Genomic DNA, 72,089 nt, shown 5'->3' on the forward strand with positions numbered 1-72,089 from the left:
TGAAATTGATTTATGTGTGATATGAATAAAGATCCAGTTCTTTCCATACGGATACCTCCCTGTCTCAGCATCATTTATTGAATGGTTCCTCTTATCCCAGCTGGTTAATACCGACACCTCTGTCAAAAAGGACCAATACGCCCGGGTCTGGTTCTGGGTTCTCCATTCTGCTCCAATTGCTCCCCCCAATGCTAACACCAAGCTGTCATCATAAGTGGGTTTTTGCTCTTGGTGTCTGGCTTGATTGCTTATAGTAGTCATGATATGTTTTGCCTGATCGCAATCTTCTAATTTTGTTGAGACTTGCTATATTGTCCAGTGTGGTCAACTTCTGGAAGGTTCCGTGTGTTCTTGAAAAGAATATGTGTTATGCAACGTGGGGTGCTGTGTTCTACAAAAGTCCACTTGATCAAGTTTGTTAATTGTGTTGCTCAATCTATATTCTTTCTTATTCTGTTTATTTTTTTTCAGTTTCAAATCTGCATTCTTACTGATTTTTCCTCTGCTCGTTCTATCAATTACTGAGAGAGGTGTACTGAAATTTCCCGGTATAACTGTGGACTTGTCTGCTCCTCCAGGTAGTTCTGTAAGTTTTTATTTCATTTAGAGATTATGTTACAAGGGTCATATAAATTTAAAATCATTATATCTTCCTGGTGAATTGAGCATTTTATCTTTAGAAATGCTGCTTGCCTTCAATTTTTAATTTCTGTAATTAATAGAGTGACAAATATTTGCTGGATGTGTGTCTGTGTGTATGTGTATATCTGTAGATATATAGATATGTAGATACATATACACATACACACATTTTAAAAAATTTTGTGTGTGAGGAAGATTCGCCCTGAGCTAACATCCATTGCCAATCCTCCTCTTTTGTTTTTTTTTTTTTAAAGATTTTGTTTTTTTCCTTTTTCTCCCCAAAGCCCCCTGGTACATAGTTGTATATTCTTCGTTGTGGGTCCTTCTAGTTGTGGCGTGTGGGATGCTGCCTCAGCGTGGTTTAATGAGCAGTGCCATGTCCGCGCCCAGGATTCGAACCAATGAAACACTGGGCCGCCTGCAGCAGAGCGCGTGAACTTAACCACTCGGCCACGGGGCCAGCCCTGCCAATCCTCCTTTTTTTTTTTTTTTTTTTTGCTTGAGGAAGATTAGCCCTGAGCTAACATCTGTGCCAGTCTTCCTCTACTTTGTGTGTGGGACACCTCCACAGCATGGCTGATGAGTGGAGTAGGTCTGCACCTGGGATTCAAACCTGTGAACCCAGGCTGCTGAAGTGGAGCTTTAACCACTTGGCCACAGGGCTAGCCCCTACACACATTTTTTATTGTGGTAAAATATATATAACATAAAATTTACCGTTTTAACCATTTTAAGTGTACAATTCAGTGGCAGTAAGTATATTCACACTGTTGTGCAGCCATCACCACTATCCATTTCCGGAACTTTTTAATCATCCCAAAGAGAAACTCTGTACCCATTAACTAGTTCCCCATTCCCTCCCCCAGGAGGAGTTCCTTCTATTACCTCTTCTCAGTACCTAATATCATAGGAATCATACAACACTTGTTTTTTGTACCTAGCTTTTGTACCTACTTAGCATAATATTTTCAAGGTTCACCCATGTTGTAGCATGTATCAGAATTCCATTCCTTTTTATGGCTTAATAATATTCCATTGTATATATACACCAAATTTTGTCTATCCATTCATCTGTTGATGGACACATGGACTGTTTCCATCTTTTGGCTATTGTGAACAATGATACTATGAACATCGGTGTAAAAGTAATCATTTGAGTCTCTTCTTTCAATTATTTTGGGAACACACACACATTTTTAATATAATATTTTTCAATTTAAACATTTTCAAGCCTTCTAAAAACTTATATATTATATGTTTCTCTTAAAAATCAACTTGTCAATCTTTGATTTCAACTGAAGCATTTAGGCCATTTACATTTAACGGGATTGTTGACATATTTTGTTTTATATATATCATCTAATTTTATGCTTTCAATTTGCCCTGCCTGTTCTGTGTAATTTCCCCTGGTCTTTATTGGCTTTCTTTTGGATGGACTATTATTTGTTAAGTCACTCCAGTCCCTCTGTCAGTTGTTTGGAAGCTCTGCACTGTTTCACTTTCTTTTAGTGCTTACTTGGAAATTACAACATGCATTCTTAATGTATCAAAGTCTAAATTTAATTAACATTTTTACACTTATCCCAGATAATACAGTAACCTTAGAATATTTTAAATTAAACTTATTCTCTTTCTAGACTTGAATGTTGTTGTTGAGTGTTTTCATTGAAAAAAAATCCTCCTTACTACCAACATTTTATAGAATCCATTTTTTTTGTTGAAGAAGATTCTCCCTGAGCTAACATCTGTGCCAGTCTTCCTCTATTTTGTATGTGGGTCGCTGCCACAGCATGGCTGATGAGTGGTGTTGGTCCGCATCCAAGATCCAAATACATGAACCCGGGCCACCAAAGTGGAGCATGCTGAACTTAACCACTACACCACAGAGCCAGCCCTTATAGAATCCATTTTCATTTATATTTACTCACATCTTTACAACTTTCTGTGTGCTTTATTCCTTCTTGAAATTCTGACTTTCCATCTGGGACCATTTTCTTTTTCCCTGAAGTATATCATTTGGAATTTCCATTATTGAGGGATTGCTAGTGGCAAGATAAATTCCTTTATTTTGCTCTCATTCTTGACGTAGATTTGTACTGGTCTTAGAAGATGTCATTTCACTGTATTCTGCTTTCTATAGATGTTTTTGCAACAGCTACAAAATCAACTGTAAGTCCAGCCATTGTTACTTTGTAAGCAATCTAGTTTTTTAAAAACTATTTACATGAAGAAGTAGACAAATAGTATAATAATTCCTGTTTGCTCATGATTCAACTTTGATAATTATCAGCTCATGGCCAGTCTTGTTTCATCTATACTCCTACCCACTTTCCACCCTCCTGTTTTATTTTAAGCAAATCGAAGACATCACATTATTTCATAGGTCAACATTTCAGTATATAAACCTAAAAGATAAGGGATTTTTCTGAAAAGAAACAACCATAATACTAGTACTGGCCCTAAAAATTAACAATAATTTATTCATACAATCAAATATCCTGTGTTCAAATTTCCAGTTCTCATAAATGATTTTTTTTACTTTGTTGAGTAAGATGCTCACATTGCTAGTATTTTTTATATTTGTTAAATTCTTTTAATATGTATGTTCTTTCCCCTCTTTTTCTTTCTTTCCAATTTATTTGTTGAAGAAACAAAGTATTTTTCCTGTGGCACTTCCCACAGATCGCATTCTCATAGTGTCATTTAACATGTTCTGTGACTACGTGTAAGAACTTCTCTTTGTTTTGGATGTTCTGTGTGAAATGAATAAGAGAAACTTCAACCACATTGGAGTCAGGAAGTTCTGTAGGGAGAGCTCTCATATCCTATCATAGATTGTTGATTAGCCCAAACAGGAAGAGCAGTATGCTTGCATCTTCCACAGGAGGTACAACTGCTTTACTACTGAGGGAAGATTTCTGCCCCAACCCGGCAACAGCCCAGCCAGTGAAAAAAGCCTCAGCTCAGCCAATGAGAAGCCATTGCTGCCCTGAACTGTTCCTTTCCCCCAATGGACTTTTGTTTAGAACACCCCTCGCTTCTCCCCCTTTTTCTCTATAAAAGCAGCTCTCCTCCTTTGTTCTCTGGATTTGCCTGTGGTTTGCCACAGCATGCACATCCTGAATTGCAATTCTTTGGGCTATTCCCAAATAAATTCATTTTGAGCATAAAATAACAGGCAAATTTACTTTTTAAGTTGACCTCTACATTTCATTATGGTGTGTCTAGGTGTAGATTTCTCTTAAACTTTTAAGACTTTTCTGCTAAAGAGTCTCTAGGATTTTTGAATTCGTGGATATGCATCCTTCCTCAGTTCTGAAATGTTCTCATCCATAATATCCTCAGATATTTTTTCTGTCCTGTTTATCCAGAACTCTGACTGAGAGAACTCTCACTGCTTGTCTCATAACTTTTATCTCATATTTCTCATCTCTTTGTTCCCTTTGGTTGCATTCTGAATAATTACTAATGTTTTATCTTCTACTAATTTTCTCCTAAACTGTGTCTAACCTGCTGTCAAACATATTCATTGAGTTTTAATATCTTATATTTTTAAATATGTTATATTTGTTCTATTTTGTTCCTTTTCAAATCTACTGTTACATGACATATGTGGGTTAGACCTATCTCTTTATGTTTCTTAGACAAACAGACCAAATTGTGAATTAGAACAATATTCTACAAAGGGTTTTGGAATATTGGAATGGAAATTCCAAACAAGGAATTATTTACACCTCCTGCTAGGTGTGGCCATGCACAGAACCCTCATGCCCAGGAAAACCCATCTTCAAGAGATCGCTAATAAATTCCTCTCTGCTTTACTCTCAGTCAACATGCACCTCAAAGAGGCCGTGTCATCCTCCTCACAATGGGAGTGTCCACCAGTACATCTGTCTTTTCTGGAATCTGAGCCTCAATAAGTATAGGTTCTGAGAGAAAGGTGGAAACTTCCCCTGAATCCAAGTTCTGTTTTGCCAATCATCATTTTTCTGGCTAGATTGACCTTTCCTAGGAGGCACTTTGCTAAACTCTTTATTATTTCATCTAATTGTCACAATAAACCTGTGAGGTTATGATGTTACTTCCTTTTTCCAGATGAGGAAATGGTACTCAGAGGGTTTAAGTCCATTCCCATGGTAACACAGCTCGTGAGTAGTGAGAGAGCCTTGAACACAGCTCTGTCTGATGTCTATACCTAAGCACTTTCCTTTCCTAAATGATCTTCAGACTCTTCTCCTGACCCTGAGGGTTTAAGATCCAGATCAAGCCATGAGAGGCTGATTCACATACCTGGAATGACATAGTGTCAATAATCTGCATCTGATTTTATTGATGTCAGGATTATATAAAATAACATTTGACACTGATTCAGGCCAACTCACCATCTTGTGGTATAAAAAAATATGATCACACTTTTTGGTGTTATTTATGGTGTATTTTACATTGAGTAAAATGCAATCTTAAATTTGATGAGTTTTTTTTTACATATTTATACACCTGTTTACTACTATCCAAATCAAAATATAGACTATTTTAGGGTCCGACCCCGTGGCTGAGTAGTTAAAGTTCCACATGCTCTGCTTCAGCGACCCTGGGTCACAGGTTTGGATCCCAGGTGCAGAACTACTCGACTCACCAGCCATGCTGTGTGGTGTCCCACATACAAAACAGAGGAAGACTGGCACAGATGTTAGCTCAAGGTTAATCTTCCTCAAGGAAGGGAAAAAAAGGAGGATTGGCAAGGGATGTTAGCTCAGGGTGAATCTTCCTAAAAAAAAAAAAATTAGACTATTTCAATCACCCATCAACATTCCCTTCTGTCAATATTCCCATTTCCAGAAACAACCATTGCTCTAGTTTCTATCCCTTTAGATTAGCTTTGTCTGTTCTTGAACTTCATATAAATGCAATCATACTATATATGCTCTTTTGGTCTTGCCTCTTTTGCAGTACAATATTTTTTGAGATGTATTCATGTTATTGCATATAACTCATGGTATTCAACTATGTGACAGACTGGGAGAAAATATTTGCAAAAGACATATCTAATAAGCTCTGTTATTCAAAAGATACAAAGAACTCAACAATAAATATAAAATATACAAAACACTCAACAATAAGAAAACAAATCCAATTAAAACATGTGCCAAAGAGTTCAACAGACATCTCGCCAATAAAGATACAGCTGTCAATAAGCATATGAAATTACACTCCGTATCATATGTCATTAGGGAATTGCAAATTAAAACAATGATGCTATACCAGTACACCTACTATAATGGCCAAAATTCAGAATATTGACAACAGCAAATGTTGGTGAAGATGTGGAGCAACAGGAACTCTCATTCATTGCTGGTGGGAATGCAAAATGGCACAGCCACTTTGGAAGACAGTTTGGCAGTTTCTTTCAAAACTTAAACATACTCTTACCATATGATCCTGCAGTCATGCTCCTTGGTATTTACTCAAAGGAGTTAAAAACTTGTGTTTACACAAAAACCTGCACACAGTTTATAGCAGTTCTATTCATAATTGCCAAAAGTTGGAAATAACCAAGATGTCCTTTCATATGTGAATGGTTAAGTAAATTGTGGTAGATCCAATGAAATATTATTCAGTGCTAAAGATAAATGAGCTATCAAGGCATGAAAAGATGTGGAGATCCTTAAATGCATATTACTAAGTAAAAGAAGCCGATCTGAAAAGGCTACATACTGTATGATTCCAACTATATGACATTCTGGAAAAGGCAAAACTATGGAGATAGTAAAAACATCAGTGTACCAGGGGTTGTGGGGAGGAGGGATGAATGGGTGGAGCACGGAAGATTTTAGGGCAGCAAAAATACTCTGTATGCTACCATAATGATGGATACATGTCATTATACATTTGCCCATACCCAAGAATGTACACCAAGAGTGAGCCATAGTGTAAATTATGGACATTGGTGCTAGCTGGAGGCATTCATAGGACAGGTCCAGCACCTAGGTCCTGGACTCCATCTCTGTCCAGGCAGGCAGCTCCACTTCAGCACAGCCTCGGTGAGAAATACTCCTTGATGTACTGTCCCAGGGCCACTTAGGATGCAGAGAAGAGGAATCTCAAGCTGCTGGAACCTTTGAGCCCCTACCCTACATGTTCTCTGTAGCTGCCTCCTTCTTAGAGACTCAAGTTCCAGCTTTCACTGCTTGTGTGGCCTTGATATCTGGGATCAATAATGTCCCCTCCATCTTCTCATCTCTCCTACATCCTCTATCTCTACCCTAGAGTTAGAGAAAGTTGAACAAAGAGAACCTGGATGTAGACTTTTCAGAACCCTGTCAGATGGGGAGGGAAATAGTGAGCAGGAATGTTAAGGGAGATCTGGTCCCCAGTCAGGGGCTTTGGAAGAAGGATCCTGACCTAGGACTCAGTCCTCCTCTCCACACCCAGATGCAGAGATTCAGGGCGCCCCATACACACTGAGCTTACTTGCTGATGGGTCTCAGCCTCACTGCTGCCTCCTTACGGCCTCATTTTGGGATTCCCAGGGCTCAAGGGGACCAGCCTGGGACCGAGCTACACAGATGCACAGGCCTTGAGAAATAGGGGTATGGGAAAGAGATCCATATGGGCATCCAGCCCTTAGTGACCTAGACCACCCCATTGTATTTGTACCTGCTGCACGGCTTCACACAGGTCTTTGAATACAGCAGCCCCTTCAATAAAAGTTTGAAATGAAAACCAAATCAAATGAAAGCCTGCGTTTTTCTTGGGAAGGAGGCAGAAGCAATGCCATTTCAAGCTCTTGGGAAGGAGGGTGTAGGAGCCATTTCTTCAAAGAGCCCTAGATTCTTTGATTGGAGGATGGTATTTAGAACCCAAGATCTGGGTGTTAGATGTAGTTACGTGGCTTTTTTAACTATGATTTTCATTTGTTTACTCCATTTAGTAGATTACAATGATTAATTCAGTCACTCTGAATTTTACATTTAGCAGGAATGATTTTTAGTGTTAAAAAATCATTTTGCAAACTTTCCCTTATTGAGTTCTTTCTGGAGAGTAAATTTCCAGGAGAAGAATTAATGAGGAAAAGGTCATAAGTATTTTTATGTTTCTAAATACTTGAAGGCAAACTGATCCCCAAAATATAGTACTAATACATACTGTCTCCAAGAACTTATAAATGCACAGCTTCACTTCAATTTTTAGAATAAATAGAAAGGTGTAGAATGAAAAATCTTCCTGTCCCTAGCTTTCCAATTCCCTTACTCTTCCTTCCCAAACACCATGGTATTAGTTTCTTGTATGTTCTTTTAGAGTTTCCTTATGAACCAGACACCAAAATGAATGCATGCGAAAGAGGGCATACTAAACACACTGTTCGTAATCTTACTTTTTTATTTGTATTTTGGAAATATTTCTGTATAAACACAGAGAACTTCCTCATTCTTTTTATAGCCGCAAAATATTCCACTGTATGTGCAAAGGATCCCTGGACCCAATTCCAATCTGTGTGTGTGTATGTGTGTGTGTGTGTGTGTGTAGGCTTCCCTACACCAACAAACAGTTCTCAGATGCCAGCAGGGTGTCCAGGAATTCAACTCAATTCTGACACTATCTACCCGGAGATAGAATCACATTCCATAGGTAAAGGACTCAGTCCCATAGGACCACCCTTGACTTCAGACACCAATCACAGGCCCAGGTTATTATCTGTGCTTCTGACTGACTGGCTATAAACTGGAGGCTCCAACAACCCCCTCCAATTCAGGATGCCAATCACAAGTCCAGGTTATCACCTGTACTTCTGACCAACTGGCTATAAACCAGAGGTTTCCATGACCCCCTCCTCAGTTCGACTAATTTGTTAGAACGGCTCACAGAACTCAAGAAAACCTGTTTACTCGCTAGATTACCAATTTATTATAAGGAATATTGTAGGAGAGGAAGGCATATTCCTCTACCCTCTAGGTTCTCCTCGCTGGTCTAAGAATTAAATTGACATGAGACAGAATAACGGGAGAAAATAAATCAAATTTAACAACATGTATAATTGGGAGAAACCCAGAAAACCGAGTAACTTTCTAAAATGGCTGAAACCACCACTTTAAATACCATCTTCAGCTAAAGTCAAAGGACAGTGTTAGGGGCAGTGATTTGGGGCTTCAAAGGGGAGGAAGGGAGCCAGCCCTAGTGGCCTAGTGGTTAAGTTCACCATGCTCTGCTTTAGTGGCCTGGGTTCAGTTCCCAGGCACAGACCAACTTGCTCTGTTAGCGGCCATGCTGTGCTGGCGGTGGCCCACATACTAAAAAATAGAGGAAGATTGGCATGGATGTTAGCTCAGGGTGAATCTTCCTCAGGAAAAAAAAAAGGGGCGGGGGAGGAAGGCAATTTAGATGGAGATGGAAAAGCTAATGTTTGGTAAACAAAGGTTTGCTATACCTTGCGAAGACAATGAGACATGGGGAGGACTTTGATTAAATGGGCCTTGCTAGGTTCCTCCCTGTCTACCACACCTAGTTTATTTTATATTATGGTTATCTGTGGTGATAGCACCTTCCTGAAACGGGCCTTCTATCTTAAATTCTTTTAGGCAATGAGAGGGAAGGTCAGAGATTCTTTCTGAGTCTTTTGTTCTTAAAAATCATCAAACCAAAGAGACACATTGTGGGGTGGCAAATTCTGATCCCCCACAACATTAAAGGATATGAATCCACAGCCACATGAAGAGATACATAGGACGAGGTCCCCAACAAAGGAGCTTCTGTCCCTCTGGAGCTTGAGACCCTGCGCAGTGGCACATGGAAGCCTTCTGGCTGCCCAACATGGGAGCTCTCTGAAAAAAGGGCCTATGAGCTATCCTTTTGGGTTTTTATGGAGGCTTCATTACATATTCATAATTAATTAAGTCATTGGCTGTTGGCAATTGATTCAACCTCAAGCCCCCCTCCCCTCCTCAGAAATCATGGGGTGGGACTGAAAGTTCCAATCCTCTGTTGACATGGCTGGTTCTCCTGGCAACCAGCCCCCACACTTGGCTGGGATCCAAAAGTATCCTTCATTAGCATAAATCAGACACCCATTTCACCTTTATGGCCCTGAAGAATTTCCAGGAACTGAGGACAAGAGACCAAATGTCATAACAAAAGATGCTCCCATTGCTCTTGTCACTCAGGAAATTCCAAGGGTTTTGGGAGCTATGAGCCAGGAACTGTGGAGGAAGACCAAATATGTCTGAGAAATATATTTCGGTCATCTGAATGACCAAATATATATACTTCTTATAAACCACAATACTGCAGTATGAATTTACTGTAATGTATTTATCCAGTCATCCACCGATGAACACTTAGATTTTTTTCCTAATCTTTTACTAAAGCAAACAATGAGACAATGACTAACCTTCTACTCACATAATTTCACCCGTGTGCAAGTCTATTTGAATAAAGAATTCTCAGAAACATTAATGCTGGATCAGAGGATGTTAGATATGACCAAATTGCCTTCCACAGGGGTTATATCCAATTTACATACCCACTAGCAACATATGAGGCTGTGATTACCCTATTATCCTATTGCACACAAAAGAGTGCGCCATTAAACACTTCAGTTAATGTGTCTAAAGCACTTAGAACAGCGTATGGAACACAGCAAGAGAGTAATCATTACTTTTACTGTTGTTATTATTAGATTTTTGCAATCCATTTGGTGAAAAAAGGTACCTTCATGTTTTTTCATTTGCTTTTCTCTTATTATGAGTGAGGCTGGATCTCTTTTCATATCTTTTCTTATGTTTAAAAGCTATTTGTCGTCCTTTTTGTGGTCTATCTTTACATGTCTTTTGCAATTTGTCTATTGGGTTGATGATCTCTCTTCTTTTTTTTTTTTTTCTTATTTCATAGGAGCTCTGGAAATATTAGGGAGATTACCCCTTGGTGATATGAATGGCAAATATTTATTCCCAGTTTGTCATTTGTCTTGTCCACCTTTGCTTTTATGGATTCTGGATTTTGAGTCATATAGTTAGAAAGTCTTTCATGGTTTCCATTTTTACATTTAACTATTTTATCCTTTTGGAATATATCCTGGCAGATGGTATGAGGCTTGGAATGTTTAAAATTTTTGTTAGCTTAATAGCTGTAAATTAGTACCTTGATGATATTTTTCTCTTCATTTATTTAATTATTGGTGAGGTGGAACATATTCTCTGCATTTGTTTTATTGTATTTTATCTCAAGTGAATGGTTTGTACCTACTTTTTCATACATTAATCTTTGGAATCTCAATAATTTTTCTTACCAACCTGCAAGTATTCTTTATATTATATAGACAGTATTCATATATTTATTGCAAATATTTTTCCCAGCCTATTTTTGTCTTTTTATATTTTTTATGTTCCACACAGTTTTAGCTTTTTATACATTAAATATTTATCCCTATGCCTCATTTTGGATAGTTCCTATTGCTATGTTTTCAAGTTCATTGATCTACAGTGTCTTATAGAACCAAACTAAAATGGAGTCACTTATGTGAGGGACAAAGTGGAGATCGTCAACAGCAGTTGCATAAAGGAAACTTACCTAACCTTAGAGGAATTTACAGCTCTTCCAGGCCACCAGCCAATCCCCAAATGCCACGTCTGTTCACACCATCTCTGGACTTCCTTGTTCCCCTGATTCAGCTACCATGGTTGAAGTAAGAATGAAGACCACTAGGCAACCAATCAGCTGAAAAAGCCAAATAACTTCCGTATCTATCCCATAACACTCCCTTAGCCTGTGAGCAACTCGGAACTCATTGCTCCCCTAGCCTTGAGTTTCCCGGCTTGCAGGTCAAAACCCTTGCAATAAACTCATCCTTCTGCTTTGTTTTATTCAGTGTGCAGAGTTCGGTCTTTGACAGTCTCATCTGCTGTTAATTGCATCCAGTGAAATGTTTATTTCAGATATTGTATTTATTATCTCTAGAAGTTCCACTTGATTATTTTGTATATCTTTCATTTCTTTTCTTAATATCTTCTTATAATATTTGCAATAGCTGTTTTAAAGTCTTTGTCTGCCAATTCCATCATCTCTGTCATATCTGATCTGTTTCTATTGACTATATTTTCTTCAGATTATGGGTCACACTTTCCTGCTTCTTCTCATTGCTAGTAATTTTTGACTTGATGCCAGATATTGTGAATTTTATATTGTTGAGTACTTGATTTTGTTGTATCCCTTTAAAGAATGTCATATTTCATTTTGTCAGATAATTAATTTACTTGCAGTTCTGCTTGATCTTTCTGAGGCTTGTTTTTAAGCATTTTTAAGGATAGTTCTAGAGTAGCCTGTACTTGAGGCTAATTTAGCCCCACTACTGTAGGAGATTCTCCTGGGGTCTTTGATGAATGCCCCATGTTTTTAATGAGGTCTCTCCACTCTGGGTAATGGGCATGTAAAGAATTTCCAGCCCTGTGTGAGCCCAGGGAATTTTCAACTTACAGATCCACAAGTAATTGTTCTCTTTTTGACCATTCTTTGCCCACTCTCATGGAATTTCACCCTTGCTCAGATTAGTATGCAGCCCAACACTCAAGGAGACCCCTGTGCAGATATCTGGAGCTCTGTCTCTGTGTATATCCCCCTCCCTGGTATTCTGCCTCCTGATTCTGCCTGGGCCTCCCTGAACCCTGGTCTCCATTTCCTCAGTTCAGTGAACTCTGTTTGAGATTCCCCTCCTTGTGTTGCAGTCCAGAAAATGCCTCTAGGCAGAAAGCCTAGGCAATTATAGAGGTCATCTCATTTGGTTCCCTTCACGGTGCTGCACTCCCTGTTTTCCAATGTTTTAAAATAGTTGTTTGCATGGATCTTGTCAAGATGGTGGCATAAGCAGACTCTGAACTCATCTCCTCCCACAAACACAACCAGGTTACAACTACTTTTGGAAAAATTACCCTGGATAGAAAACTGAAAACTGGATAAAAAGAACCCCCACAACAAGGGACAGTCCTGACTAAGGTGGAAGAGGCAGAAATTCCTTCTGGAGAGAAAAAAAGCCACCTTTAGGAGCAGCGGAGTTTCTCAGCCAGCCAGGTGGGAGCCACCCTATGGTACACAGCCCTCCCTGGAGGAGTGAGGTCCAGAGCGGGGCCGATACTGCTATAAGCCAATGGTGCTGAGGCTCCCCAAACTGGATGTACAAACAGCTGGCAAGGGAAGGAAAGACTAGACTCCCTGGGTACCTGAATTATGAGCAACCCTGACACAGCAGAAGGACACAAGTAGCCCACAAAGGGGTCACTCCTGGATCATTTAGTTTGGTGACGAGAGGGAAGCAGACTGCTGGGCCTCAAAAGGCATCTTTTACAGAAGGCCACTTCTCCAAGATCAGGAGACCTAGCCAACTCACCTAATACATAGATATAAGCACAGAGAATGAGGCATAATGAGGAAACAAAGGAATACATTTCAAGCAAGGGAACAGGACAAAATACCAGAAAAAGGACTAAATGAAACAGAAATAAGCGACCTACCCAATAGAGAGTTCAAACAAAACTCATAAGCATGCTCACTGATATTGGGAGAAGACTAGATGAACACAGTGAGCTCATCAACAAAGAACTGGAAAATATAAAAAAGAACCAATCATAAATGAAGAACACAATACCAGAAATGAAAAATTCACTAGAGGGACTCAATAGCAGAGTAGAGGATACAGAAGAACAGATCAGCGAGCTAGACAAAAGACTTGAGGAAATCACCCAAGCTGAACAGAAAAAAGAAAAAAGAATCAAACAGAATGAGAACAGTCTACAGGACCTCTGGGACAATATCAAGCAAACTAACATTCGTATTATAGGTGTCCCAGAAGGAGAAGAGAGAGACAAAGGGGCAGAAAATTTATTTGAAGAAATAATAGCTAAAAATTTTCCTCACCTAAGGAAGGAAACAGACATCTAAGTACAGGAAGCACAGAGAGCTCCAAACAAGATAAGCCCAAAGAGGCCCACACGAAGACACAGAATACTTAAAATGTCCAAAATTAAAGATAAAGAGAGAATCCTAAAAGCAGCAAGAGAAAGGCAACAAGTGACATACAAAGGAAAGACCATAAGGCTATCAGCGGACTTCTCAGCCGAAACCCTGCAGTGAGAAGAGAATGACATAACATATTTAAAGTGCTAAAAGGAAAAAACCTACAGCCAAGAATACTCTATCCATCAAGGTTGTCATTCAGAATGGAAGGAGAGATGAGGAGCTTCCCAGACAAGCAAAAATCAGAGGAGTTTGTCACCAAGAAACCAGTTCTACAAGAAATGCTGAAGGGACTTATTTAAGTGGGAAAGCGATGACCACAAATAGGGATAAAATAATTATCCAACGCCCCCTCCCCCCAAAAAAGGCAATAAAATCACTGGTAAAGGTAAAAATATAGTAAAGGTAGCAGATCAACCACCTGTGAAGATAATATGAAGGTTAAAAGACAAAAGTACTAAAATTACCTATTGCAATGGTAAGAGGGTAATGGATAGACACACACAAAACAAGAGATTAGATATGATTTCAAAAACATAAACTGTGGGAGGAGGGGAGTGAAAAAGTAGAGCTTTTTAGAAGGAGGTCATGCTAAAGAGTCTATCAACTCAATATAGACTGTTATATATATAGAATATTATATAGGATCCTCGTGGTAATCACAATTCAGAGACCTATAAGAAGTAAGCAAATAAGTAAGACAAAAGAAATCAAACATATTACTAAAGAAAGCCATCAAACCGCAAGGGAAGAGAGCAAGAGAAAAACAAAGGAACAGAGAAGAACTACTAAAACACCCAGAAAAAAAAAAGTAACAAAATGGCAATAAATACCTATTTATCAATAGCTACTCTAAATGTCAATGGACTAAATGCTCCAATCAAAAGGCATAGGGTGGCCAATTGGATAAAAAACCAAGACCACATATATGCTGCATACAAGAGACACACTTCAGACCTAAAGACACTCACAAACTGAAAGTGAAAGGATGGAAAAAGATATTCCATGCAAATGGCAAAGAAAAGAAAGTGGGGGTAGCAGTACTTATATCAGACAAAATAGACTTTAAAGCAAAAGCTGTAACAAGGGACAGAGACGGGCACTACATAATGACAGAGGGAACAATCCAACAAGAGGATATAACACTTGTAAATATCTATGCACCCAACATAGAAGCACCTAAATATATAAAGCAATTATTAGCAGACATAAAAGGAGAAATAGACAGTAACACAATAATAGTAGGGGACATTAACACTCCACTTACACCAATGGATAGATCATCCAAACAGAAGATCAACAGGGAAACACTGGTGTTAAACAACACATTTGACCAGATGGACTTAGTGGATATATATAGAACATTCCATCCAAAAACCACAGAATACACATTCTTTTCAAATGCACGTGGAACATTCTCCAGGATAGATCACATATTAGGCCACAAAACAAGTCTCAATAAATTTAAGAAGATAAAAATAATACCATGCATCTTTTGTGACCACAAAGGTATGAAACTAGAAACTAACTACAGGAAGAAAACCAGAAAAGCCACAAAAATGTGGAGATTAAACAAAATGCTACTGAACAACGATTGGGTCAAGGAAGAAATCAAAGTAGAAATCAAAAAATTCCTGGAGACAAATGAAAATGAAAATATGACACGCCAAAATCTATGGGATACAGCAAAAGTGGTTCTAAGAGGGAAGTTTATAGCAATTCAGGCCTACCTCAACAAAGAAGAAAAATCCCAAATAAACAATCTAACAGCGCATCTAAAGGTACTGGAAAAAGAACAAACAAAGCCCCAAGTCAGCAGAGGGAAGGAAATAATAAAAATCAGAGCAGAAATAAATGAAATAGAAACTAAGAAAACAATAGAAAAAATTAATGAAACCAAGAGCTGGTTCTTTGAAAAGATAAACAAAATTGACAAACCCATAGCTAGACTCACCAAGAAAAAGAGAAAAGGCTCAAATAAATAAAATGAGAAATGAAAGAGGACAAATTACAACAGACACCTCAGAAATACAAAAGATAATAAGAGAATACTACGAAAAGTTATACGCCAACAAATTGGATAATCTAGAAGAAATGGATAAATTCTTAGAAACATACAACCTTCCAAAACTGGACCAAGAAGTAGAGAATTTGCATAGACCAATCACCAGTAAGGAGATCAAAACAGCAATCAACAACCCTCCCCCAAAATAAAAGTCCATGACCAGATGGCTTCCCTGGTGAATTCTACCAAACATTCAAAGAAGACTTAATACCTATCCTTCTCAAACTCTTCCAAAAATTGAAGAGGAGGGGAGGCTTCCTAACTCCTTCTACGAAGCCATTATTATCCTGATACCAAAACCAGACAAGGACAACACAAAAAAAGAAAATTACAGGCCGATACCACTGATGAACATCGATGCAAAAATCCTCAACAAAATACTAAAAAATCGAATAGAACATTACATTAAAAAGATCATACATGATGATCAAGTGGATTTCATTCCAGGGATGGTTCAACATCTGCAAATCTATCAATGTGATACACCACATTAACAAAATGAAGAATAAAAATCATGTGATCATCTCAATAGATGCAGAGAAAGCATCTGACAAGATACAGCATCCATTTATGATAAAAACTCTAAATAAAATGGGTATAGAAGGAAAATATCTCAACATAGTAAAGGCCGTATATGACAAACCCACAGCAAATATCATTCTCAATGGAGAAAAACTGAAAGCTATCTCGCTAAGAACGGGAACCAGACAAGGATGCCCACTTTCACCACTCTTATTTAACATAGTATTGGAAGTCTTAGCCAGATCAATCTAGCCAGAGCAATCAGGCAAGAAAAAGAAATAAAAGGGATCCATATTGGAAAAGAAGAAGTGAAACTGTCACTTTTTGCAGATGACATGATTTTACATATAGAAAGCCCTAAAGAATCCACTAAAAAACTTTTAGAAATAATAAATGAATACAGTCAAGTCACAGGATACAAAATCAACATACAAAAATCAGTTGCGTTTCTGTACACTAACGATGAAGTAGCAGAAAGAGAAATTAAGAATACAATCCCATTTACAATTGCAACAAAAAGAATAAAATACCCAGGAGTAAACTTAACCAAAGAGGTGAAAGATCTGTACACCAAAAACTATAAAACTTTGTTGAAAGAAATCAAAGGAGACACAAAGAAATGGAAAGATATTCTGTGCTCTCAGATTGGAAGAATTAACATAGTTAAAATGTTCATACTTCCTAAAGCAATCTATAGATTCAACGCAATCCCTATTAAAGTTCCAACAACATTTTTCACAGAAATAGAACAAAGAATCCTAAAATTTATATGGAACAACAAAAGACCCCGAATAGCCAAAGGATTCCTGAGAAAAAAGAACAAAGCTGGAGGTATCATACTCCCTGATTTCAAAATATGCTACAAAGCCATAGTAACCAAAACAGCGTGGTAGTGGCACAAAAAGAGACACACAGATCAATGGAACAGAATCGAGAGCCCAGAAATAAACCCACACATTTTTGGACAGCTAACATGCGACAAGTGAGCCAAGAGCATACGATGGAGAAAGGAGAGTCTCTTCAACAAATGGTGTTGGGAAAACTGGACAGCCACATGCAAAAGAATGAAAGTAGACCATTCCCTTACACAATGCACAAAAATCAGCTCAAAATGGATTAAAGACTTGAATGTCAGACCTGAAACCATGAAACTTCTAGAAGAAAACATAGGCTGTACACTCTTTGACATCGATCTGAGCAGCATATTTTCAAGTCCCATGTCTGACCGGGCAAGGGAAACAAAAGAAAAAATGAACAAATGGGACTATATTAAACTAAGAAGCTTCTGCACAGCAAAGGAAACCATCAACAAAACGAAAAGACAACCTAACAATTGGGAGAAGATATTTGCAAACTATATATCAGATAAGGGGTTAATATCCAAAATATACAAAGAACTAATACAGCTCAACAACAAAAAAACCAACAATCCAATTAGAAAATGGGCAAAAGATCTGAACAGACATTTCTCCAAAGAAGATATACGGATGGCCACAGGCATATGAAAAGATGCTCAGCATCGTTAGCTATCAGGGAAATGCAAATCAAAACTACAATGAGGTATCACCTCACTCCGGTCAGAATGGCTATAATTAACAAGACAGGAAACAACAAATGTTGGAGAGGACGTGGAGAGAAGAGAACCCTTGTTCACTGCTGGTGGGAGTGCAAACTGGTGCAGCCACTATGGAAAGCAGTATGGAGTATCCTCAGAAAATTAAGGATAGATCTACCATATGATCCAGCTATCCCACTGCTGGGTATTTATCCAAAGAATTTGAAAACACAAAGGCATAAAGATACGTGCACCCCTATGTTCATTGCAGCATTATACACAATAGCCAAGACTTGGAAGCAACCTAGGTGCCCATCGAGGGACGAACGGATAAAGAAGATGTGGTATATATACACAATGGAATACCACTCAGCCGTAAGAAACGATAACATCCATCCATTTGTGACGACATGGATGGACCTTGAGGGTATTATGCTGAGTGAAATAAGTCAGAGGGAGAAAGTCAAATACTGTATGATCTCACACATAAGTAGGAGATAAAAACAACAACAAACAAACACATAGCAATGGATATTGGATTGGTGGTTACCATAGGAGAAGGGGGGGGGAGGGCAAAAGGGGTGATTAGGCTCACATGTGAGGGGATGGACTATAATTAGTTTTTGGGTGGGGAACATGATGTAATCTACACAGAATTCGAAATATATTACAATGTACATCTGAAAGCTATATAATGTTATAATCCAATGTTACTGCAATAAAAAATAAATTAAAAAAATTAGAAGTAAAAAAAAGGAAAATAGTTGTTTGCAATATGAACAAGTATTAGGAAGTGGTCATTGCACATGTTGTATGTGTGTGTGACTAAAAATAACACAATGTTAAAGATGACCTAAAGTTATAATAAAAATGGTAGTTACACTGAAAATAAGACTTTCAGCCAAATGAGAAGATGTTGTCCTCATCCCTCATCTTGAGGTAACATCATTTATTATTATTATTTGTTTACAATCAGAGTAAGAAGATGAAGGTACATATCCAAAGAAAACACGACAATATTAAAGCAATAACACTATCTAAACACTGAGATGTTATATAAAAAGCACTGAACTGGGTACCAGAAATTCTGGGTTTTAGTTCTCGTTCTATCATTGCAAGCTGTACAGCCTGTAGCCTCTCTGAATCTTAGTTTCTTTGTTCCATGGAAAAAAATACCTGTCATGCCCACCTCTAAGGAGAGGCTCAAATGAAACAATACAAGTGAGAGTGCTTTGTAAACCCCTTGCATGATCCAGAGGTAAGATATCACCGTATGATTGTTATTATTTTGCCTGGTAATTATCAAGATGCAGAAGGTCAGAGTAAAGCTTTGATCAAAGCCAGATAGTTGTAACCTTGGAGATGTCCCTGTAGGAAGTGTCATTAAAGATAGAAATAATAACTAGGTAGGAAGGAAGCAGTATGGGAATCACCATAAACAAAACTTTAGAGGCAGAAACAAGCTCTCTTCTTATGTTGGCCCCTGGACAGTATACCCTCTCTCCACAAAGATTAGCTGACTGACACTTTGAGGAAATTAGAAGACAAAGCTTAAAGGCTGGAGTGGGGAGATTAGGGGTGTGCTGGGGGAGAGGTGAGGACACTAGCTGAGAAGGAGCTAAGAGGGATGGCTGGAGAGAGAGATAGAAAGATGTGGGAGAGAAAAGTGGTTTATCACCACTGTTCTTTGGCTGGAGTAGGGGTGAGTGTAATTATAAAAGTAACAACTACTAATTGTAAAAATTCACGCACAACAGAAGGGAACTCTTTTTCCTCAACTCCTCCACTCTTTTTCACTTAGGAGAGGTGACCGATCCTAATAATTTGGTGTAAGTCCTTTCACACCTCTTCCAACGCATACAAAACACATATAATACAAACTTACATTCACACCAGATGATGATTAGTTCCCTAAGCCTTGAACCTCTCTGACATTGGCTTGTTAGTCGCTGCGCTGGTTCTTCTCCTAACCCCCAGATTAACTTTCTTCCTTTCTTTTTCTCACCCTTAAGAGGAGTTGTCTCTCAAGGGTCCTTCCTCCCTCTACATTCTTTGCTCTTGAAGATCTCCATGCTGATAACTTCCCAATCTCCTCTTCAATACCTGACTTATCTCAAGAGTTCCAAGTCTGTATTTCCTACTACCAGCTAGATATCTCTTCCTTGATCTCTCACTGGGACCTTGTCTACAACCAAGGTCAACCATTTGTCTCAAAAGGGCTCCTTCTTCAAGCTTTCCTGTATTTATCATTTACATACCCTTAAAGTCATGTGCTCAAAACTGTGGCTTTATCTTGACTTCTCTCTTTTACTGGTATCCAGCTCCAATAGTTTCTTCTCTCATAATATCTTTCTCCTCCATCCCATCTTTTCATTTTCTATTTTTACCACCTAGACCATGACAATCATCCAGCCACAAATCTCTCCCCACTCCAATACATCTCCTCATGGCTGCCATGCCAACCTTTATAAAACATTATTTACATCTTAATCATTTGTTCCTCCTCAATGTAGAGTCCTCACCTTCTTGCTTACCTGCCACTGTCCCAATTCCTCAGCCTGGCAATTATACCTGTCACAGTCTAGCCCCAAATAATCTTTCCAATCTTATCTCCATGACTTTTCTACACACCCCTTTCCATGCCAGCCCAAATAATTTAATTTTTGTTCTCTTAAAACACCTTGTGCCTGCTGACTCCTGGATCTTTACTCAAGCCACCGACTCAATCTGAAATTCTGATTACCTGTTTTTGAACTTGTCCAAGAACTTCTCTTCTCAGCTCAAAACTCCGTCAAGCCCTCCAAGAAGCATTTTCTGACTGCCTCTACCATCCATGGTACTGCCCCTTCCAAAGCCTGAGGACACAAATTATTGATAAACTGGATTGGTCTTTACATATTATATCTTTAGATATATATTTGGCCTCTCTGAGTTTCCCATGTGCAAAGACTGTGCTGTATTCCTCAGTTTACCCTCAGTGCTGGTACAGGGCCTGGACATCATTGATATTTGATAGCTTTTATGTATAATGACTGTGCTTAGGGATAGGACGATTAGGTTGATGGCTTGGAGACAAAGAAGATAAAGTATGGTGGATAAAGAAGGAGGATATTATGGGAAGAGATGAGGGATAAATTGTGGTAGGGGATGAAGGGAGCAGGTTGAAGGAGTGGTGGAAATGGGTATTTGGAACACAAGCATGGAGACTGAGTGAAAGTCACTCTCCTACCTGTCATTGGTAGGGCCTGAGTTAGAGGCTCCATCTAGATGTGGTCATGAGGTGGCTGAGTGAGGGCCCAGGCGGGCCTCAGACTAGGAGAAATTATGGAGTTGGGCTCCTCAGCTCTACTATGGCAGGCAACCAATGAATTATTTAATTCAACTCTTACAGAAGCTCAAAGAAGCCCCTGCTGGAAGGCCTGGTTGCTTGTTTCAAAGAAAAAGAAGGGTAAAGATAGGAAAATAGTTTGTTTGTCTACTGGATTCATTAAAAAGTGTTTATTGAGCACATCTTAAACACTGGGTGCTGAGAATACAGAGATTTGCTCTCAAGGAGTTCTGAATCTAGTAGAGAAAACAGACATAAAAATAAACACAACCGTGTGTTACTTGAAGAAAGAATTCTCTAAGGGGTGTTGTGGGGCACAAAGTGGGGAGGGGTCAGTTTGCCTTGGGGAGACAGAAAAGACCTTTCATGGGAAGCAAATTGAATTGAGTCTTGAAATCTGAGTAGACATCTGCCAGGTTGGTGGGAACAGAGGAGAGTTGGGGAGAATGTGGGCGTTCTGGGCAAAGAGGCAGCAAGACTTGCAGGGAGCTGGTGAAATTTCAGGGAAATTCATGAGATTGGGGCCAGGAAGAGATAAGTAATGCGGTTGCAGAGAAAACAGACCCATGAGGAGACTTCTCTGGTGTGCTGGTGAGAAATGATAAGGGCTTGCTGCAAGGCAGAGTTAGCAGGAATAGAGATGGGGGAGGGTAAAGAGATGCTAAGGGAGTAGAATTGTCAAGACTGTTATTCAACTGGTGGTGACAGGGAGAAAAGAATGTGAATGAGAGGGAGAGAAACAGAGAGATTGATCCAGTATGACTCCCTGGTTCTTGGCTAGGGCAACTAGGTATATGGTGGTGTTATTTACTGAGATGTGGGACACATAAGGAGTGGAAAGATTGGGAAGTATGATTAATTCAGTTTTTGACAAATCAAGTTTGAGGTTCCTCTGGGAATTGTAGAATTGCTCCACTTCACTGGCCGCTGCTTTGCATATGTAAAAGCTCTGGTGTCTGTGAAAGGTCAAAGGAATTGTTGGTAGAGGAACTGTAAGCAAGTGAAATCCAACTCAAAATAAGTTATTGAATATTTACTACATGCCAGACATAGTGCAACACACTCTAATCTTCAAGGAGGAAGGGACACTATCTGACTTTCATCCCAGTACCTGGTACAGTGACTGATACACAGTGGACATTTCGTTAATATTTGTTGAATGACTAACTGAATGCATGAATGAATATGCTTGGTAATGGGAATACAGCGATGAACATCTCCTGAATCCCTCTTTTTGGGAGCTTGCTGTCTGGTTGGGGAGAAAAATGCAAAGACAACAGGTGTCAAACAGCATATTAAATTCTTGAATAGAGGATGTAAGGGCAGTGAGGACTCAGGGGAGGGAAGAAGTGACTTACTCAGTGCTTGTGCTGGATTTTAAAGGACATACACAAGTTTTCTAGGCAGAGAAGAGGAAAAGACATTCCAGGAAGAAGAAATAGACCATACGATGGCTTAGAGGGGTGAAAGTGTATTGTATGATTCTCAGACTAACAGTTTAGTGCAGCTGTACTGCACATGGCAACTGTTATGCCTTATCAGGAAGTCTGCCCCATCCGCAGCTCCTGCCAGGGGAAGCTCTGGGTATACTTGCCTTACACAAAATGGAACTGCTGTTCAGCCACAGGTGGCCACTTACTCAAGGACAGACAGATCATAAGCTTTTTAGCAGCCAAAGCGTTATACTTGAGTGGAACCATTGCCCGAACTGGAAGGAGCAGGGCCAGTTTCTCACTACGATGTGTGTGTTTGTGTGTGTGTGTGTCGATCTGGAAAATAGAGAGAGAATCAGGCAGTTAGCCATAGGAGCAAAGATGGAGAGAAGCCAGGAAGCCAGAGGGGCCAAGACGGTCACAGGAAAATGAAGTTACAAAGAAGTAGAAGCCACATGGTAGAGAAAAGACATGCCGAGCAGAGGGAGAAGAAGAAATTGTTTTCAGAGCGAGTAGCAGATGGACTCAGAGACCAGCCCATTATATCACATCTGCGTATATAAAAAACCCAGTAGTAATGTTATATATTTCCTGTCAACCATCAAACCTATCTAATGATTCATTAGGAGAGAATAGTCTATTATATTTACCCAGATATTTAAAGTTTATGTTGTTCTTCCTTCATTCCTGGTGTTTCAAGTTTCCTGCTATCATTTTCCTTTTATCTGAAGAACTTCCTTTAGCAATTCTTTTGGAGCAGATCTGCTGGCAATGGATTCTCTTAGGTTTTCTTCATCTGAGAACGTCTATATTTCACCATAATTCTTCCAGGATATTTTTGTTGGATATAGAATTCTGAGCTGACAGTTCTTTTTTTATCAACACTTTAAAAATATTATTCTACTTACTTCTGACCTCTGTTGTTTCTGATGAGAACTCTACAATCATTTGTATCATTGTTTCTCTATAGGAAATGTGTCTCTTCTCTGATTGCCTTCAAGATTTTTTGTTTTTCTGTAGTTTTCAATAGTTTGATTGTAATATGCCTGGATGAGGATTTTTCATTTGTTTAATCCTATTGGTGATTTGCTGAGCTTTTTGAATCTGTATGTCTGTGTCTTTTATGAAATTTGAGAATTTTTAAGGCATTATAAAAATTTTCTTAAATGTTTTTTCTGCATCACACTCTCTTGTCCTTCTTGGACTCTGATGACATAAGTGTTAGACCTTTTGGCATTGTCCTACATATCCTTGAGGCTCTGTTCACTTTCTTCAACCGCTTTTCCTCTATGTTGTTCAAATTGCATAGCTTCTATTATCTATATTCGAGTTCACTGAATGTTTCCTTTGTCATCTCCATTCTGTAGTTGAGCTCACTCAGTGAATTAAAAAAATTTTACTGTTTGCATTTTCAGTTCTAAATATTCATTTACTTCTTCTTTATATTTTCTATTTCTTTTCTGAGACTTTCCATGTTTTCATTCATTTCAACAGTGTTTGCCTTTACTTGTTGGAGTATTTTATAATCACTCCTTTAAAGTCTTTATTTATTTTTTTTGAGGAAGATTAGCCCTGAGCTAACTACTGCCAATCTTCCTCTTTTTGCTGAGGAAGACTGGCCCTGAGCTAACATCCATGCCCATCTTCCTCTATTTTATATGTGGGATGTCTACCACAGCATGGTTTTTGCCAAGCAGTGCCATGTCTGTAACCGGGATGCGAACCGGCAAACCCTGGGCCGCCAAGAAGTGGAGCATGCGAACTTAATCGCGTGCCACTGGGCCGGCCCCTAAAGTCTTTATCAAATAATCCCATATCAGTGTTACCTTCACATCGGCATCTATTGCCTCTTCTCTTGTGAGTTGAGATATTCCTGGTTCTTCATATTATGAGTAATTTTGGATTGTATTCTGGATATTTTCAATATTATGGTATGAGACTCAATCTTGTTTAAATCCTATAAAGAATTCTAGTATTTTTGTTTTATTAGGCAATTGAGCTGGTTGACTTCAGGTCACAAATTCCAACCAGTCTTCTGTGGTTGTGGTTTCAATGCCAGTTCTGTTTTCCAAACCTTTGAAATGCTATTTGGACCTGTCCCATGTGTGTGCCACCCAGTGGCCAGTCTGGAACCTGGGTGGTGGCCTGTCTCTTAATTCAGTTCTCAAAGTCTTTGGTGGTCTGTTTGTGATCTGATCTTTTCATGTGCAGTTCAGGAGTGAGCCATGAGTTCATAAACAACATTTTGGGATTCCTTCCATGAGCTCCTCCTTCTCTTTGATCTCCCCAGTGCTTCCCGGTTCCATGATGTTTCCCTTTTTGGTCCTTCAGCCAAAAAGTTGGGCTTAATTTACCCTGCTCTGCTGTACAGTTATTGCAGCTGTGCCCTCATCTGGGTTCAGGTGGCTAGAGGACAGAGAGTGGGGAAAAAAATCAGTGTGAGTTTTCCCCATCCTTTTGGGACTACACTTCTGATCAGAGAGGAAGGTTCCCCTTCTTTGGAGCTATAGGTCCCTGCTGCGGCTGTTGTTCTTTCCAGAAGACCCTTTCCCCACTCTCTAAGCCACAACTAAGAGCTTCCCCCAAAGTACTCTCTGTCCATGCTGATATACACTTCTGGGTTTTAGACTGCCGAGAAGTCAGGCTAGGGGTTACTGGAGGGAAAAAAATAGTAAACTCACTGACAGTTTGCATCCTGGTCTTTCCCATAATCCCTCTGCTGCTACTACTTTTCAGCATTCTTAAAAAGTTGCTCCATACATTCTATCCAAGTCTTTATAGCTGCATTCAGTGGGAGAGAGGAACAAGAACTCCTGTCTTTCAAAAAACCCAACAAGTTATAAAGCATGATTACTTTACCTGGCAATGTTTGCTTTGATTTCCTTACATGTTACTATGTTCTTGAATCTCAAATAATTCTTATGGCATTATTTTCCTTCTTTTTGGGAGTACATACTCAGAAGTTTCTTTAAAGCAGATCTTCAGAAGTAAGTTTTCTCATTAATTTTTTTAAATTTGAAAACACTTTTACTTGAGTTTTGCTGGGTACACATTTCTTGGTTGACCAATATTTTCTTTGAATGCATCAAATACCTGATTCCATTGTTTTCTGGCTTCCATTGCTGCTATTGAGACTTTTGTTGTCATGATCTCTTGTTCCTTTGTAGGTGATAAGTCCTCTCTTCCTGGCTGTTTTTAAGATCTTTTCATTCATGGTGTTCTGAAGTTTTACTCTGATGTATCTGGTTATGGATTTATGTTCATTTTTTCTGCTTGGGATACACTGATCTGTGAGTTTTGAGATTTCATTTGTTCTGGAATACCGTTAACCAATATTGGTTTAAATATTTCCTTTTGTCTGTTATCACTATACTTTCCTTCTGAAAGTCCAATTATTTCTATAACTTCTCATTTTATCCTCCATTTCTCTAAATCTCTCTTTTATATTTTTTATATCTATATCTATCTTTGTCACATTCTGGATACATCCTTTTGAGAAATCTTCCAATTCTTTAACTCTTTCTTCAGTTGTTTCACATCTTCTGTTTAAGCCATCCTTTGAGACTTTAATTTCAACAATTTTATTTTTTCTTGTTTCTAGAATGGGTTTTTCCCTGATCTATCCATTCAGTCTAGATCACTTATTATTACACGGTTACATTTGTAAATGCAACTCTTTTTACTCTTTAAGCATTTTGGATACGTATGTTCTATATTCTGTATTTGTCACTTCTGATAGCTTTATTCTTTTAGAATCTAAATGTGTTTTTTCTTGCTGCTTCTGATTTTTACTCATAGCAGCTTTCTTCCTTGCGTGTTTGATAATCTTTGTGAACCCATTGCTTGATCTTAATATGTCAGAGGAACTTTCTTCCAGAGAGTTTGCTTTGGTTCTGAAGTAGTCAGGGAGTGCTACTCCAGATATGTAAGACCACTTCATTCTTCTTTTGAAGGTATTGGCTCAGATAGAAGTTGCATACTCAGCTTCCCCAAATTGCTGCTATTCTAAGGTTAAATATCTCCCAAACATTGTTGCTTTAGAAATCTGGACTCTGCATCACTGCCTTTCCTAGCTGCCTGTCCACACAGGCTGAAAACTTGCCTCTCTTTCTCCTCACCATTCTAGCTCCCTCCTAGAAATGAAATTTATATTCACTGAAAACCAAAATACTATACAAGATAAATTCTAAACTGGAAACAGTGTGTTTTCTTAGAAAATTATCACTCAATACAAGTTTTCAAATTTATTTGTATAGTGTTGAGCAAAGTAAGTAATTTATGATATTATAAATGTCCGCTATTTCTTTATTTCCCTCTATTATTTGTTCTTTTGTGTATTTGCACTTTCTCACTTCCTCATTTTTGATTGGCTAATGAGTTGTTTGCCCCCTTTTTAAAAAAAAAGCCTTTTAGATGTATATATTAGCTCTGTTTTTCTTTCCTGTTTTCTAATTTATTACAATTTGTTTTTATTTCTTTATTCCTTTCTGCATCTTTCCTTTGGTTTATTTGTTGTTATTTTTCTAACTTTTTGTTTAAAATGCTTATTTCTTTATTTTGTATTGCACTATGTATTTAAGGTGATTTTCCCGTGAGTACTACTTTAGCTGCATTCCATAGATTCTGATATACATTCTTTACATTATTGTTGTTGTTGTTATCATTTTCCATTAGTTCTTTAATTTTGGGTTATATTTCCTTTTTGACCCAACACTTATACAAAAAAAGAGTTTTATTTTTAACTTCTAGATAGAGAAGACTCTTGGATTTTCTTATTAAATTCTAGTTTGTTGCAATGTGATAAGAGAATATTATTTCCATTTTGGAGGGTTATTGAGGTATTCTATGAAGTCGTAAACATGGTGAATTTTCATGAATATTATTAGACACTTGAAAGGATTCTCTGCTTTCAGGCTGCAATGATTGCAATGATTGCAACGATATTAGTAAGGTCTACTTCGTTAATTATACTATTTAGGTCAACTCTATTTTTAGTTTTTTAAAATTATAATTATTTGATCTTTTTTGAATGGAGACAAGTAAATTAAAGCCTTTTATTAGCATGTTTCTGTTTACCTCTCCTTGCTTATCTTGTGATTTCTGCTTTATGAAGGTTACTTTTATGTTATTTGGTGCATCAATGTTTATAATTATTATATTTTCATTGCCAATTGTACCCTTTAGCTTTATAAAGTAACTTTGCTTTTTGGCTCAGATTCCACCTTGTTTATTATTATTATTATTATTTTGAGGAAGATTAGCCCTGAGGTAACATCTGCCACCAATCCTCCTCTTTTTGCTGAGGAAGACTGGCCCTGAGCTCACATCTGTGCCCATCTTCCTCTACTTTATATGTGGGACACCTGCCACAGCATGGCTTGACAAGCAGTGCCATGTCTGCACCTGGGATCCAAACCAGCGAAACCCGGGCTGCTGAAGCAGAACGTGTGTGCTTAACCACTGTGCCACCGGGCCGGCCTCTATTATTTTTTTTTTAAAGATTTAAAAGATTTTTCCTTTTTCTCCCAAAAGGCCCCTCATACATAGTTGTATATTTTTTAGTTGTGGGTCCTTCTAGTTGTGGCATGGGTTGATGAGCAGTGCCATGTCCACACCCAGGATTCGAACTGGTGAAACCCTGGGCCGCCACAGCGGAGCATGTGAACTTAACCACTCAGCCACGGGGCCAGCCCCCACCTTATCTATTATTAAAATCATGACTTTTGCTTTAAAAAATTTTTGTTGTATACCCTTGCCAATCTTTTTATTTTTTAAATAAACTTCATTTATTATTTATTTATTTATTTTTAAAGATTTTATTTTTCCTTTTTCTCCCCAAAGCCCCCCAGTACACAGCTGTATATTTTTAGTTGTGGGTCCTTCTAGTTGTGGCATGTGGGATGCCACCTCAGCATGGCTTGATGAGCAGTGCCATGTCCATGCCCAGGATCCTAACCAGCAAAACCCTGGGCTGCTGAAGCCGAGTGCGCAAACTTAGCCACTCAGCCAGGGGGCCGGCCCCCTAAATAAACTTTATTTTTAAGAATGTTTGTAGATATACAGAAAAATTGTGAACACTATATTGAGAGTTTTCATATATGCCACACCCAGTTTCTTCTATTATTAACATCTTATATTAGTATGGTACATTTGTTACAATTGATGAACCCAGATTGATATATTGTTATTAACTAAAGTTCATACTTTATTCGATTTACCTAGTTTTTACCTAATATCCTTTTTATGTTCCAGGATTCCATCCAAGATACCACATTATATTTACTCATTATGTCTCCTTAGGCTCTTCTTGGCTGTAAGTTTCTCAGACTTTCCTCGCTTTTGATGACCTTGACAGTTTTGAAAAGTACTGGTCAGGTATTTTGTAGAATACCCCTCTACTGAGATTTGTCTGATGGTTGTTTTCATGATGAGATGGAGATTATGGATTTAGGGGAAGATCACAGAAGTAAAATGACATTCTCATCACATACTATCAAGGGTACATACTGTCAACATGATTTATCACTACTGATCACCTGGCTGATGCAGTGTTTGTCAGTTTTCTCCATTGTAAAGTTACTCTTTTTTTCCCTTTTCGATATTGTCCTTAAAGACTGGGGAGTTATGCTCCACCTTCATTCATTCATTCATTCATTTATGAGAAAGAACTGGCAGCACTTGGTAACTCTGTGGATCTTGGAGAAGCACTCTAGGAGTTAAACAGCTTAGGGTATTTTTTTTCCCTGGAAGATTTGCCCTAAGCTAACATCTGTTGCCAATCTTCCTCCTTTTTTCTTCTCCCCCCACCCTCAAAGCCCCAGTACATAGTTGTGTATAGCTGTAAGTTCTTCTGGTTCTTCTATGTGAGCTGCCACCACAGCATGGCTACTGACAGACGAGTGATGTGATTCCATGCCTGGGAACTGAACCTGGGCCGCCAAAGCTGAGTGAGCCAAACTTTAACCACTAGGCCAACTGCTAGGCTCACTGCTCCACCTTCTTGAGGGCAGAGTATCTACATAAATTATTTGGAATTCTTCTGCATGGAAAATTTGTATCTTCTCTCATTTATTTATTTGATCGTTTATTTGTATCATAAGGATGGACACAGATATTTATTTTATGATTTGGGCTATAATCCCAATACTGCTTTATGTAATTTATTGTTCAAATTGTTCGAGCTTTGGCCATTGGGATCACTTTCAGTAGGTTCTTGTATCCTTCAAATACACCCTCATCATTGTGATTGTGTGTGTGTGTGTATGTGAGCATTACCTTACTTTCTGCCATTACAAGATACTCTAGGCTCATCTTGTATAATTTCTGCCTCAGTTCTAGAATCAGCCACCTCCCTAAGGAGCCCTAATTCTTTCTATTGGAGAATGGTATTAAAAACCATGATTTAAGCACTAGGTGTGTTCACCTAGTTACTGGAGTGGCATTGCTTCTAGGCTCTCTCAGCTGATAGCACAATTATATATGCATATACACATGCATGTATATAATATACACACACTAACCCTTGTATATACACAGCTTGTGTATATACACATATGTATAAATATTTCTGTATGAAACCATCTGTATCTATATTAAGCTAAATATGAGCTCATACTGATATCTCAAACTCTAATCCATGACCTCTAATCCTTGTATTTTTAGCCTTTATGATTAATTTTATTTGAGGTATATTTCTTGTATACAGCAGAAGAGTATTATTTTTAGTGTCAATCTAAACATATTTCTAGTAATTGGTACAATAAGTGGATTTATATTTATTGTAATATATATTTGTCTCTAGTTCTATAATATGATTTTGTTATATATTTGTTTATATATATCTTAATTTTATATGTTTATACTCCTCTCTATTTACACTTACACACACACAGAGATATTTAAATTATTTCTCTACGTGGTCTGCTTGCTTTGCTTTTCATTGTAGTTTTTTAGATATTCAGAAAGGTTTGTATTTTGTAATTACTAGCATAATTACATCTTGATTAATTCAGACAATAGTTATTATTTCCTTACTATGAGCAATGTTAAAATTAGCTTGTGTACTATTTCTCTTACATTTTCTCTGCCACCCAATTTTAGCCAATATTAATTTTTTTAGTGTTTACCATTTTTACTATTAAATTTGCTTATATTTTACTACTTGAGGCTTATTCAACTTTGCAACTTCTCTCCCTATTCTCTCATTTTATTGGTTATATAACTGCCACATTATCAAAACAAAGTATTTACACTCCATTATGTGACGTTTACCCTCACAATTGCTTTCATCTTCATTCTGCAGTACATATGTATTCAATGCTTACCACCAGCACTTTTGCCAAAGTTTCTCTTGGTTGGCTGGAATTTGTCCTCTGGTAGTTTCCACAAGAAGAGCTAATGAGAACGATATTCCTTGATTTCTTATGTATTCAAAACTGTCTGAAGCTCTATACTAGAAGTGCAATATGGCTAGATATAAAATCCTTGACTCACTATTTTCTTGTATGTCTTTTATCCTTGCTCAGTGTATTTTGGCATGGGACGCTGGTGTGGAGAATTACAAGTGATTTGATCTTTTGGTCTAACTAGCCAAAGGATTCTGTCTTTATCTTAAAGTCCAACAACTTTCATAGGCTGTATCTTGGTGCTCACATGTTGGGTAAATTTTCCCTGTGACGTGGTGCACCCTTTCAAAATGCAGATTTGAGTGTTTCTTTTTTAAAGGTGTATTTGCTTGAATTATTATATTTTAAAACACTTACTATCTTCCTAGGGATTGTTCCATGGTTTCCTCTTCAGGGACCTTAATTATGTGTATGTTGGCAAGGTTTTACCTACATTCTGTATCTCTTAATCTAATCTCTTTCTTGATTTGTTTCATTATGTTTACTTATCTCATTTTTGTCTTCTCCATTACTGTGCTTTCTGTAATATCCATTCCCCATTGTACTCATTTTAATTTTGTCTTCACTTCTATGATGATTTTGCTTTTTCTTCTATTTCTTTTCTGAATTCTACCAATTCTCATTTTAATTCCTGCTATTGTTGGTCATATCATTACTGAATTATTGTATTTTCTACTTTGTAGTGTTTTTTCACAGTCGCAATTGCTTCTTTAAGAATTTTTTAATTCATGGTGAAATCTTTGGATATATATTTTTATCCAATCCATGAAAACATATTTCTGGTAAATGTTTTCTGTAGAAATTATTTGTGCTATTTTTATATTTAGAAATATATACCATCTCTATTTGAATGTTGTATTAATTCCTTTTTAAAATTCACATTTGAATGAGATAGATTTTTCTCTATCAGCTATTTGCAGGGATTTCCTGTTGGCATTGAGCTGTGGAGGGACAAGAACAGCCTTCCATGGTGTGCGGCTCAAGGGTTCCCTTTCCTGTTTCTAGAGAGATGGGTTGTTTCCTTCAAATATGGCACTTTTATACAACCACACATCCTCAGTGTCCCCAAACTTAAGCAAGTTCAAGAGGGCTTGGCCCTTACACTGAGCACTGCCACCAAGGGGCCCAACCAGGGTCTTTCAGTGCCATCTCCTCCCCTTCCAATGGGTTATTTCCGAGTTCTGCCACTCATAGGACCCTGCATATGACTCCCTCTTCCTGCAGAGCCTTCTGTGTAGCTCTTTTGGTGCCAACTTCTTTTTGACACATTTGCACGTAATTTTGAGTTTGAAGCATTAGATTAGTTAGATTTTTCTAGATTACTGAAAATTTTTTTAATTCCTTTTGTTGTTCTTTATAGTTTCCAAAAGGAGAAATGGGAATATACGTAATTTAACCACTTGAGATCCTCAATTAAAGAACTACTGAAAGATGTACTTCATTCAGAAGAAATAGGATCTCAGAAGAAAGGCATGGGATCCTAAGAGCACAAAAATATGTAAATATATTGTTCAATTTAATTAATTTTCTCAGTTAAAAGATTTGATTATTGACTATAAAGAAACAATCATAATAACTATTTTTTATATATTTAAAATAAAGATGTGATCTCCAATTCCAGACAATAAAATGTTGTTTTCTTGTTTGGTAGAATATATATGTATATATATAATGTTTTTACATATATATAATTTATCATATTTAATTATATATAATATGTTTATATACAATGTGTATATATATATAGAATGCTTTCAGATTTTACAGAAAAGCTTATAGTTATATTTGTGATACAAAAGTGTAAGGGTAACCACACACACACAAAAGAAATACAACTGATCGCTTCTAATTCAGAAGAGGGGATATACGTAATATAAAAAACATTGTCAATTAAACAGAAAGCAGAGGAGAATAAAAAGCAAAGAAAACGCGGTAAAACATTATACTCATAATAACATGGAGAAATAAGTCCTAATATGTCAGTTTTTCCAATACATATAAATTTACCTGCAAAAAGTTAGACATGATTATATTGGATTATAAAAATAAAATCTATTTATATGCTATTTAGAAGAGATATCTAGAACTAAACCACACTGAAGGACTGAAAATAAAAAATGGATGGCAAAACCTAGACCATGTAAACACCAAGCAAAAAATATCTGTTCTAACCATTTTAATATCGTGCAAAGTAGAAAGTAAAAATCTCTCAAAGGATAAAGAGAGACACTATGTAATGCCAAAAGGAACAATCACCAAAGGAACAGAAGTGTAAACTTGTCTAGACTTAACACGACATATACAAGGCAAAAACTGACAAAATGAGAAGGATTAATGGATAAAGCCTCAATTTCTGTGGGAAAATTTAGGCATACCTCTTCAAGGATTTGGTAGATTAAGCAGACTTAAAAATTAATAACATAGAGTTGATATCTCTTTAACACGGAAAAAATATATCAATATAAAACCAACATCTTTCTTACTGGGGAAGAAAGAGAGGCATTCCTACTAGTCAGAGAAAAGGCAAGGTTGTTCACTATCTCCATTATAATTTAGCAGCGTCTTGAGGGTATTAGCCAGCAGGGGAGGTGGGGAGGAGTAATAGAGAAATTTTAAAAAATAGAGAGGAAGAAGTAAATTTATCTTTATTTGCAGGTTATATCATTATATATTTGAAAAATCCAAAAGAGTAAGTAGAAAACTACTAAAAACAAAATGAAAATTTAGTAAAGTAGCAGAATACAAAATTAAACACAGAAATCAGAAGGTTTCATATAAAAAACAACTAGGTGGAAAACATAATGAAAGGCCACGTTTACAATAGCAACAAATAAAGAAAAATTTCTAGGTATAAACTTAACAATAAATGTACAAAAGCAACACGAGAAAATGATAAGACACTCTCCAAAGACAAAAGTCAGACCTGACCAAGTGCGAAGACATGCCATGTTTATGAACAGAAAGATTCAACACCGTGTTGATTCTCCCTAAATTAATTTTAAAAGGTAATGCACTCCCGATAAATATACGGTTAATTTTTTGCTAGACCTAAAAGATTGATTACAAAGTCTACTTGGAAGAATAAAGTAGCAAAAATATCTAGGAAATCTCTGAGAAAGAAGGGCTGTGGGACCATGGCCACAGCCCAACCGAGTATTAAGTGCATTTTAAGGCCTCCATCATGAAAATTATGGTGTTGGCGCACGAGTAAACAGACAGATCAATGAAACATTATACAAATCTAAAACTAGATATAAGAGCCTATGACAGATAGTATACATTAAAGATATCATTTACCCTTGTGGAAAAGAAGGACTTTTAAATAAGTGATGTCGAGACAATTGGATAGCCATATGGAAAAAAGTAAAATTGAAACCATTATTCAGACCATAAAGTAGGGAAATTTCCAAATGAGTCAAGTGCATAAATATAAAACAAACAAGCAAACAAACATGTTCCCCATAAATGGTAATAGAAAATGCGGGTGAATTCTTTTAGAATCTGCAGTGGAAAACCTTTTCTAACTATGACCAAAATTCTAGAAGCCATAGAGAAAGAAAATTAACTTGACTATGCAAATACTAAACAAATATTTTGTATGGCAAAACTCCACAAATGAAGGAGAAAGACAAATGGTAAAATGGGAAATAATTGGGGCTGGCCCCCTGGCTGAGTGGTTAAATTTGCGTGCTCCACCTCGGAGGCCCAGGGGTTTGCCGGTTCAGATCCTGGCCGTGGACCTAGCACTGCTCATCAAGCCATGCTGAGGTGGTGTCCCACATAGCACAACCAGAAGGACCTACAACTAGAATATACAACTATGTACTGGGGGGTTTGGGGAAGGAGAAGGGAAAAAAAGAAAAAAAGAAGATTGGCAACAAACGTTAGCTCAGGTGCCAATCTTTTAAAACAAAGGGAAAAAATTAGCAGCTTTTACCACAAAGGGCTATCATCTTTAAAATATAATGAACTTCAAACTCCATAGAAAAAATTGAGCAAAAGATAAAAACAGTTCACAGAAAAAGAAATGAAAATGGCCCTTAGACATGTGAAAAGATTCTCAACCTTGTTTATAATAAGAGAAATGCAAATTAAAATTACACTGAGATGTTATTTCTCCCCTCTCAAATTTGCAAAGATCCAAAAGCTTGACCACACTTTCTGTTGGCAAGGTTGTGGGGAAACAGACACTCTTATACATTGTTGGTATGAATGCAAAATGGAAGTTTGGCAACATGTGGCAAAATTACACATAAATTTACCTTTTGAAACAGAAATCCCACTTGTAGGAATCTATCCCAAAAATACCCGGACAAAAAATGAGAAATGATGTAAGCACGAAACTATTAATTGTAGCACTCCTTGTAACAGCAAAGGACTGGAAACAACCCAAATATCCCTCAGTAGGGAACTGGCTCACAGATGTGGAAATGCCAAAAGTCAAAATACAGAAAACATACAAATTAGACATTGACAACAACAACAAAAAGGCTGATGTAGCTTGACAATCCAGAGGAAGATATAACAATTCTAAATCTGCTTTCTACCTAATAACATAGTCTAAAAATATATAATGCAAAAGTTGACATAACTATAATGAAAAACATATACATACTCAGTTTTAGAGGGAAATTATATCACACCTATCTCAGTAACTGATGCATCAGGTAGACAGAAAACTAGTGAGGTTGCAGATGGCTGGAACGATGTAATTAACCAACTTGACCTAAAACACATTATATCCAAGTGCACATGGAACACTTACCGTAATTGATCATATAGGGCCAAAAAGTAAGCTGCAATAAATTTCAAAGGATTTTAAGTCATGCAGAGTAAATTTTCTGACCGTAATGGTACTGTTTGCAATCAAGCAATGGAAACATAATTAGAAAATCTCAAATGTATGGAAATGAAGCAATACACTGAAAAAAACACAGAAAAAACCATGGGTCTATAAAGAAACAACAGTGAAAACTGGAACATATTTTAATTAAATGTAAATGAAAATATATGTCAAAACTTGTGCACTGCAGTTAGAACCATGCTCAGAGGAAGATTCATAGTGTCAAATGAAAATATCAGAAAAAAGTCCCAGGCTCAACAGCAATCATTTGAATATCATTTCATGAAGTTAGAAAAATAATAGCAATAAACTCAAAGAAAATAGAAAATGGCAAATAATCATGAGCGGACATTAATGAAATAGAAACAAACTCATAACAGGGAATATCAAAAAAGCAAGAGTTTGTTATTTTAAAATACTGATAAAATTGATAACACTCAGGCAAAACTTATAGAGTAACAAAAGTGAACAAATTATTGTTAAATGCAACAAATAGACGAATATGACAAACAAATGTTGAGCAAAAAAGCCAGACTAAAAGAGTGATATAATGATTCCATTAATATAAATTTCAAAAACCAGACAAGACTATATGTGGTATTAAAAGTAAAAATAACAGTTACCTTTGGGGAGACAGGAAGGAGAAGTGATTGGAGGAGATGCCATAAGGGGGCTTTTGGGATGCTGGAAATTTCTATGTCTTGAATAAATATTAGTTACATGAGTGTGTTCACCCTGTGATGATTCATTGACCTGTGACTTATGTTCTGTGTGCTTTCCTGTATGTTATACAGCATTAAGATTTTATCAAGAAGAGACAAGTCATCAGAAAATAGTTACTTGACAAAGTCAATGCCAAAAAAAGAGATAAGAACAAACTGTTTTCTCCTTCACTCTTTCTAGCTGCCTGGAATATGGACCAGATGCCTGGAGATTCAAAACCATTCATAATCCTGAAGATAAAAGCCACAAAGGACAACAGATCTGGAGGAGAGAAGGAGGCATGACATCTGCCGTGGACAGCCAACTACAGACATATTACAAAAGAAAATAAACCACTCGTCTACTGGGGCCATTCTTACTTGAAGCTGAATGCCACCTCAACTAATGGTTTAAGTATTCAATTTTTCAAAACTAGAAAAAGAAGTATAATTTAAACATTACAAGAGTAGAATGAAGCAAATAACAGAAACTAATAATGTAAAAAATGGAGAAACAATAAGAATACACATAAAACATTTAAAAATAAAGTCAATACGATAAGCAAATCTCAAGCAAGCTTTATATTTTTTAGAAAATGAGAGTAAAACTAAACCATATTAAGAAAGAATAAAAGAAACACAATTACTTACACAGCACAGGTTTAAAAGAAATCCTAAGAACTCTGCAGCAGGCATATAAAGGGGGGAGTGCTCTGGGAATCCCCGACAATTTACAGAGCCAACTGTTTGAACCTCATCATGACCTGACTTGGGTAGTGTTCATGCTGTGACATCTTATCTTTTCAGTTAAAAGTGTCAACTGTCCTTTTTAAGTAATTGGGATGGTTGCTTTGATTTCAGCCAATCAGTAAAGTGGAAAATGTAACCCACTTGGTCTGGAGGCTAGACACTCTAGGACCACACGTTTTAATTCCTCTGTTTATTGCCCACAGTTTAAATAGAGAGCCCTCTGGGGGCCAGCAATGGAATAATAGGAGCTGCTGTTTGAGAGAGGAGAGACCTCTGGTCTAGAGCTTCCAGCCAAAAGAGAAGCCTTGGCATCAGAACTCTTGATCCTTTCTCTTACCGTTTACAGATGGCCACCATGTCACAAAACTGCAGTGGAAACCGTTCACAGAGCAGGCCATGTGAGTGCCCACTCTGGAGTTGTGCAGCCCTACACGTGTGCAGGTGGAGTAAGAGGGAAGAACTGATCAAAGTCAGCTCAAACAGTCTGACCAAGATTCCTGAAGGAGTTTCGAGCCTGGTATAAAAGGAGGGGAGAGAGATGATTGATGGGAAAGTTAGGGGTGTGCAGTCCATCAGCAGAGATTTAGAGGTGACAGTAAGGCCCGCCTGTGCAGTGGTGCCGGGTCAGGTTGCCTCAGTAAAGGAAGAGGGGCCGTACCAGGCTCTCCTGGCAGATTAGGGTGGAATGCTTTGAAGGCAGGACTGAGTAAATTCAAAATGTGCTGTGGGGGAGGTTAGAATACTTGCTGAGAAGACTCCAGGGGAAGATAAGAGGGAGGATTAGAGAACAGAGTTGAAGGAGAGATGAGACACTGGGGAGATATCCTGTTTTTTCTCATAAACTGTTCCTTCTCCTCCCCAAGCTCCCCTGTCTGTCTCAAACCCCTAACTGTAGGTGTGTCCTAAGAGTTCTTGGCCCACCCACATTCAGTCCGTCCTAATAGACCAATCTGGATCTCAATGATCCCTTTTTCAATCGTCTGCTTCATTTCTTCCCACAGGAGTCCTACTATTACTCAAACGTACACAGCTTTCCTTCCAAACCTCCCTAGCCCAATCATGCCCACACTCGTAACCTCCAACTCATCTTCTAATCTCCCTCATTCCCTCCTTCTCTGCTGAAACTCAGTCGGTCTTCTAGTTCCTTCAACCTTTACCTCACAAAGTCTCTCTAGAAAAACTTCTGGACCAATGCAAAGAAAGATTCTGGAAGTCTATAATCTCTGACACTGTCTTTTATTATCCACCTGTGAAGGCATGTTATGGGCTGAAACTCCACCTCCTGCTTGGTGAGACAGGGACTGGGGAGTTAAAAGGTTAGCACCATCAACAGGTGAATTTTGGTAGCTCATACGTGTCTGTTTCTATCTTATGAACTGTATTATATTCATCTTATTTAAATTGCCTCGAGTATTTGTGGAAAGCTGCTGGGCATAGATAAACTAATATGTAAGATGTTTTAAGGATTCAGATTCTTTTTATCTGTTCCATCCTTTGCTATCCCACAGTCCCTACCCCAGGCCAGGCTTTCATATCCTCACATTGAGATGACAGCAGCAATTTCCAGGTTGGTCCTTTGGTCTCTACATTTTAAGGTTTATCTTTTTAGGTGCTGTTCTGCTCATGGTCTTAATCCTAGCTTTGATTCTTCCTCTCAACTGGCCCTTGATCTTGTTACATTTGGGTATATGTCATGCTTTTCTTAACCTTTTTAAGCATATGGGCCTGGTGGAGACAGCACACAGAGTCCACAATATCCTTTTTTGTCATATCCTTGGAGATGGGTTCCAGGAGAGCTAGTCCAGCTGCAATAAGAGAACCACTCAGGGGGCCAGGCTGCTGACTCATCCATTCTTTCCTCCTCTATTCTGTGTTCTGAGGGACCCCCATCACAGTTTACCTGGCCTAGGTTGGCAGAAGCACACTGTTCAGTGCATATGAAGATGTACCTGGAGGCAAAATGGCTGACCTGGAACAGTCTAAGGAAATGGGGAAACTGGGTAAAATTAGAAGAGTCAGAGCTCAGACAGCAAAAAAGGGAGCAAAGGGCAGACATGTGGATATACAGAGAAGGAATCAAGTCCTGGACATCCTGGCCTTTGGATCATGTGGCTCATTCATGGTGAGTATTTGAATGTTTGTCAACATGGAATGAAACTTGAAACTATGGGGAACTATGGAACTATGGAACATATTGGAACTATGAAGGAAAGGATGAGAGAAATTATCTGAGATATGTAAAAACACCTAAAAGAGTATAAGAGATATATAGTATAGGTAAATGCAAAGAAAACCACATCTGCACACATCATAATCAAACCACTGGCTGAAAACCAAAGAAAAGAGAAAATATTAAAAGATGCCTGAGAAAGACATGTTAATTTCAGAGGAGCAACAAGACTGACAGCCGACTTCTCAACAGAAACAATGGAAAGCAAAAGACAAATTCTACAACAGAGTAACTTTTTGCCTAGAATTCTATACTCAGTGAGAATACTGTACAAAGTGAAGTAAAAATAAAGTTGTTTTAAGACAAAAAAAGTAAGAATTTATGTCTAACAGACATGCTCTGTATGGAATTCATCTCTGTATGTAAACAATAATAAAGGGAATTCCTCAGCAGAAAAAAAACGTATCATGAAGGAAACACAAAATTATATGAAGGAAAATGATCCTAGAGGAAAACACAGAAATACAGAAAGGAAAATGTAAAGATATGTGGGAAAATATAAATGAATATTGATATTGGAATGATATTGATATTGTAGGGTTTAAAATATACTTGAAATTACAATGCACGACAGTAATGCAAGAGGAGGGAGTTAAAATGTTTCTGAGTTACTAGTATTATTGGGTAAATGGTCAAAGTACTAATTCATCATAGATTACAGTAAATCAGTGATGAATGTTTTAATCCATGATATAAACATCAAAAATTGCAACACACACAGGCTAAAAGGAAAATGAAATAAAAATATCTGATTCAAAAAGAAGTCAGAAGAGAATGAGACATCTTGATAAAGAACATCTACAAAAAAACCCCAGCAAATATCACAGTTAGTGGGTAAAGACTGAATGCTCCTCCCTTTAGATCTGGGACAAAATTTCCACTATAACCGCTCTTATTCAACCTAGTACTGAAAGTTCTAACCACTGCAAGAAGGCAAGAAAAACAAATAAAAGATGTACATATGAGAAGAAAGAAATAAAACTATCTCTATTTGCAGATGACATGATTGTGCCCATAGAAAATCCTAAGGAATCTACAAAAAAAAAACACAACTCTTAAAATTACTAAGTGTATTCACCACGGTCACAGGATACAATATCAACACACAAAAATAAACCAATATCTATATAACAACAATAAACATATGGAAACTGAAATTAAAAACAGAATACCATTTATAATCACTCCAAATAAAATGAAATACTTAGGTATACACTTAGCAAAACATGTACAGGATATGGATGCTCAAAATTACAAAATTCCAATGAAAGAAATCAAAGAAGATCCAAATTACAGAGAGATATACAGTGTTCATGGAATATATCAATTTCCCCCAAATTGATAAGTTTAATAAAATTCCTATCAAAATCCCAGTAAGGCTTTTTGTAGACATAGAAAAGCTTCTTGCAAAATTTATATGGAAAAGCACAAGCCTTACTATATCTAAAACAATCATGGCATAGAAGAATACAGTGGGAGGAATAACTTTACTTGATGTTAAGCCTTACTCTATAGCTATAGTGACCAAGACAGTGTGGCAGTGATGGAAGGATAGATACATACTACCATTAAAAATAATGAAATGTTATCAAGGTCTTTATGGCAGTATATTTAATAAGTTATATGAAATATACACCTTCTTTAAAAAATATAATTTACCAAAATTGATGCAAGAAGAAATAGAAAATTGAAGAGCCCTATATCTGTCTTTTTAAAATTTTTCAAAATTATGGTAAAGTATACATAAAACTCCAAGAAGATAATGTAAGAGACAATCTAGATGACTTTGGATTTGGAGATTACTTTTTAGATACAACACCAAAGGCATGATCCATGAAAGAAATAATTGATAAGCTAGAGTTCATTACAATAACAACCCTCTGCTAGGCAAAAGACACTGTCAAGAGAATGAGAAGACAAGCCCCAGACTGGGGGAAAATATTTGGAGAAGACATATCTGATAAAGGACTGTTATCCAAAATATCCAAAGAACTCTTAACAAAAAGAAAACCCATAACCCAATTTTAAAAATGGGCAAAATATCTGAACAGACACCTCCCCAAAGAAGATATACAAATGGCAAACAGCATATGAAAAGGTGCTCAATATCATATGGCATTAGAGAATTGCAAATTAAAATAACAAGATACCACTACAAACCTATTAGAATGGCCAAAATCCAAGACACTGACAACACCAAATGCTGACAAGGATGTGAAGCGACAGTCTCTCTCATTCATGGCTGGGGGAACAGCAGATTCTCACAAAATTAAACATACCCTTACTGTATGATCTAGCAATTGCAATCCTTACTTTTTGCCCAAATGAATGGAAAATTTGTGTCAGCACAAAAACCTATACATGAATGTTTATAGTAGCTTTATTCATAATTGTTGAAACTTGAAAGCAACCAAGTCTCCTTCAGTAGATGGATGGATAAATAAACTGTGGTACATTCAGAAAATGAGTACTACAGAATATTATTCAGTGCTAAAAATAAATGAGTGATCAAGCCACACACAAAAAAATGTAGGAACTTTAAAAGCATCGTACTAAGTAAAAGAAGCCCATCTGAAAAGGCTAGATACTGAATGATTCCAACTGTACTCCTCACTCTCCCTCATCTCCCCAGGATTGCGTCCTCTCCTCCTCCTGCCTGGACCTTCCGGTTTTCACGTGTTTCTTTTGCCTCATGCTGACCTCAGGTCAGAGCCCCACTCTCCCTCTCCCCGACACCCCTCCATTTCTCAGGTCCCACTCTCACCCACTGGGCAATGATCTCCCAGAGCCGTAAAGCATCATGGGCATAGAGAGCACTTGGGATTCCCAGCAGGCCTCGGTCAGCCATATCGTCAGGAGGACAGAGGGAGCAGTAAGTCAGCTGGGCCATGGCCTGACAGATCAAATGCACATAGCCCCCTCCACCTGTGCTCATTGCTTAGGACAAGAGAGATGAGAGGCCTTGAGGAAGAAACAGAGCTGGAGAACACAGCGTACTATATAAGGGGGTCAGATATGGGCTTTTCAGATTTAATGACATGGATATAAAGGGACAAATCTCATGGGTTTAAAGGTCAGGACATTCACACATGTTGGTCTGGGATCCCAAAGGTGGCAGAAGGTAATGCAGAGCCAGATTAGTTGGCCCCAAGCCCCATGCCCTCCTTACCTTATCAAATACACCACCTTCTGAGATGAGTTGAGATTGACTTGGGTATTGATCTCCATGGTATAGTGAATGTGCAAGATCAGGAGCTGGGATGGAGGAGATTGGAGAGGGTGGTTAACGGAGAACATGCTTGGTCCTTCCTCCTAAGGCATGGCACCCAGCATGGTGGCCGTCTCTCCACTTGATGCTTTCCTTCCTGCCAGTGCCTTTGCAGGCTGGTCTTCTGCTCCTCTGATCACTTACTCTCATGTTCTCCAGCTGCCCTGTGAGTTGAGCTTTGGAGTCCAACTGACCGAGATTTCAACCACACTTTGCCATTCACTTTGATACTTGGCCAAGATACTTTGATACTTGTCCATCTCTTCATCTCTTAACAGGGGTGAGAGTACAGTCTCTTATCACAGGCACTGTGGTGATGCTTATGTGAGTGATGTTTGAAGGGTATTGAGTACAGTGCCTGCACACAGAAGTCCTTGAATAGTAGCTGCTATCATTACCTTTGTTATTTCCACCTTGAATACAGGTGTCCTTTGAGAATCAGCCTTTTAACTTTTGATTTTTTAAAACAGTTTTTCTATCATGCACATCCTTACAGTTTAAACTAGCCTTTCTATTGATTTTCAAAGCCACTCCTTGAATCTCTAGTTGTTTTACTCTTGCAGTTTTTAATTTTGGGGTGGGGGTAGGGTATCTTCAGTCAGAATTAGAGGAGCCATATTGATCCATCCTCTTTATCAGTAGAAGGGCTGTCATAAAATCTGCTCTCACCAGCAGTTGGGCACTCTTAGGCTTCCTCTCCCCTGCTTTTCTTTAGCTAATAAGTGAGCCCATTTGATCTTCACATGCATTTCCTTTTGTCTTAGACCACTTTGTCTTCATTTCCTCTCAGTTGAGATGGAGGGTTCATGCAACCTTGGTATTTATGTGAGTTGGTGATGCCGGACAGATGGAAGACCCAAATGATACCGCTAGTGCCACGATATCAAAGCAGCTCACATTGGTTTAAAATTCAGACAATTCATGAAAGACCCTGAGTGTCATAGAAAGCCCAAAGTCCACATGAGGAGAGAACATACCAGAGGACAAAGAATTAATAGTAATAGTAATAACAGCAAGAACTAATGCATTTTGTAGGATTTAGCCTGTCACACTGTTGTGTTATGTCGTTTTATCCTCATCATCCTCATCAATGAGGGAGCCCCTGTTATCCCCACTTAGAGATGAGGACTCTGAGCACGCATCTGGTAAATACTGAGGCCAGGATTCAGTATTCTGACCCCGGCAGTCTGAATCCAGAGCCTGCACAAGTAGCCTTTATGAAATGTGCAGGCTTAGCCCTCCTGGGTGTCCTGATAACAACTCAGCTGTTTGCCATGGGATGAAGGTTGTTATGGTGAGGGGAGACAGGTGTGGAGGGGGTGGAACTAGTAAAGGGGGATTTTGAACTGTAAAAGTGGGCTTAACCATTAAGAGAGACAGAAGACGATGATGAAAAGGCATCATAAAGTCAATCAAATACAAGATTCCATGAACTCTGTTGGTGTCTGTCTTGTCTATGTTTCCCCAGAGCCCAGAGGGCCACTGCACTAATGGATAGGTCTGGGGATGGAAGTGGGGACCCCTAGAAGCAGCACTACTCAAATGTTCTACCTAGCAAGTGCTCACTTATATATCTTGCTAACACTTCAAACTCTACGTACCTAAAACTGAACATCTCATCTTTGACTCCAAATTGGCTTCTCCTGACTTTACTGTTTCTGAAAATTGCTCTTGTTCATAAGCTTATACACATTTTTGTTATAAGCTTATATACATTTTTGCCCCTTCTGCTATATGTAAAGTGTCATCAAGATTTTGAAGACATTTTTTAAGCAAGCACAAGTCTATTTTTGCTGCCTCCTGCCTAGCAATAGAGTTTAGACTCACTGTTTTATAAAATTACAGTATTTCTGGGTCACTACAACAGCACATACTCTGTGAGCTCCTAGCTGTTGCAGCAGCTCAGCCTTCTGATCTTTCTCTCCAATCTCGCACCCAGGCATGCTGCAGCTACTATTTCCGCATCACAAAGTCTTTGCACTTTCCTTTCCATTTCTGTAACCCCCAAGTATTGCACCCCTGTCTTGAGCAGGTTAAATAACCTGTTAGCCTGCTGTCTTTGCTCTTTACTCTTCTATTTAATGACTCCTAAGTTGTGGTGGAACATTCTCCATCAACAATATAGTGTTTATTGCTTTCTCTCTGATGTCAAACTCTCCTTCCAGATATTGTTCTCTGGTTGTTTCTATGTGTCTCATTTGTCCTCCCAGTTAAATGGTAACTCTCCCAAAGCAGAGCAATACTTCTGTCTATCAAATCATATTCCTACTCCACACCAGACTCATTGCTAGAGAATTTCAGAACTGCCTTACAATAAGCGCTGAATAAATGCTAAGCGACTTGACTTAATAGGATAGATGGGATCTCTCTGTATTATCTCTTAAAACTACATGAAAATCTATGATTATCTCAAAATAAAAAGAATTTAAACATTAGAAATAAAGCCACAAGGCTCAAAGTCCTGACACAATCATTTTCTCCTCTCTTCAATTCACAAATTGCTATAAAAATTCTTTGCTACAATAACATGGATGCTTGTTGAATTCGAAGCTCTATTTAGATGTTCCCAGACAGATGGCTTAGGCTTTTTAAAACCTAGACAGCTGTTGGGTTGTTTCCTTTCTATGGAATGTGAGAGAGATGGGACATGGAGGGTAGAAGATGTACCCTGAAGACAGGGTGCAGCCCTGGGAGGCACCTGTAAGGCCACAGCAATGACCTCAGCCAGTGCATTGTTGTTCAGCAAGTGATATTGGAGCTTCTGCAGTTGGAAATCTGAATTTTGGATGCAGCATTTGGCCAGGAGCCAGGCAAATGGAGGATCTGAGGGCAGGAACAGTGGCGGGGTTGGGTGCTGGGGTTGAAAGGCTGGGTCTGCAATAAAAAGGAAGTCAGCATTCATTGACCTCTCACCGTACGTGAGGCACCATTCTCACCGTTCACCATATGTGAGGGAAACAGATGGCAAAGGTAAGACTACTACCTTCCAGATGGTTATAATCTAGTAGGAGGATTGAGAACCCTTCCACTCTGCCTCTCCCTAACTGTGGCGCCATGTGAGTGTCAGGATGATCAGGTTGAATGCAGGAGAGTCAGAAGCAGGGAGTCCAATAAGAAGATCCTAACAGTGGTTTGGGAAAAAAGTGATGGGGTCTGAGCTATGGTGGGGGAAGGGGAAGGAGAAAGTGAGAAACTGGCAGTACATGTCAGCTAATTGTGAGAATAGCAGGAGTCGAAAATCATTAAAGCCAAGGGGAAGAGATGTTTAAGAAAGAAGGGGTGTTGCACAGATTCAAAGGCCACAAAGAGATTGAGTTGCCTCAGGGTGAGAACCAACAGAGACCATCATGACTCTCAAACAAGCAATTCCAGGTGAGTAGTGAGCAGGCTGCAAGGAAGAAAGGAGTGATGGAGACAAAATGGTCTCACTGAATGAGGCGGGAGTGGGGGACAAGAGCCAGTGGTCTTTGTCTCAGGGCAGAGGTCGGAGTGAACAGAGACCAGTCTTGGGAGGGGAATTCCCAGGGGGCCTCACCTGGATGACCACGGTAGCAGCTTCCCATTGGGTTCCATCTTCAGCATCACCAGGTCAGCAGCCAGGTACTGCTTCTCTCCTTGGATCACATTGGCTGGAATTCCATCCAGCAGGATGAAGTCAGCTTCAAACAGGGAAGTGTTCTTAGGAAAAGAGGAATGTATCCATAGTTAAATTTGAAAGCATGCCTCCAGAGGGCCAAGGCAAAGGGGAAGATGTAAAGACACTCAAGTCTAGCTCCTTGCCGTTATCCCACAGCATGCCAGAGTCCTCGTGGCAGAACTGAAGGAAGCATCAGAGCATCCGGTTCAAGTCCTCATTTTACAGGGAGGGATAGGACCCAATGAAGCGAGCCTTCCCAAGGGACATGCAGCTTGTTTGTGGCGGAGGTAGTTTTAGAACTAGGACTGCCAATTGATTCTGCACCGCAGGTGTATTAAGCTCTCCCCTTGTCAAGTTGGCCAAGCTCCTTTCCCCATTATCGCCTGAGGGTCTACTTTGTTTGGCTGTAACTGGCCTCAAAGCTTTTCCTCTACATACTTTATCATCTCTAGGTTTTTCTGGCACAGGACTCTGCACCCAGAGGCAGTGGCTTAGCACGGCCTCCCTTCCCTGACTCATCTTTGGTCTGCCCCTTTGCCACTTTTCCTCCCACACTGCCAAGAAGAGAACAATGTAGGGTGGGAGAAGGTACCTGAAGTTCTTTCTCCAACTGGGCCTGAAGCTCCTCCATCCCCGTGGGCAGCACTAGCCGGGAGGGGAGAGAGGTGGAGCATCTCAACAGCATGGGGTTGGTGCCATTGAGGAACTAGTAGCCAAAAAGCTCACCATCCTGCCAGCACCGGTGAACCTGCTCTGTGGAGGTTGGGTTGGGGTGTGGATGAAGGATATTTACCCCAATAGTCCTCTCCTCCAGACTCCACCTCAGGGATTTAGTCACACGACTACCCCATACCCAGCCCCCATCTTTTCATTCTTGAGGCCTCTGTGAGTTCACCAGGCACAATAAGGTCTTTTTTGGCAAACAGTTTTAGGGACTATGGCATGTGACAGATAGGTCATGAAAAGGGCCAGCAAGGTGTTATGGAGACCTGGGGAAACCAGTGATCAGTCAAGGCACTCTTTTGTCCCGAGAAGATCTGATCAAAATCCTCCAGGCATTTCCAGGAGCTCAGGAGGGTGTAAACTTGTTTGACGGCAAATTCTATAACCTTAGAACAAACAGTGAGGATTAAACTGTCAATTTACCAAATCCTACCTGTTTCTGGATCCACCAGCCCCACTCCACTCTGACCATCTCCTCACCCTGACTCCACTGTCCATTCAAAGTCCCGTCTCTTCTCCTCGTGGAATCTCATATTTGGAGGTAGATCACCCTTAGTCCCTGCAGCTATTGTCACGTGCAACCCTTCCTTCCAGGTGGCCCCGCTAGGAGATGGGGACAAAAGTTAATGGAGAGGGTAGAAGTCAGCGATGGAAGAAGTGTCAGGGAAGGGGTGGGACAACTGGGAGGCCTAAGGGAGGTGGCCCCTGGTAGGTCTGCTGTCTTTCCTCCAGTTCTTTCTCTCAGTGCTTCTGGCACACATCCAAGGCATTGTTTCCTGCGAGGTGGCCTGGGAGACGTTAACACAACTGACCACACTGCTCTGTCCAAGCTCATGCTATGCTCTGGCTTCTTCCAATCTCCTATCTCTTTAACTGTATTGCATCAGACTCTTTTGCCTTTTTCTCCGGCTCTGTCTCTCCTAATTAATTCCCTGGCCATTTATTTCATCCTCGCCCACCCCCTTTTCTTGATTTCACGAATCTCAGATCTCATATTCGTCCTAAGACAAAAATCCTGTTTTTGACACCCTGTCATAATCCTTAACTCAAATTTCCCTGTCTGTCCCTATTCTTCATTATCTATGAATTTTATTCTTAATCACCTGAAATGTTCACACCTATGCTACATTATCCTATATTACTTTATGATTCTCCCCTGTCTTGGTCCTCTCCTGTCCACACCTCGACCTGTCCTCCAACAGGACATATTTCAAGTCAGGTGCACTCACATCCCCTGACCTCGCCTTTCTCCATCCTCACCTATTCCCTGGGATAAGATACTGTGTGTGTGCCCCCATCAACCGTACCCTCCCACCTGTCTTGGAGAACAAATGGTTTCATGGTGCTACCTTTACTTGGTTCCATCTCACCTGTCCTCAACGTCACATAGTCTATATTTGTTAACCTGACTTGTTCCTGCCCTCACTTGTAATTATACTTGCTTCTCAAAGATGCATATTCCGTGTTCTTACCTGTCCTTTCTCTCAATTGTCTCTCCTACTTATTTCCTAAGGTAAAAGATTCTGTATTTTCTGTCATTCATCGCCACCCCCTGCCAGGTGCTCCCTGTCTCTCACAGTGACTTGTTCTTCTAACTTTTCAGCTCTCCAAGGTTATATCATTTGCTTCCCTTAGCTGTCTCCTCTCAGGGGTCACTGGCCATCTCATGTGCCATGTGCTACCCTGCCCTGCCCTAACTTGTTCCCCATCACATAGCGGTCTCCTTCCCACTTTTACTTTTCTCTTCAGTTTTCCATCATTGCTGCAACTCCATTCCCCGTTCTCCCCTTCTTGGAAGAGGGAACCTTCAGATCGCTTCTCTGTGTCCGCCTATTCTACGTCCAACTTCAGGACTTTATACATTTTTTGTTCCGTTTCAAGCATCCTGCGTTTTCCACCCTTAACCTGCTGAGCACCCACTTTTTCTAGTCTCTTCCGACCTTCGTCAGTGCCCCCCTCTCCCAGTGGTTCCCGAGGCCCTGCCCTAGTTCCCCGCCGCTGCCCCTCACCGGTGCCCTCGGGCAGCCTCAGCACGCCCTCGCCCTGCACCCAGCGGTAACACGGGAAGGCGGCCTCCGCGCAGGCTCCAGGGCCCTGCACCGTGATGCGGTCGCAGAACCACGCGTCGTCCACCAGGGAGCGGTGTTTGCGCAGCTTCACGAAGTGCAGTGGCCCCAAGTCCTCGGAAACGTCTCGATCAAACTCTTCCTCCTGCGGAGGCCAGAACCCGGCGAGACTTAGTAGCAGGGACCCGGGAGAGGCCGTTTCGTCCGGGTTGGGAGTTGGGGGTCAGAGGTGGGGCGGGGACGAGAAGCGGCGAGGACTTTGTGGAGCCTGGGTTGACAAGGCCTCCAAAGATAGCATTCCCTCGTTCCCTCCTCCCGACACATGCGGGCTGTGTCTCAGACGCCCGGTCGCAGGGAGGACGAGGGAGCGCGGGGCGTGGCCTGCAGTGTCTGAATTGATGACTGAGCATCAGCACCCGCATCGGTCCCTTCGCTGAGCTCTCACCCCGCCCACGCTCTCCCCAGGAGCTTCAGGTTTGACCCCTCATCCTATATTGAGCCTATGGTGCCACTGGCTCTGGGGTCTTTTGGGGAAGGAGTTGGAGGCTGCGAGGACCTGAGTCGGGAAGAGAGAAGGGGGTTGAGCCCAGCCTGGCCCTGGCTCTTGACCCTTTTCGCACTCCTGGCGCGGGAGTCCCCACTCCCTGGGCGTCTCAGCCGGCGCGGTGGCGCTGTCGCTCGCCCCCAGCCTCCCGATTCCGAGCCGCCCTCCCGCCGCGAGCCGAGCCCGGGCCAGGGTTAGGGTCCCCGCTCCCGCCCGCTGACCTGGCCCCGCGCCGGCTGCAGCTGCAGCTCCAGCTCCGCCTCCCCGCGCGCCCCGACCAGCCACAGCTGCACGCGGTTGTGCGACCCGGAGAAGAGCGAGGCCCCGGTGGCCACGCGGATGCGGTAGCGGCCCATGGCAGCGGGTGGATTCACCTGGGCTTTAGAGGTTCGGTCAACGATATCAGGTGAGAATTCCGCGGCCAGGTAAAATAAATAAAGCAGGACTGCGAGTCTGCCCACTCCAGGGTGTGGGGCACTCCTGGGTCTCCATCCCAGACAAGAACATGTGATTAGCTCGTGGGGTGGGGTGTTAGGGGGGAGGCTGCTCTTCTCAGCTCAATGCTGAGAAGCGGGGCTTTGAGGAAGATGAGGGGCTGAGCCTGGGTGCAGTAAGGAGGGAGAGGGGGCAGGGCTAATCCATCTGAGTTCCTCTCTAGGCTTCTCATCCTCCCCCAACCCCGCGTTTTGCTACTGAATAGCATTTTCTGCAGGAGTCCTGGGTGCCATTCCCTTTTCTTTTTGCCAGTGACCGGGGCCCCTGGGTGACTGTCTCCACCGTCTCTTCATCTACCAGGTCTGCCTGCTGAAGGGGCATCGAGATTGTCCTTGTGGGCCAGAGAAGGCCCCTTCTTGAGGGACACTCGAGAGTTAGGGAAAAGTTAGAATATCCCCTCCAATGTTACTTTCCATGTCCAGGCACCTAGGGAGTAGCTGAGGCCTCCATTTTCTCCCCCATCCCGAGAGAAAAAAAACCAATGTCCATGGTCCAGTGTTTCTCCTTATCCACTCCTTTCTGTTTATGGACTTGTTTCTATAAGGTTTTGGTCATTTCTTCCACAAAAAAATGAGGTCACGCTACCATTTTGTTTTCCTAGGAAGTTGTTTTCCACAGTTAACAATACATGATGGGAATATCTTCAGATCAATAGAGAACCAACTACACTTTTGGTTAGCTCTAAGTATTCCTTTCTTGATGAGCATCCAGGTTGTTCCCAGGAATATTAACTATGATGAGTGCTTTAATCAACACGTGTCTATGTATGCCATTAAGTATTGGAGCTTTTAAACTTATAGAATAAATTCCAAGAAGTGAGATTTCTGTGTAAAATTATATGAATGTATATTAATAGATATTATCAAATATTTTCCAAAAAGCCTGTAGCATGGTATCAGAGTGCTCTTTCTCTGCATTCTCACCTGCACAGGGAGTTATCATTTAAAAATATTTTGCCAGGGGCCAGCCTCGTGGCCGAGTGGTTAAGTTCACGCGCTCTGCTGTGGCGGCCCAGGGTTTTGCCAGTTCGAATCCTGGGCGCGGACATGGCACCGCTCACCAAGCCATGCTGAGGCGGTGTCCCACATGCCACAACTAGAAGGACCCACAACTAAAAATACACAACTATGTACTGGGGGGCTTTGGGGAGAAAAAGAAAAAGTAAAATCTTAAAAAGAAGAAGAAGAAGAAGATTGGCCCTGAGCTAACATCTGTGGCCAATCTTCCTTTAAAAATATTTTGCCAGTCTGGTGGATGAAAAGTGTCAAGAACTATGAGAAATCTGGGATTTTACCCTGCTTAAAAGCTAGCCAATTAGCCTGTTACTGTTTGTGAGACGGTGGTAGAAGACACAAGACTCCTGTTCAAATTCCTAAAGAACATTATTATTCACAGCAAAAGAAATAGCCGGAGGTTCATGTCCCATCCCTTCCTCCTGCCCCTAAGTTCCATGGTGGTGACTCAGGTGGGCGTGGATGGATGCCTGTACCTACAGCAGGTTGCATTACAGGACGGGATCACTGAGCTTGGGGAATTCACCATTTTTATACTAAGTGGAAGGAAGTCTGTTCTTTGTCTGGGGGTGATATTACCTCATTCCACAAGATTGCTTGCTACAAACATGGCTCTTGAGAAATAGCCCAAATAAAGAGCAGTCAAGACCTTGCATTCCTGGAATACCCAGCAGGAATGTTCGGGGGCAATCAGGGCCCATGGCAGATTTCCCCTCCCAATAGAAAGTAGTGTCTTAGCTGCTTAACACCTTCTATAGCTTCCTATTAGATATAAAATAATATACTCACGTCAATTACTTTCCTATATACCAGCAATGAACAAGTAGAACTTGAAATTTAAAACACCTTGCCATTTACATTAGTACCCCCTAAAATGAAATAGTTAGATATAAATCTAACAAAATATGTACAAGATCTATATGAGTAAAACTACAAAACTGATGAATGAAATCAAAGAAGAACTAAATAAATGGTGAGATATTCCATGTTCATGGATAGGAAGACTCATTCTTGTCAAGATGTCAGTTCTTCCCAACTAGATCTATAGAGTCAATGCAATCATAATCAAAATATCAGAAGGTTATTTTTGTGAATATCAACGGGCTGATTCTAAAGTTTATAAGGACAGGAAAAAGACCCAAAATAGCCAACTCAATGTTGAAGGGGAAGAATAAAGTTGGAGCCACTACCCAACTTCAAGACTTACTACAAAACTACAGTAATCAGGACAATATGGCATCGATGAAAGAAGAGACAAATAGATCAATGCAACAGAATAGAGCCCAGAAATAGATCCACATAAATAAAATCAACTGATCTTGGACAAAGGAGCAAAAGCAATACAATGGAGCAAAGATAGTCTTTTCCACAAATGGTGCTGGAACAACTGGACATCCACATGCAAAAGAATTAATCTAGACACACACCTTACACCATTTACAAAAATTACCTCAAAATGGATCACAGACCTAAATATAAAATATAAAACTCCTAGAAGATAACATAGGAAACAACCTTGTAAATGTTTTCCCCAGGAAGTTTTTCTTTTCTGGTCTTGGAGGGTTTTACTTCATACACATGCAGATTGGTATTCAGCTAAAAGATCTAAAGGACTTCTATGTGGCTATCTAGAATTCTTTGTGTAGCTTCCCCCTCTTGTATATGTAGCCCTGCAATTTCTAGCCTTCTTGGCCTCCCTGAACTCCAGTCTCTGTCTCCCCACCTCAGTAAGATTGTCTGACTCAGTTTGGATTCTCCCTCACTGTGCACAGTCTGGGAATTAACTCCATGAAAAAAATCTGGATAATGATAGAACTCATTTCATTTACCTTTTCTCAGGGATCACAGTACCACACTGATTATTTTTCAGTGCCTAAAAATAATTGTTTTCTATATTTTGTATAGTTTTCTAGTTGTTTATGGTAGGAAGGTAACTCTGGAACATCTTAGTGTCTCATGGCTGGAAGCAGAAAAACTCTCTCACCTTTGTCATAGTTTTATCACACCTCTATGTATTCGCAAATATATTTCATTTTAATTATCTTAACCTGATTTTTTTAAAAAGTGGTATCATGCTTTATGCAATCATTTGGAGTTGATACTAATTTAACCTAAACTTTCATGTTGTATTTACCTGTTTTTCTTATATCCTTACAAGCACAAGACTTCTGCCTCTGCCTTGATTTTGTTCCTATGTTCACCTGGACTAGAAGTTTGTGTTATTGTGAACTGGGGACAGGGGGTGCTTATCCCAAAGCCATTCAAGGGACAAGTAAGAGCAGAACTTCAGCAATCTCCCTCCTAATTGATCTGCCCAACTAAGCAGAACAGTTTCCCCCAGGCCCATCCCCATCCTTTCCACACGGGTCCAAAACAACGCCCCTGTCATCGAGTGAGTCTCTCGCCATTTTTTGGAGGTCTCATTTCTGTAGTTCCTCCTTGGTTGTACATTGGGGAAAGAACTAGTAATCATGCTGATTAAGTTTCCTGGCAGGGCTGGACATTTATTTGGGAGCACTTTTTTTTTTTTTTTTGTAAGAAAACTGGTAGCCATTTCTATCAATTGCAAACCATTTCTGTGGTTAGCACTAAAGCAATAACGTCACTTCAAGATTGCTCTTCTTTGTATTAGAGAATGTCCTGGAATGGTTATTTCTTTTCTTTCTTTTTTTTTTTCACCTTCTTACATTTCAATCTTGTTTCTTTTTGTTCTTTTTTTAAGGTTGGCACCTGAGCTAACATCTGCTGCCAATCTTCTGTTTCTTCTTCTTCTTTTTCTCCCAAAAGCCCCCCAGTACATAGCTGTATATTCTAGTTGTAGGTCCTTCTGGCTCTGCTATGTGGGATGCCACCTCAGCATGGCTTGATGAGTGGTGCTCGGTCCACACCCAGGATCCAAGCCAGCCAAACCTTGGGCCACCAAAGTGGAGCGTGCAAACTTAATCACTCGGGCACAGGGCTGGCTCCCTGGAATGCCTATTTTTTATTCAACTTAAAGCAATCATCTACCCACTATTTGGGAAGATATGGATATAGATACAGAGATGGATATAGTTCTAATAATAGAATTTTTGGGATCACAGTGTCTTGGGGTTTAAATGTTGATGGATATATTTAGTTGATATTTCCCCAAATATACCTATCAGCATACATGACTTTACAAAGGGGACAAAGATCCTTTAGGGAGAAGAAAAGGGCACAAACCCTTTTCCTTTGAGGTTCAAAGTTCTTGAATATTTTGAGACATTCGGGTGGCTCTGAAGTCAGCTGCCAGAGAAAGGACAGCAGAGAAACTCAGAAGCACAAAGGATCAGGGCTCTGAACAGGTGTCTGGATGGGATCCATACCATGACCTAGGTTATCACAGGGAGACCTGGTTCTCAGCACAACAAGTGACTTTGACACTGAGGGCATTAAAGAATATGTGACTGTATTAATTGGAACCCCAACTGGTGATTCATCACAAACCCAGTTTTCATATGTGTGCTCATATAATCTTAATAGCTGTGAGATAAAGTAAGCATTATTTTAACCTTTTTTTTTTTTTTTTAGAGAAAAGGACTTGGCATTTCAAGTGTGTGAATCAGTTTCTCATTGTCTGATCAGGGCTTTACAAATCTGAGGGTCAAATCCTAGAACAGGGTGACTGAATCAAGGTGTGACCAAGTGTTTCCCAATTTCTTGCCTACTTCCCTTAGATTATATCATGCCCGCCTCCAGATTGACCTCAGATGATTGAACTAGAGGATTTCCAAAGACCTAGCTTCATGAAATCCTCAGGTCCACCCTCCTTTTCTCTTTCATTGCCCCGTGACAAAACACAAACAACCCGAGGCAGACCTGGCTTTCTGTGCTTTTGGATGATCTTAAGAAAAGGGAAGCAATAGCAGCCAAAGAGCCTTATGTACAGGGGCAATAAGCCAAGAGTAAATTCCAAGGCAAAGTGAAATCAGGCTGGAGAAAGAATTATTTGACATGTTTAGAGTTTCAATCATGAGGTTCAGAGTAAGGGCATGCATCTATTACTGTATAAATCATGATTATTCTGAACCTGCATCCTTCTGACTACAAGATGTCTACTCTGTAACTTCTAGGGATTCCCACTCAGCCCAAAGGGTCAGCCATGTTTACAATAACTGACCTCACAGAGGAACAATCCAAAAATTCTGGTCTGTCTGTTAAAGGGCCTGTTTTCCCCCCATGTGGATGACTTTACCACCACAATCACAGCCTCAAGAAGCTGTGGGATGATCAAAGCCTTCTTAGAACACTCATCTCCACAGGGTTATGCTCAGATGTGGGTTCTCCATGCCAGAGTAAGGTGAGACACCAAAGTGATGGCCATAGCTGACACAGCTTTTACAAATGCACATACCAAGACACATACATGCTCATACACACTCATTTTGTCTAAGGCACATTTCTATGTCCTATTACTAGAACCAGATGACCCAGCACTTTGGGGATAAGACCTTGATATCACTAATGAAAAAAATAACCTGGAGACTTGGGGAATCAGCTCTGCTCCTGGCAAGCCTCAATGTAGCTCCTTCCAACACCACCCCTCTCTCCCTCACACTCCACATTCCCATCCTAGGCAGGGCTCCTATTTGAAGTTAATGTCACCTTTACTGATGGGATCTGGCCCAGGGCCAGCAAGAGTTGGTTATGCTGAAACCTCAGCACAGTGGGGCACTCTTATCTATGGTCATGTGGTGAGGAGACCCAGAAGGCTGTACTGATATCAAATAATGAGGCTTTAGAGTCAGGAAAATGTGATTTTAAGTTCCTTATCTGCCACCAAACTTTATGATTTTGAACAATGTTCTTAATGTCACACTTTTAGTTTCCTCCGCTTAAAAATGGGGTTAATACTGAGCATTATAGTGTTAATTTCCTTTGTCTCTTATCATCAAGTATCTAAATCTTCTTGCTATAGCTCCAGTTGGTCCAGCATCTCAACCAAGCCTTAATCACACCTCTCTCAGATCTCAAATCATCTCATGGCTTGGCTCTTGCCCATGACCTGAGTGCTCGGCTATGATTTCCAGCTGTACCTGTTAGTGTCAAATCCATGATGGGGACATCTTATAGCTGAGGTGATCTCTTTGATCCAAATTTCCACTTTATTTCAAGGTACCTCAATGGTTCCCCTCCACCTCCAAGATTTCACATATCAGGCTCATCAAAAGTGATAATAAGACAGGGAGGGGTTAAGAGTCAATTTTCTCACTTTTTTGATTGAGCTCAGGGATGCAAATGAAAAAGGTGGGACAGGGGCTTCTATCCTCCAAAATGATAACTAAAGTAACTATTTTTCCTAAAAAGTGAAGAGTCTATTAAAATAAGAATGCTGCATATTAAAATTCTGATTAGAAAATCAATGAAGCCAAAAGCTGAGTCCTTCAAAAACTCAAAAAATTGACAACCTTTAACTAAAGTCACCAAGAAAAAAAAGAGGAGACTCAAATTACTAAAACCAGGTGTGAAAAAGGGACATTACCACTGAACTTACAAAAATAAAAAGGATTAAGTACTATAAACAATTGCATGTCAACAAAAATGGAAATCCTAGATCAAATGGACAAACTCCTAAAAACACTTAAATGATGCTGACTGAAGAATAAATAGAAAATCTGAATAGATGTATAACAAGTAAAGAGATTGATACACTAATTAAAAACTTCCAACAAAGAAAAATCCAGGACCAAATGGCTTTACTGGTGAATTCTACCAGAAGTAAAAAAGAATTAACACTAATTTTTATCAAACTCTTCCAAAAAGTATACAAGGGGGAGAAATTTCCCAAATCATTCTGTGAAATCATTATTACCTTAATACCAAAGCCTGAGAAAGACCTTGGAAGAAAAGAAAGCTAGAGATCCAATATTTTTTATGACTCCAGATGCAAAAATCCTCAACAAAATACTAGCAAATCAAGTTTAGCAGCATATTAAGTGGATTATACACCATGACCAAATGGGGTTTATCTCAGGAATGCAAGGTTACTTTAACATCTGAAAAAATCAAACAATAACATACACCATATTAATAGAATAAAGGAAAAACACTACACGTAATCTCAATAAAAGCAGAAAAAGCATTTGACAAAATCCAATACCCTTTCATTATAAAAAAAGAAGTCACAGGGAGTGACATCAGCATAATGGCAGAGTGAGCTCTTCCCTTAGTCTCTCCCCCTAAGATACAACAAAAAGGATATTCATAAACCAACAGAGGACATTCATACAACACAATAGATGTCTGAGAGGACCTTACAGCCATACAACTGAAGGTGGGGGTGCTGGACCCCCCCGGGAGGCAGTGGAAGGAGGTAAGGGGGTCTCCTGTCCCTCATGAGTGGTGGTGATCTAGGGTGTGGGACCTAACGCTGTGGCCAGCATGCCACCCTGAGTGGAGAAGGGGGAAAAGGCAGCCCTCCACAGGAATGTTTGTGCTCTTGGAGTTGACTGCAAGCCTGTGGGAATGCTCCACATCAAGTCAGCTAGGCAATTGTGGGTGCTCCACACGAAGCCGAGAAGCCCAGGTGGGCACACAGTGAATGCAGAGTCGGGGCATGTGGGATTGCGCATGTGAAAGAAAGTGCCCCTCTCCTGCTCTGACCTGGGGCACCAGCTCAGCTAGTAGGCAAGAGCAGGGCATCCCTGCCAGAGCACCTGCACCTATGTGTATAAAGCAGCAGTGGCCTACAGGCAGACAGGCCCTGTGAGCACAGCTTCCAATGGACAGGCACATCTGCCAGGGGTCACAGAGGGCCTGCCTCCTCATCCAGTGGTAGCAGGTGGAATCTGCAACCAGATACTAACTACCACTATGTGATGGAAAAAATATGCCCCACTGAATAGCATGAAGAAGTATATTAACACTCCAGACAAGAAGGAAAATTACAAGTATCCAGAAATCAATCCTAAAGTCACAAGAATTTACAAGCTAAGTGGTAGAGAACTCAAAATAGTTATCATAAAGAAACTCAATGAGTTACAAGAAAACTCAGAAAGATAGTTTAATATATCTGGCATAAAATTAATGAAGAAAGAGAATTCTTCACAAAAGAGATACCATCCAAAAAAATCAGAAATGTTGGAGATGAAAAACACAATGAATGAGATAAAGAAAAATCTAGAGTCCTTAAAAACCAGAGCTGAGATTATAGCATACAGAATCAGTAATTTAGAGGACAGAAATATAGAAATGCTGCAGATGGAAGAGGAGAGAGAACTAAGACTAAAAAAAGATGAAGACTTCTCCAAGAATTATCTGACTCAATTAGGAAAGGCAACATAAGGATTATAGGTATTCCAGAGCGGGAAGAGAGAGAGAAAGGAGCAGAGAGCTTGTTCAAAGAAATAGTAGCTGAGAACTTCCCAACCCTGGAGGAGGAGCTGAAATTACATGTAAATTAAGCTAATAGAACTCCTAATTACATCAAGGCAAAGAGACCTTCTCCAAGGCATATATTAGTAAAACTGACAAGAGTCAGTGACAAAAAATATTAAGGGGAGAAGAAAATAATCCACAAAGGAACCGCTACCATGTTTTCAGTGGATTTCTCAGCAGAAACCTTACAGGCTAGGAGAGAGTGGAATTATGTATCCAAAATTCTGAAGATAAAAACTTTCAGCCCAGAATACTCCATCCAGCGAAACTGTCCTTAAGATATGATAGAGAAATAAAAACTTTCCCAGATAAACAAAAGCTGAGAGAGTTCTTTACCACAAGATCTGCACCCCCCCCCCCGCAGGAATGATCAAGAAGGCCCTCATACCTGAAAAAAAAAAAAGAAGGAGTTTACAAAGCCTTGAGCAAGGAGATAAATAGACAGACAAAATCAGAAAATTGCAGCTCTCTTTCAGAACAGGTTAGCAAACAATTATAACATTAAAGATAAAAGGAAGAAAAGCATCAAAAATAGCTACAACCACTTCATTTTAATCACAAACGCACAATGGGATAAGTTGTGACAACAATAACTTAGGGAAGAGAAAAGGAATGGAACCTGCTTAGACTAAGGAGATCAGAGGCTATCAAAAAATGGACTATCCCATCTATGAGATCTTTTATACAAACCTCATGGCAACCACTAAACAGAAAATCAGGACAGAGACACAAATGATAAATAAAGAGAAAACTGAGAAAACCATCATAGAGAAACACCAAACTGAACTGGCAGTCAGAAATACACAGGATGAGAAACAAAGGAAATATAGAACAACGAGAAAACAAGTGATAAAATGGCAGCATTAAGTCCTCAAATATCAATAATCACTCTAAATGTACATAGATTGAATTCTCCAATTAAAAGACACAGAGTGGCTGGGTGGATTAAAAAACAAGACCAACAATATGCTGCCTCCAGGAAGCACATCTCAGCTCTAAAGACAAACACAGGCACAGAGTGAAGGGATGGAAGATGATACTCCAAGTTAACGGCAAACAAAAGAAAGCAGGTGCTGCCATACTCATATCAGACAGAATAGACTTCAAGATAAAAAAAGGCAATGAGAGACAAATAGGGGCAGTATATAATGATAAAAGGGACACTCCACCAAGAGGACATAATGCTTATAAATATATATGCACCTAACACAGGAGCACCAAAGTACATAAAGCAACTATTAATAGACCTAAAAGGAGAAATTAAAAGCAACCCAATAATAGTAGGGGACCTCAACACCCTACTTACATCAATGGATAGATCATCCAGACAGAACATCAACAAAGAAATAGTAGAATTAAATGAAAACTAAACCAGGTGGACTTAATAGATTTATACACAACATTCCATCCAAAATCGGCAGAATATACATTCTTCTCAAGTGTACATGGAACACTCTCAAAGATAGACCATATGTTGGGAAACAAGGCAAGCCTCAATAAATTTAAGAAAACTGAAATCATATCAAGCATCTTTTCCAACCATCATGCTATGAAATCAACTATAAGAAAAAAGCTTGGAAAGTGAAAAATATGTGGAGACTAAACAACATGCTACTGAACAACCAATAGATCAATGAAGAAATTAGAGGAGAAATAAAAAAATATCTGGAGACAAATGAAAATGAAAATACACCATACTAACTCATATGGGATGGAGCAAAAGCAGTCCTAAGAGGGAAATTCATGGCAATACAGGCCCACATTAACAAATAAGAAAAATCTCAAATAAGTAATCTTAAACTACACCTAACAGAACTAGGAAAAAGAAGAACAAAGCCCAAACTCAGAATAAGGAGGGAAATAATAAAAATTAGAGCAGAAATAAATGAAATTGAAACCAAACAAACAAAAAAACAAAAACCAGTAGAAAGGATCACTGAAACTAAGAGCTGGTTGTTTGAATATAAACAAAATTGACAAACCCTTAGCTAGACTCAGTAAGAAAAAAAGAGAGATGGCTCAAATAAATAAAATTAGAAATGAAAGAGGAGAAATTACAACAGATACTGCAGAAATACAAAGGATTATAAGAGAATACTATGAAAAAGTATATGCCAACAAATTGGACAACCTAGAAGAAATGGATAAATTCTTAGACTCATACAACCTCCCCAAACTGAATCAAGAAGAAATAGAGAATCTGAACAGACCAATCACAAGTAAGGAGATTGAAACAATAATCAAAAACCTCCCCAAAAATAAAAGTCCAGGACCAGATGTCTTCTCAGGAGAATTCTACCAAACATTCAAAGAAGATTTAATACCTATCCTTCTCAAACTATTCCAAAAAATTGAAGAAGATGGAACACTTCCTAACTCATTCTACAAGGCCAATATCACCTTGATCCAAAACCAGACAAGGACAACACAAAGAAGGAAAATTACAGGCCAATATCGCTGATGAACATAGATGCAAAAATCCTCAGCAAAATATTGGCAACCCAAATACAGCAATATATTAAAAGGACATACACCATGATCAAGTGGGATTTATACCAGGGATGCAGGGATGGTTCAACATCCACAAATCAATGTGATACATCACATTAACAAAATGAGGAATAAAAACTACATGATCAGCTCAATAGATGCAGAGAAAGCATTTGACATGATCCGACATCCATTTATGATAAAAACTCTCACTAAAATGGGTATAGAAGGAAAGCACCTCAACATAATAAAGGCCATATATGACAAACCCACAGCCAACATCATACTCAATGGGGAAAAACTGAAAGCCATCCGTCTGAGAACAGGAACAAGACAAGGGTGCCCACTCTTGCCACTCTTATTCAACATAGTACTGGAGGTTTTGGCCAGAGCAATTAGAGAAGAAAAAGATAAAAAATATCCAAATTGACAAGGAAGTAGTGAAACTCTCTCTGTTTACAGACAACATCATTCTCTATATAGAAAACCCTAAAGAATCCACCAGAAAACTATTAGAAATAATCAACAACTACAGCAAAGTTGCAGGGTACAAAATCAACTTACAAAAATCAGTTGCATTTCTATATTTTAATAACAAACTAACAGAAAGAGAATTCAAGAATACAATCCCATTTATAATCCCAACAAAAAGAATAAAATATCTACAGATAAATTTAACCAAGGACGTGAAAAACCTATACAATGAAAACTATAAGACAGTATTGAATGAAATCGATGACATAAAGAAATGGGATGATATTCCATGCACATGGATTAGAAGAATAAACATGGTTAAAATGTCCATACTACCTAAAGCAATCTACAGGTTCAATGCAATCCCAATCAGAATCCCAATGACATTCTTCATGGAAGTAGAACAAAGAATTCTAAAATTCATATGGGACAACAAAAGACCTTGGATAACTAAAGCAATCCTGAGAAAAAAGAACAAAAGTGGAGGCATCACAATCCCTGGCTTCAAAACATACTAAAAGCTATAGTAATCAAAACAGCATGGCACTGGCACAAAAACAGACACATGGATCAAGGGAACAGAATTGAAAGTCTAGAAATAAAACCACACATCCACAGACAGATAATCTTCAACAAAGGAGACAAGAACATACAATGGAGAAAGGAAAGTCTCTTCAATAAATGGTGTTGGGAAAACTGGACAGCCACATGCAAAAGAATGAAAGTAGACCATTGTCTTTCACCATACACAAATTTTAACTCAAAATGGATAAAAGACTTGAAGGTAAGACCTGAAACCATAAAACTCCTAGAAGAAAATATAGACAGTACACTCTTTGACCTTAGTCTTAGAAGCATCTTTTTGAATATCATGTCTACTCAGGCAAGGGAAACAAAAGAAAAAATAAACAAACGAGACTTCATCAGATTAAAGAGCTACTGCAAGGCAAAGGAAACCATGAACAAAACGAAAAGACAACCCACCAACTGAGAGAAAATATTTGCAAATCGTATATCCAACAAAGGGTCAATCTCCAAAATATATAGAGAACTCACAAAACTCAATGACAAAAAAAAACCCGATCAAAGAAAGGGCAGAGGTTATGAACAGACATTTTTCCAAAGAAGATAAACAGATGGCCAATAGTCACATGAAAAGATGTTCAGCATCACTAATCATTAGGGAAATGCAAATCAAAACTACAGTGAGATGTCTCCTTACACCCATCAGAACGGCTATAAGTACCAAGACAGAAAGTAATAAATGTTGGAGAAGCTGTAGAGAAAAGGGAATCCTCATCCACTGCTGGTGGGGATGCAAACTGGTGCAGCCACTATGGAAAACAGTATGGAGATTTCTCAAAAAACTTAAAATAGAAATACCATATGACCCAGCTATCCCACTACTGGGTGTTTATCCAAAGAACTTGAAATCAACAATTCAAAGAGACTTATGCACCCCTATGTCCACTGCAGCATTATTCACCATAGCCAAGATGTGGAAGCAACCCAAGTGCCTGTCCACTGATGAATGGATGAAAATGTGGTATATATATATACAATAGAACACTACTCAGCCATAAAAAAAGACAAAATCGTCCTATTTGCAACAACATTGATGGACTTGAGGGTATTATGTTAAGTGAAATAAACCAGACAGAGAAAGACAAACACCACATGATTTCACTCATGTGGAAGCTAAACAAACTCATGGACAAAGAGAACAGATTGGTGGTTACTAGAGGGGAAGGGCTTAGGGGGTGGTCATAAAGGGTAGAGGGGCACACATGTATGGTGACTAACAAATAATAATGTACAACTGAAATTTCACAATGTTATAAACTATTATGACCTCAATAAAATTTTAAAAAGCAATGAACTATAGACATATGCAAGAAAATGAATGAATTTCAATATAATTAAGCTGAGTGAAATAAACCAAATAAAGAAGTAAAAATAAGTAAATAAATAAAAGAAATCAACCACTCACCCTAAACCATAAAAACCTCATCATCCTTATCTGCCTTGGGATCATTGGAACCAATATCTCCAAGTTCTTTATCCCTGTTTATATCGGTTAATACAGGAAGCCCAGGTCTCCATTTCCTCTGTCATGCTCAGACTATAATCACCAAACTCCTCGCAAGATTGATAAAGAAACAAAAGGAAGAATGTGCAAATAAACCACATTAGCAATGAAAGGTAGCCATAATTACAGTTGCTGCAGGTAGTTAATAAGTAAGAGAATATTTTCAACATGACAATAAATGTGGTGAAATTTTGTAAACTTCCCAGAAAGAGTAGAACTAAATCTGACTAAAGAAGAAATATAATTTGGATGGTTCTATAACTAAAACAGAATATGACTAGGTACTCAAAAATATTCCCACCAAAAAAATCCACCACACATGGACAGTTGTAAGGATGAATTCTATAAAACATTCAATGAAAAGATAATACCATAGAGAAGATCTAAAAAAAACTGCAAAAAATGAGAAACAGTATCCAACTCACTAAGGGTAATTATAAGGATCTTAATAAAACCAGAAAAGGGTAGCTCAAGGAATGATAATCATAAGCCAACCAAACTAAAGACCATAAATGCAAAAATTGTCATCAAAATATTAGTAATTTTGGAATTCAACAATGTATAAAACGACAAATTCGATATACCTCAAGAATACAAAGTTGGCTTAAGATTACAAACTTTACTAGATGTACTTCCAATAAAAATCACAATAGTTTGATATGGAGAATTACAAGCTGATTCTCATACCTGTGTAAAAGGCCAGAAGTCCAAGAAAAGCCAAGGCACCTCTAAAGGACGAGTTGGATGAATATGTCTTATGAAATAACAGACTATGTTAACTATAAAGTTATACAATATGTCAGTGTGGTGTGTTGTAAGACAAACATATGAATGGAATAGAACAGGAAGCTCAAAAATACTCCCATTCAGATATGGCAACTCGATTTACGTTGGCATTATAGATCAGGGGGAGAGGGTGGGCTCTTCAATAAGCTGTGCTTAGATAAGGGATTGTCCCAATGGAAACAATGGAATTGGACATCTGTCTCACACCATATTACCAAATCCATCCCCAAATGATTATATAATAAATCGAAAAGACAAAGTTTCCAGAGGCAGGAGGAGGCTCCGTGTTCTCTAAGGAGCATGGTTTTAAGTTAAAGATCATTCTGTTAGGTGACTAGGAGGTGAGGATAGTGCCTCAGACTAGTGACATATCCTGGAAGGGAACTCAGCTCGGGAAGAAAGTAGAAGCATAGCAACTCAGATCCATTAAAACATAGAACTTAGGAGGAAAAGGTTAATCATAGTGGGGTGGCATAGGATCTTTAAAGAGCCAGCATGTTTGGGCTCAGAGAGCGATACTGTTCTCTATGCAGCTGGGCTTCAGGTATTCATAGGAAAGGCCTAGTTGTTCATTCTGGGCAATGATTTCCTTATCTAGGTTGTCCAGATCTGTTTGAAATCATCTTAAAACAGCCTTGGGCTCAGGGCCTGAAAAATATTTTTCTGTGTGGTGCCCCAGGGGCACCTGAAGCAGAAAAAAAGGATCAATTAGTTTTTAGTTCTAAGAAATGGGCACCAAAGGCCAGTCACTCACTCTGATATCTTGTCTCCAGTTGTCAGTGCCCCCAATTTCCCAAGGTCCCCTCCCACCTTGTCTGGCTGCCACTGGCCCAGCTGTCACACAAGCAACTTCCGAAGACAGCTCTGCTTGACATCCGGTAGTGAGACCATCACTGTGGCCATTGTCACATCTTCCTTGGTGGTAGGTGAAGGCATCTTCATTGAACACGAGCATCAGAGACCCAGAAAAACCAGTCCAGCAGGGGGAGAAAGAATCTGGAGTCACACTGGAACTCTGATATGCAGGACCCTAGCCCCCAACTCTTTCCTTCAATCATCCCCTAATCTAGGCATTTTCCCTTAGGGACCCAGGCTTTCAGTTGTCTATACCTGGCTCTGGTTGATGGCCACATGCTGGGCAGTGCACGTGAAGATGCACGTGGCAAGGAAATGACAGAGCTGAGCCCAAGACTGGAAGGAGACAGTGAAACCTAGGAGAAGAAAGACCAAATTTAAAAACTGCAGTCCCTGAGGAGTCAAGGAAATAAATGCTGATGTCTTGAGACACCCATATTTAGAATTAGCAAGTGTTCATTCATTCATTCAAAATGTGTGGGATACTGTGTAGTAGGCACTGTCTAGGCATTGGGGATACATTGGTGAGCAAAAGTGACAAACACCCTGTCTTCTTGTAGCTTAGATTCTATTGGAGGAGAAAGATAATAAACAGAATAACCAAGTGAAATTGCACACAGTATGTTGATAGTGATGAGAAGAGAAATAAATCAAGGAAGACGGACATGAGAAGTCAGGGAGGGGTGGTTGATAATTTAGTCAAGGGCCCAGGGGAGCCTCAGGGGACAATTGTGTGTGAAGCAGGTGGTGCAGTGGTCAAGAGCCCAGGCTGTGGCATCAGCCCTGGGACCCATCCTGGCTCTGCTGCTGACCAGCTGCGTTACCTTGGACCAATTGCTTAGCCTCTCGGAGCCTCTTATTTTCCTCTGAAAATGAAGATAATAATTGTTACATTATAAATAGATGACCCATGTAAAGCCCCTCAGAAATTTGTAGCTATGTAGGGTGTAGCTTATGGTAAGGTGGAAGCTCTGAGAGGCTGCATGGTCAAATACTCTTTTTTTAAAAAGTGGTTAAAAATAACAAGATAAAGGCAGGTAACCAAAAAGTATATGGGCAAAAGGCTTTGATAGGCACCTCATAAAGGAGGATATCCGGATGGCTATTAAAGCAAGGAAAAAGAACGCAGTGCAGCAAGTCATTGGGGAAATGCAACTTTAACTCACAAAAGCTCTGCACACTCACCAAAATGGCTAAAGTAAAAACGATAGAAGTATATTTTTCATGTATTTGAGAGAATATGGAGCAATTACAACTCATGCTCTCCTGGAAGGAGTGGAAATTGGAACAGACACTTTGGAAAACAGTAACTTACCGAACATGAGCATACTCGGTGATCCATCAGTCCCACACCTACGTGTGCCCACAACAGAAAAACACACACACAAATGTCGATAGCAGCACAGAGCGTAATAGGCACAAACTGGAGACAATCCTAATTGCTCATCAATAGCAGAAAGGAAAAATAAACCGTGCCATATTCACAAAATGGGAAATTTACAGCAACGCTAATGAATGAACTTCACGCTACATGTAACAACATGAGTAAACCTCAAACATATTGTTCAGAGAATGAAGGCATACACAGGCAAGTACTTGCTTGTATTTCTATTTGTGTAAAGATCAAAACAGGTAAAACTAACCTATGCTGTTAGAAGTCAGGATAACGGTTACCTCTATGGGTATAGCCAGGTCTCTGAGGAGACAACCTTTGGTATGTAGAATTGTCCTGGGTCTTAGGAGGTGGGAATGGGATTCAGATGCTTCATGTATGGCTGGAGAGGGGGTTGTGATGAGGGGTCGGGGTCCTGAACCCAGGAGGGCAGGGCTGAGAAGGGGCTCTGGGCAGAGTCTCTGAGGAGCTCCTGTCTCTGGGGAGGGGTTTTACCTCGGTCCTGGGCCTGGCAGAGCCCCGCCTCAGTGATCTCCCGACACCAGGCCTGCAGCTCAGGGTCCCCTCTCACGGTGTCATCCCTGTGGTAGAAGAGGTGGACGATCCCCTCCACGTACCTGCCCAGAGGAGAAGGGAGGGGAGCTCCTTGAGGGGGGAAGGCTCCAGCCTCCTTCCTCTAACTTTCCTGTGGTCTCTGTCCAACTGACTTTCACTGTGTCTGAGGATAGATTCTTCAAGACATGCCTTTTGGGACTTTTCCTGGCTCTTTCTACACACTAGTGTGGAAAGGAATGAAATGTGGGTCCTTAGTTCTGGGAATTCCCTACATGTGGTTGCTGGCCATTCTTCCGGACAAGAACCCTGATTTGTCCAGATCCCTCAGTCTCCCCCTCCACAGCTTTCCCGACCGAGGCTCTCTACTCCTATTCCACTTTCCTCCTGTTCAGACCTCCCCACTGACTCCTCACACTCCCTCATCTCCCCAGGATTGAATCCTCTCCTCCTCCTGTCTGGACCTTCCTGTTTTCATGTGTTTCTTTTGCCTCATGCTGACCTCAGGTCAGAGCCCCACTCTCCCTCTCCCCGACGCCCCTCCATTTCTCAGCTCCCACTCTCACCCACCGGGCAATGATCTCCCAGAGCCGCAAAGCATCGTGGGCATAGAGAGCACTTGGGATTCCCAGCAGACCTCGGTCAGCCAGATCGTCAGGAGGACAGAGGGAGCAGTAGGTCAGCTGGGCCATGGCCTGATGGACCAGCTGCACATAGCCCCCTCCACCTGTGCTCACTGCTTGGGATGAGAGAGTTCATAGGTCTTGAGGTGTGGAAGAAGAGCTGGAGAATCTTGACATATTAGATAAGGGGTCAGAAATGGAGTTTTCAGAATCAAAGGTATAAAGGTATAAAAGAGACAGGAACCTGGGTGAAACTAAGAGAATTAGAGACTATGAGACAAGGACATGAGACAGATCTCAGGTAGCAAAAGATATTTGGAGATATAGAAAAGAATTTCCATCTGTGGTTGTGGCCTCTAGACTCTATGGCTCCACGTGGTGTGTACTCAAATCTGTATGGACTTGAATGAACCGTGGTGCTATGGGGAGAGGATATGAAAGGGTGAGGGAAAATACCTGAGAACCGTGTCTGGTTCCAGAGGAAGCTCTTAGAGCATGTGGATGGGGAATGCTGCATGGGAAGGTGAGAAAGGAAGGGGGCTGAGGAATCAGGAGTGATCACTAGGATTTCTGGAGAGGTCCAGAAATTCTCAGGTATCTTATCATGCTGTGAGAAGGGACAGATTGTTGACAGATGGTGCCAGTTGACACAAGTTCAATGGGGAGGGATCTGTGCCTTACTCCCCGTCCTAGGCACCCTGCAGTCCAGTCTCAGTGGCCTGCAGCTCTGGGCCATCCTTCACGGCTTCATCACTCTTGCAGAAAAGATTGGCCATCCCCTCCACGTACCTGCTCCTAGGGAAGAAGGCATTTGGTCTCAAGTGGCCAGTGTAGGACCTTCTTGACCTGTAGTTCCTCCTCATTCTCTCCACCAGGCCCACTGGGTCCTCCCTCTCTGTGCTACCCTCACCAGCTGATGTTTTCCCACAGCCTGAAGGCATCTTTGCCACAGAGAGAAGACTTCACATCCAAGAGCCCAAGTTCAGCCAGGTCATCAGGAGGGCAGAAGGAACAATAGGTCAAACAAGTTGTGGTCTCTGGAGAATGTCCACATGGCCTCCACTACCAGTGGTCATCACCTGAGGACAACCCCACAGCAGATAAACTAGGGTTAGCCATGTCAGGTGGGGCAGGAGAGAGATCAGGATCAGGAGATTCCAGGTCCTACTCAGGCCTCTCTAAGGAGAAGGCTACCTGGGTGTGAGACAGATCAGGGAGAGGCCTTCATGGAGGAAGCAGAGCTTGGGGGAGGGGGAGGAGTGAGCAAGTGAAACATCCCTTGGGATTCTGTCATCATTGAGCCCTCTTCCCTCTTTACCCGTCCCTTTCCATGCCAGATCAAAAATTCCCCATTCAGAGACAAGATTACTCTGAGCCAGGATGTTGATCTCCAAAGTGTAGTGAAAGTAGGGGCTCAGGAGCTGATTGTGGAAGAAAGAAGTGGGACATAGTCAAAGAAGAGGATCTCAGGATCCATGAGAGGAGGGGAAATTAAAGAACCATGGAGAGAAAAAAAAAAGGAGAGGATGGGTCTTCACGAAAATGAGAGACTTCCCGTAGGATTGGATTGTGTCAGGTTAAGATTTGGGAGAAGAGAGATGGGGAAATGTCTTCCTGGGGCCTCCCAAGGTCAAGGGTTTTAGGAGTTCACTTATTTACACAGTCTCATGTTATTCGTAAGAATTCTAGGAATCCTTTATCTCGTACCACAAAAACTAGCAAGCTTCCCACATATGAAACCATATGTTATGCCTCTCTCATCACTATTGATAAAGCATCTCTACTCCCTTCACAGGCAAATTCCTCCACTTGTGATCAGGAGCACGACCCCAGGACATCACTTGTAATCAATCAATCTCTCTCTCACACACACACACACTTAATATTTGATACCCTAACAAAGAAAACCCTCGCTTGACCCCACACCCCTTTTGTTTCTTGCTTACCCTTTCACAGCAAGTCTTCTTAAAAGCGTCACCCTGTGTTATCTCTGCTTTCTCACCTCACATTTTTCTGCTCAGCCCACACCAATCAGACACACCAATCAATGCAAGTGTCACTTCTCTGTTTGTAACTTTGTTGACTTCTCAGCAGCATTTGGCATAGACAATTATGTCTCCTTCTTAAAGCACTTTCTCCTCTTGGCTGCCATGACATCACACTTTTTGTTTCCCTTCTACCTCAACGGACGTCCCTTCTTTTGCTCCTTTTCTTACTTCACTCCCTCCTCTCAACTTACAAAGGTTGGGGTGCCCTAGAGTTATATCCTGGGACAAATTCTCTGCTGTAGCTACAAACCCTAAACAACTTCATCTAGTACAATGGCTTTAGATAATTCTGTTTTCTGATAACTCTAAAATCTCTATCTTCAACCCTGACCTGTTCCAAGAACTCCAGACTCATATCTCTAACTGCCCTCCTGACATTTTCAAATGGATCTCTAGGAGCACTGGAAACCTCACATGGTCAAAACAGAACTCTTTATTCTTCTCCCCACCAAGTAACATGGCTTCCTCTCTCATCTTTTCCCACCTCCCTTTCCTCCTACCCAATGCTTCAATCACTCACATCCTTCTCTTCAATCATACCTGTAGGGGAGGAAGACAATTCCTCTACCCTCTAGGTCCTCCTGGCTGATCTAAGAATTAAACTGACATGGGACAGAATAACAGGAGAAAATAAAACAAAGTTTAACAACATGTACACATTGGAGAAACCCAGGAAAACTGAGTAACTCACCAGAATGTCTGAAGCCACCACCTTAAATACCATCTTCAGCTAAAGACAGAGGAGGATGTTGGGGGGTGGTGATTTAGGACTTCAAAGGGGAGGAAGGCAATTTACATGGAGATGGAAATGCAAATGTTTGATAAACAAGTGTTTGCTGGGCAATCTATAGACAATGTGACCTGAGAGACAGAACTCTGATAAAAATGGGCTTGCTAGTGCCTTTCTGTCTATCACATCTCTTTTACATTATACTAATCCTATGATATTAGCTCCTTCCTGGAAGAGACCTATCTTAAATTCTTTTATGCAGTTAGGGGGAAGGTCAAAGTTTCTTCCAGAGTCTTTTGATCTTAAAAATAATCAAGCCAAAGAGACACATTTTGTGGTGGCCAATTCTGATGCCTGACACACCTACTATCAGCCATTATCCACATTCCTCTGCAGGTCTCTCTGACTGAAATGTCTGCATCCCTCACCACCCAAACAGAACCTCCTCAGCCCAAATTTCAACTCCTTTGTAAAAACCTACTCTCATTCTTTCCCCAACCCTGGGTCTTCTGATAGCACTGTGTATATATGTGTATAACTGTGTGCATGTGCATGCATGCGTGTACATATAAACTGAGATTGCTACTAACCTAACACGCCACAAGGTTAGACTCTTGGTAGATGCCACAAGGTTAGAAGTGTGAGATCTGAAGGGCTGTCAGATGCAGAATGACAGAGATGCTGAAATATCTTGTAGATAGGATGCAGGCTGGGCAGGCTTCTCATTGTGGCCACAGAAATAACCTCAGCCATCAGATGTCCCTCAGCAGGTGTGACTGTAACTGATATAGCTGGAAATCAGAACTACGGACCCAGATCTTGGCCAACAGCCAGGCCATGAGGGGATCTGAGGGCAGGAACAGCACAAGTTGGGGCCATCTGTGACAAGATGGCTGGAGTTGGGCAAGAGGGAGTTGGGGCTGAGGGCCTGTGTGTCTAAGTCCCAAAGGGGGTCAATGTCTGGGGGCGGGAAACCTAGGTCTCTACCTGAATAACCATGGGTAAGAGTCTTCCATCAGGCTGGAGCTTCAGCACCACATATTGTTACTTAGAAATGATGGCATTAGGCTTGACCCCATCCAGCAGGGAGAAATCAACTTCACACAAAGATCCAGCCTTAGGCTGGGGGCAGGGGTGGATAGAGGGGTAGGGTCAGTTCTGGACCTGCCTTCTCTCATTTGCCAGAGTGGATCCTTCCTCTACCCATCAACTTTTACTTTAAACACCAATCACTTTCCCCATAACCAATGCCCTAAATGCAAGGTTTCCACACCCAGTGTCTTTCAACAGAATTGGAGCTCCTGAGGTGAACTTTCTGGTTTTCCACCATGCACGTCCATCCCCTACAACCAAAGTCTTCCCTTATCACCCCCCTCAGGCTTTAGCCAAATGTAGCACAAAATAGTTCCTTTATCCCCTCCTCCCCCAGCTC

At 40.0% G+C, this 72,089-nt stretch overlaps 1 long non-coding RNA gene and 2 pseudogenes across 2 annotated transcripts; 1 reads left to right on the top strand and 2 right to left on the bottom strand.

The window, feature by feature from the left end:
• Positions 1-466: 466 nt before the first annotated feature.
• On the top strand, positions 467-37,064 carry LOC139040012 (uncharacterized). 2 transcript variants are annotated; one of them, XR_011493602.1, is made up of 3 exons: positions 467-586; positions 32,310-32,447; positions 36,696-37,064. It is a non-coding gene; the product is annotated as an uncharacterized lncRNA (long non-coding RNA). The 2 variants fall into 2 exon arrangements; XR_011493603.1 differs by lacking the exon at positions 467-586 and adding an exon at positions 28,797-28,857 and having other exon boundaries at positions 36,696-37,051.
• Positions 37,065-42,055: 4,991 nt separating this feature from the next.
• On the bottom strand, positions 42,056-50,106 carry LOC106844138 (polyunsaturated fatty acid lipoxygenase ALOX12-like; annotated as a pseudogene).
• Positions 50,107-64,307: 14,201 nt separating this feature from the next.
• The window catches only part of LOC106844137 (polyunsaturated fatty acid (12S)/(13S)-lipoxygenase, epidermal-type-like), a 10,676-nt pseudogene continuing 2,894 nt past the window's right edge, over positions 64,308-72,089 (bottom strand).

The sequence above is a fragment of the Equus asinus genome, chromosome 13 (assembly GCF_041296235.1).
Source record: "Equus asinus isolate D_3611 breed Donkey chromosome 13, EquAss-T2T_v2, whole genome shotgun sequence".
NCBI lineage: Eukaryota > Metazoa > Chordata > Mammalia > Perissodactyla > Equidae > Equus > Equus asinus.